Here is a 72089-nt window from a genome sequence, read left to right on the forward strand (position 1 = left end):
TTTGGAGTTTGTAGACATGGTTGGGAAACTTATGATCTTCAAAGCCCAGCGGTTGCTCAACATAGACAAGTTCTAGAATAGGGCCATTGAGAAATGCACTCTTCACATCCATTTGATATAGCTTGAAGTTGTGATGAGCGGCATAGACTAGAAGCATTCTAATTGCTTCAAGTCTTGCCACCGGTGCATATGTTTCTTCAAAGTCCAAGCCCTCTACTTGAGTGAAACCTTGAGCAACCAACCTTGCCTTGTTCCTTGTCACCACTCCATTCTCATCTTGCTTGTTGCAGAAGACCCACTTGGTACCAATGATAATGGTATTGGGTCATTCCACCAAAGTCCACACTTGGTTTCTTTTAAAGTTATTGAGCTCTTCTTGCATGGCCATAACCCAATCTGAGTCTCCAAGTGCTTGTTCTATCTTAAAAGGCTCCAAAGAGGAAACAAATGAGTAATATTGACAAAAGTTTACTAAATGTGAATGAGTTGTTACCCCTTTTCAAAGACTCCCAAGGATGTTATCAACAGGATAATCCCGTTGTATTGTTTGCCTTAGCCTTGGATGCTCAATGGCCTCTTGTTCATCTTCTAGATCTTCATCATCATCTTGCTCAAATATGGGTTATAGGTTTCGTCCACGAGCTAGAGTCGAATTAGCTACTGCTAACTGTGTAGGTGCGGCACTGCCACACTCTGGAGTTGCAGCAGGTGTTTGCTGTAGTGTAGCATCATGTACGTCAGCGGAAATAGGTGTAGCAGCAACTTGAGGAACCTCCACTTTAGTGACTTCTTCTTGTGGTCTAATATTACCAATAGCCAATTGCTTGATTGCTTCACATGGTGGATCCTCCTTTCCTACAACACTTGAATCAACTTGCTCCACTTGAGAGCCATTAGATTCATCAAATGTCACATCTACCATAATCTCAACTCTCCCAGAGGTTTTGTTGAAGACACGGTAGGCATGCTCATTTGATCCATAACCACGAAGAAAACCTTCATCAACTTTAGGTGCAAACTTAGAGGTTTTGGGTTTCTTATTAAGTATGAAATATTTGCACCCAAACACTCTAAAGTAAGACACCTTAGGCTTGTTACCGGTTAAAAGCTCATATGAAGTTTTCTTCAACTTCCTGTGTAGGTAGAGGCGGTTGATGGCATGGCAAGCGGTGTTGATGGCGTCACACCAAAAGATGTCTGGCGTCTTGTACTCATCTAGCATTGTCCTTGACATGTCAATGAGTGTATGGTTCTTCCTCTCTACTACACCATTTTGTTGAGGGGTGTATGGAGTTGAAAACTCATGCTTGATGCCCTCTTCATCAAGAAACTCCTCAACTAGAGTATTTTTGAATTCAGTCCCATTGTCCCTTCTCACTTTCTTGATGGGAAGATCGAACTCCTTTTGAGCTCTTCTAACAAATATCTTCACCTTCTCTCAAACTTGACACTTGTCATGCAAGAAAAATACCCAAGTGAAACAGGAATAGTCATCAATAATAACAAGACCATATTTGCTACCCCCGATACTTAGGTAGGCGACCGGTCCAAAGAGATCCATATGTATTAGCTCCAATGGTTGCTTGGTGGTCATGATGCTCTTTGGTGGGTGAGGTGCTCCAACTTGCTTTCCGGCTTGACAAGCGCTACAAATCCTATCTTTCTCAAAGTGAACATTTGTTAGTCCTAAGGATGTGTTCATCTTTTAGAAGTTTGGCCAAGTTCCTCATCCCAACATGGGCTAGTCGGCGATGCCAAAGCCAACCCATGCTAGATTTTGCCACTAAACAAGTCTCAAGCTTAGCTTTACTTTTGTTGAAATCAACTAAGTAAAGCTTGTTCTTTAATTGACCCGTAAAGACAATAGAGGAATCCTCCCTTCTAAAGACTTCCACACCCTTATCCGAAAAGAGACAATTGTAGCCCATCTCACACAATTGAGAAACAGACAACTAATTGTAACTCAACGAATCAACATGTAATACATTTGTAATTGAATGCTCAAGGGTTATAGCAACTTTATCGAGACCAATCACATCCCCCTTTGAATTATCTTCAAAGACAATATTTTCATTTGAGTGCGTCATTGGGGAATATGATGAGAACATACTCCTTTCTCCGGTCATTGATTTGTACATCCACTATCAAGCACCTAACTTGATCCACTAGAGGAGTATGCCTACAAAACAAGTTTAGTTGCTAGATTTAGGTCCCCAATTTGACTTGGGGCCTTGCATGTTAGTCACAAGAATCTTAGGAACCCAAATAGAAGTATTCCTATATATGTTGGTTTCCTTTCCAACATATTTTGCAACCACTTTTCCATTGCTGTTGTTCCTAAAAAAGCATGATGTCAAGCTTTGTTGAGGTGCATAAGTCTTCGGTTGATAGGCATACTTATTCTTGGTGGCCCACACTGGTTCCTTAGGCTTCTAGAAAACATGTTTCTCCTAATACACCTTCTTCTTGGGTTTAGTTTGATCAGGAACAGAATTGTTAGCCTTCTCATTTTTGTGGGGCATGGCACTGCTGCTCTGGGACACTACACTACCACGGTCTATGCAGGCTGATCTGTACCAATTTTGCCCTTCTTCTCAAACCACATAGACTCATAGCCATTCACTATCCTTCTTCCATTTGTCTTGGCTCCTTTTGTGTGACTGAGCCCATGCTTGATTGAGGGATGCCTTCCTTGCTTGAATTGTGGCCCTTTTGATTCATCAACTTTCTTGTCATTGGATTAGGTCACACTTATCCACCCTTTTCTAATGACTTCATTAAGCCTAGCAATCTCCTTTCTCATAGCTTCCATGTTTGCAAGGTTAGTGGAATAAGCATTCAAATCAAGATTAAAACATTTTCCACAACCTTGACTAGTGGAGGGAGTAGAGGTTTCCTTTGCCTTAGGAAGAGTGAGTTGCTATCCCAAAGAATGTCATATTGCATCTCAAGTTCTTTGTGCTTTTAATCCAAGTCACAATACTTTTTGTTGAGAGCTTTATTTGCTTTCTTTGTAATAGCATGGTCCTCTAGCTCTTTGGCCAAGGCCTTGCGCAAGGATTCCACCTCACTTCTCTCTAATGCAAGAGCTTCTTTGCTAGCAATGTAGAGATCCTCTTGTTGGATAAGAGTCTCTTCTCTAGATTCTAGCTTGACTTGGACACTCTCTAATCCTCCATTAGCTTAGTGATGAATAATTTGGTCTTTCCATCTAAATTTTTAGTTATCATGTTTATTTCTTATCACTAGATTCATCATCACTAGAGCTATTCACTAATATCACTACTAGAGATATCACTAGGAGGTGGAGGAGATTTGGCCTTTGATTTGGATTTTACCTTCTCACGCTTTGCCATAATGACAAATGTGAGGGGAGTAGTAATCATCATCGGACATGTCGTTGAAGAGCCTTGGTGTAGGGGATGACTTGTGAATAGCAATAGTTGCAACCTTCTCATCCTCTTCACTTGTGCTCTCTTTAGTTGAGTCCCATTCATGCCCAATAGTGAGCCTCTCCCACTGTACTTCTTGCTCTTTCTACGGTCGGCCTTCTCCTCTTTCTTGTCCTTCTTGTATTTGTTGTCCTTGATCTCATATGGACACTTGGCAATGAAGTGATCGGTGCTTCCACAATTGTAGCATGTCCTCTTTTTCTTGTTTGGAAAGCTTCTCTTCACTACCTTGTAGCCTTGCTTCTTTAGCCCCTTGTGATACCTCTTCATAAAGAGAGCAACATCATCAACTTTCTCATATTGATCATCATCATTTTCACTTTCACTTGAAGATGATGTGGTCTCTACTCTTTCTTGAACTTGCTTGCTTGCTTTGGGCTTGCTAGTTGAAGCTTGTTGGATTGATCTTGGACTTGCTTGTAGAGCCTTGCTTGCTTGATTTGTTGGCCTTGAGAGCTACATCTTTGATCTTGATGCCCTCTAACTTTGCTTGCAATTCTCCAAGTTTCTTTCCTCTCATTTGCTTCTTCTCTTTGCATGTCAAAGGTCAAGATCCTCCTAAGTACATCATTTGGTGTGAAGTACTCAAACTCTTCTTGTCTCTAATTAGAGTGACTACGGTCTCATTTCTAGGTGAATAAGCTTCCAACATAATCTTGACAACTTTATGATCATCTAGCTCATCACAACCATAGCCTCTAATCTTGCCCACCATTGTCATCAACCTATCAAACATCTCTTGTGGCCCCTCTCCATCCAAGATTACAAACCGGTTGAGCTTTGACATCAACAAATCAATTCTTGCCTTTCTCACTTTGTCAACCCCTTCATGTGCTAGGTGCAAAGTGTCCCATATTTGCTTGGCAACATCAACTCCAATCACTCTATTGTACTCATCACCATCCAAGGCACTAAGCAACACACTTGTGGCTTGACCATTGAGGTGAATGATTCTCATCTCTTCTAGTGTTGGGTTCTTGGGATCAACCAGGTGGCTCAAATCCATTGCAAACAATCTCCCAAATGCTGGGGTGAAGACCTATAAGATAGGACTCTCATCAAGTGCTTCCACTTGGCAAAGTTAGTCCCATCGAAATGAGATAACTTGCCTATGGGCACATTGATGAAAGACCTTTGATCATAGTTAGTCATAGGCATAGAAGAATAGTTAAATAATACGGTGACATATTTGTTGTTGTTGGCTTTGCCCTTTCCTTTCTTCTCCTTCTTGTCCCCCTTTTGACACTTGGTAGGACTCATCATCATCTCCATCTTTGGAACTACTTGATATGTCACTTGATGACGCATTTGTTGCCTTCTCTTGTTCTTCCTTCTTCTTCCTAGCTTCCCTTCTTTTTCTTCTTGCTTCTCTTTTGAGCTTTCTTTCTTCTTTTCTTTGCTTCTTGTCTTCTAACCACCGCTGCTCCTTCTTCTTCTTCTCTCTTGCTTCTATTGTGAGCTTTCTTGCTTCCTTCCTTTTTCTTCTCTCATCATCATTGAGAGCTCTTTCAGCATCGAGAGCCTCAAGATGTGGTAGCATGGTATTGCTTGCTGTCGACATGCTCAACTCACTGTTGTCAGTGTTGTGTAGATCAACCCGCTCTGGATCAACATCCACCGGCTTCACACCACTAGTTCCTCCTCTAGGCTCCATACCTCATGCGATGAAGCGTATATGAGGTAACCTACTCTGATACCACTTGTAGGATCTTTGGTTGGCCTAGAGGGGGTGAATAGGCCTATCAAAATAAACACTCAAACGTTTATCAAATTCACCTAGTGGCATTGTCGCTCTAGAGGGCAGCACTGCCGAACAGCGGCACTGCATCACCTGCAGACAACTTCGAATCACAATTCAAAATCCATGAACAAAAACCTAGATCGGAGAAATTTCCTAGCTTACTGCAATTATGACAATCACTTATCAAGAGCTAGAAGTGGTAGGAACACCACACACATGTAGATCGACTAGAAACCCTAGAAATCACCTCAACCACAATATGTCATGCAGGTAATGTAAATCAAGCACAAGTGACACAATGATTTATCCTGTGGTTCGGCTCACCACCAAGGCTTGCCTACCTCCATGTTGTTGAGGTTAGTCACTAAGGCTTAGGGCTTTCCAACCCTTCCTCATTCTCAAATCAAGAGATTTAACTCTTGAGATGAGGGGTGGGTTTACTAACTTGAAGAGATGGATACAAACCTCTCGGGGCTGCCACACAAGTTGGCAAGCTCCATAGGCGACGCTCTAGCCAGTTAGGAGCCAAGCTCCAAGAGTAACAAACACAACCATTGGCTAAAATGTGAACCAAGTGCTCTTTAGAGTTGGGGAATCAATGGAGCTACTCTCTAATTGAGTTTTGGACCCTTTTCCCTCAAGGATTGATGGGGAAATCAATGAATTTGCTTGGGGCTTGAGGTCAACAATGAAGGAAGAGAGAGAGAGCTCCTGCTCAGTTTTGAGCATGCTGAAGTGAGGAAGAAGAGGCAGATGGCCATTGGTGAGGAAGGGGAAAGGTATATATACCTCTTAGCCCCCAACGGTCACCACACCCAAGGGGTTAGGTGAGACGGAGCCCACAGACTCGAGGTCGAGCGAGATGAAGCCCATGACTTTGGGGTCGGGCGAGATGGACCTCGTGGCCTCGAGGTTGGGCGAGACGGAGCCCGTGGCCTCGAGGTCAGGCAAGATGGAGCCCACAACCTTGGGTCGGGCGAGACCTTTTAATACGTCTTGAGCCATCTGGAGAAGTCAGCATGGGCACTATCTTCCTTGTGCCGCGACTCAAGTGCGGCAGTGCCGCACCATGCAAGACAGCAAGGGTAATAGTGTAGTGTAGACTATCTTGGCTATGAATCTAAGGATGCATGTGGTTGTTTGAGCACTTGGTAGCACATATTAGCTTAAGCATTGTGTTTCCCTTTATAGTACGGCTTTTCATATGCTCAAATTCAAAATATAAAAGAATTTAAACCTCCTTTGAGTTTGAAGCCATCTACATTTGTAATTGGGGGCTCCTCCGTTTCATGTAGCATCCTCGAATATAAATTCCCTGCTTGCCATCTTGATAAATCTCATTAGTTCTCTAATTGCGTGGTCATTATCATCAAAACCCACAATTAGGGTTTGATTGCACTTTCACTCATCTACAAGTTTGTCTTAGATTCAATAAACAGGATTGTCTGTGTTTTGGTGATTGATGGAGAAGATGCTAATATTATGGCTACGCGTTCATTTGATGTGGCAGGTGAAAAATGTCTTTCTACCATGTTCTTAGCTTCAATGTTTGACTAGAAGATGACATCTACAAGAGTATTGGTGCAGATGTCATCTTATTTAGGTCGAACATTGTGGGGGTATTAACCCCTATAACCTTACGGCTAGGTTTGGGCCAGCCCAGACCAGGGGGTTCAGCCCACTAGAAGATGACGCATGGCCCAGCTGATCTGCTCGGAGTCCCACGCAAGGAATCAAGGCAGACTTGGAGATCAAGCAAGATCCTAGTCGGTTAGAATAGGAATCCTTATCCGGCCACCTATAGCAATTGTAACTGGTTGGGATTAGTTTCTAGATCTGTAACCCTGCCCCCAGACTATATAAGGCGGGCAGGGGACCCCTCTCGAAAATCATCTTGTTTACACACAGCAATATAATTAGACGTAGGACGTAGGTATTACACCTTCATGGCGGCCGAACCTAGATAAAACCTCATGTTTGTCTTGCGTCACCATCTCATTCGTAGCTTGCGCACCTGTCTACCGATAATCTACTACCTTGAGCATACCCCTAGGTAGACTGCCGACCATATTTCGTCAATAGTGGCGCGCTAGGTAGGGGGTGTGCATATTGCTCCCCAGACGAACAAGATGGTCATCATCCCCGGTTCCATGGCTACACCGAACGGCCTCGCGTTCACCATCGGCCAGATCACCTGGACCACTGGCTTCGACAACTTCATCGCCATGACCACAGAGGAGGCACAGATCCAATCCGCGTCGACCATTGCTTCACCAGCATCAGCTACGGCTCCGACCACGTTGGATCTAGCTCTGGCCTCACCAACATCGTCTTCAGCCACGCCGACAACCCATCGTTCGCTTCCTCGCTACAAAGGGAGGCAGATCGACAACATCGACCTGCTCGACTCCATCGATTAGGTCGGCACCAAGCTTGCTAAAACCCTAGCTCTAGTAGATTCGATTCAAAATCAACCTACCGAGCAGGTAACCACTACCCACAATAGATCTACCCGACCAACTCGGGCCAGTCGTCCTACACGACTCGGTACGGATCTTGTGGTCACATCTACTCCTGAAGGGCGCTCCGTTCATCGCCGACCAGCCCCCGCAATGGGTCTCTAGCTCTCTGAGTGCAAAGCCTTGATGGAGAATTACTAGGCTCAGCCCTATGGCCTGCAAAACACTGCTTCCAACTACGTGTACAACATACAACGCTGCTCGGATCTATGTTTTATACATCAACCTCGGCCAAAGCCACGCAACTTCATCAACATGGTTCGGATTGAGGAGTATCAAGAAGGATTAGTCCACATAGTTCAAGAGGGCGGTTCAAGCTCCCCATCCAGCATCGCATCTATTGGCTCCGTCCACACTGAGCTTCAGCATCGTGACAATGAAGAAGTTGAATACGATCTAGATATCCCAGACCACTCCCTGGGGTTCCCACGATTCTCATCCTTCCCACCAAGGCAAGGAGACTTGATCAATGTCATCAGTAATGATGAACCACCGGCAGTTGGCGAAACAGAACAAGAAAGGCTAGCACGCAAAAGCACACAATATTGACCGATTTAATCGCAGACAAGCCGAAGCCGAGGCAGAAGAGGAGGCACGATACATAAGGTTCCAGCCACGTGATCTCAACAATGCCTTTGATAGGGTAGGGGAAAAGTAGGTCTTCAGGACTCCAAGCGCCAACGTAGCTGTTGCTATGGCGACAATGTAATGACTACCTAATACCCTAGAAATCCAGGCAATTCGTGATGATGTACAAGCCTACCTGACGGCTGCTATAGCCCAGACCGCAAAGATTGCAAACCAAGCTCGGACTCCGTCCGTCTCAGTCGAATCAAGCCACAGTCGCCAGTACTCAAGTCGCCCATAGCCACCCAACCAATGTGGGTTCCATTGCAGCCCTTAACACATTCCAATGGAAATTAAACCCAAAGAAGTGCATCTTTGGTGTTCCATCTGGTATACTGCTCGACAACATCATCAGTCATGCCGGCATACGCCCTAATTCAGAGAAAGTAAAAGCTGTCTTGGACATGAAGCCGCCCAAAAAGGTGAAGGATGTTCAGAAGCTTACCGGATGCATGGCTGCCCTCAGTCATTTCATATCTAGATTAGGTGAAAAAGGACTACCGTTTTTCTAGCTGCTCAAAGCATCCGAGAAGTTTGAGTGGTCGGAGGAAGCAGACGCTGCCTTTACACAGCTAAAATAATTCCTTACATCACATCCAGTCCTCACTGCTCCCAGAGAAGACAAAACCCTCCTGCTTTACATTGCGGCAACTAATCGAGTGGTCTCCACTACCATGGTGGTCGAGCGCAATGAGCCCAACCACGTCTACAAGGTACAGTGACCAATTTATTTCATCAGTGAGGTGCTCAGTGAATCCAAGACCAAGTACCCACAGATTCAAAAACTAATCTATGCCATACTAATTACATCCCGAAAGTTGAAACACTACTTCGACAGATATCGTGTGGTGGTCATGACTGAGTACCCTTTGGGAGACATCATTCGCAACAAGGATGCAAATGGGCACATCATCAAATGGGCAATGGAGCTATGCCCTTTCTCCTTAGAATTTGCAAGCCATACTATAATCAAGTCTTAGGCACTTGTCGATTTCATCGTCGAGTGGACAGACTTAAGCACACCTACCTCTCAGGGGCCCTTCGAGTATTGGAAGATGTACTTCAACGGCTCTCTCAACATCGATGGCGCAAGAGCAGGAGTCCTTTTCATATCACCATCCAAGGAGCAGCTCCGATATGTCCTTAGGATTTATTTCTTGACGTCTAATAACACTGCCGAGTACGAAGCATGCCTACACGGCCTACGCATTGCGGTCGAGCTTGGTGTCAAGGGTCTCTATGTCTACGAAGACTCGGCTCTAGTCATCAACTAACTCAACAAGGACTGGGATATGACCAGCGAAAAGATGGACACATACTGCAAAGCGATCAGAAAGCTGGAAGGCAAGTTCTATGGCATCGAGTACACACATGTGGTCCAGGACAAAAATCAAGTAGCAGATGCGCTGTCAAAGTTAGGATCATCACGAGCCAAAGTCCAACATGGCGTATTTGTTCAAGACCTGCTCACGCCCTCCATCAAAGAAGAAGATCTCGCGGTCGACAAGCCTCCAGACCAGCCATTGGTGGCTATGGTTCCAGCATCAAACACCACCAAACCACCTCCGACCACTAAGAAGCCCGACTGGAGAGTACCTTTCATCAAGTACCTAATAGATGGTAGCAGTTACATCGATCGGACAGAAAACGAACGCCTAATGCATCGCAGTAAGTAGTATCTGCTCGTCGATGGCAAATTATGGCGCAAGAATGCGAAGGAGGAAATCTTGATGAAGTGTATAACCCAGGAGGATGGTGAAAATCTCCTAGACAAAATCCACTCTAGCTCCTACGGCAACCACATGGCCTCGAGAACGCTGGTCGGCAAGGCTTTCCGAGCAGGGTTCTATTGGCCGTCAGTTGTAGCCGATATAGAGAAGCTAGTCCGCCATTGTGAAGGTTGTTAGTTTTTTGCCAAGAGAATCCACGTACCAACACACAAGATTCAGACTATACTAGCCTCTTGGCCCTTCACATGCTGGGGACTAGATATGATCGGGCCTTTCAAACCGGCCCCTGGAAAATTTACAAGCATCTTTGTGCTGATCGACAAATTCTCCAAGTGGATAGAGTACATGCCCCTGGTCAAGGCATCATCAGAAAAGGCTATCGCATTCCTCAACCAGGTCATCCACCACTTTGGTATACCCAACAGCATCATCAATGATCTGGGTACTCAGTTCATCGGGAACGCTTTTTGGGACTTCTGCGATGAAAGGAGCATAGTAGTAAAATACGTCTCGGTGGCACACCCTAGAGCTAATGGATAGGTTGAGCGAGCAAATGGTATGATCCTGGACGCACTTAAGAAGCGGATGTATAGAGAGAATGACAAAGCTCCAGGAAGATGGCTCAAAGAGTTACCAGCCGTGGTCTGGGGTCTCAGAACCCAGCCTAGTCGCAATACTGACGTATCATCATACTTTATGGTTTATGGCGCTGAGGCAGTGCTCCCAGTAGATATAGCCTTTAGATCAGCATGGGTAGAGAACTTCGACGAAGACAAGGCCAATGAAGTGCGGGAGCTAGAAGTGAATAGTGTAGAAGAGAAGCGGCTCGATTCTTGCGTACGTACAGCCAAATACCTTGCTGTTTTGCGCAGGTACTACAACAAGAATGTCAAGGAGCGGTTCTTCATGATCGGGGACCTAGTCCTGAAGTGGAAGACGAATTAGGCTGGTGTCCACAAACTCGCAACCCCATGGGAAGGACCCTTCATAATCAAGGAGGTTACACGCCCTACATCTTACAGGTTAGCTCGCCTAGATGGCACAGACGTACCCAATTCCTAGCACATCGACAAGCTTAGGCGTTTCTATGCTTAGCTACTAAGATATGTACCCCTCTTGTACTTTTGATTTATTTTAATAAGGCTATTATGATTTCTCCGACCACTCTAATGTGTCACTTCGAAGTCTATTGTTATTCTAAATCTACCAGTTAAAACCGACCACCATTCCTTCTTGGGTTCTCAGAGCAGGCCCTATCTCCGGTTCCTCCCAACACGTGCATGGGATCCGCTCTCTACGCTACAGGTGATCGGCAGGTGCTCTCTGGTTTGACTTGTGTGTTTCTACGTGTGCACAAGCTACGCACCTCACACTCTGACCGCAAGACAAACCAGGGCCATACAAACCTTTCAGGATGACATGTCAACTAAACTGGTACAACTAAACAGAACGCCAACATGTTCTAACTTAGTTACATCAACACGATATCCGAGCTTAAACACGTTTTCTACAAAACAAACAAGCTTATGTTGATATACAAGTATGTTATTACAAGCTTGCCGGAAAAGGTCCAAGTTTACAATAACCCAACTACATCTTCTTCTATAGCTATAGCCTACACTATTGGCTGGTCGAGGCACGTGGTGCCTGCTGCTCGCTGGGCTTGACATCGTGCTCGGGTCTCAGGGACTCTGGCATTGATCGAGCTGAAGAAGATGGCCCCGCTGATACCTAGCTGGTCGAGACCACAGGCTTCGCCGGTTGGCTTGAAGATGATGGCGCTCCCAGCTGACTTGTTGACAGTGTTCCTTGTACGGGTGGTGTCGCACCTCCACGTAGGTTAATATTGCCAATTATTTTTGCCGACAAGTCTAGCTGGGTCATCCGTAGCTCCTCGGCCTTGTCTGGATCTACCTCCTTCGGGTATCCAGCCTCCAGGCGCTTGAGATCAATCAGGGGGTAGTGAGCACGTACCATGCTTAGCACATGTGTGCCTGCGTACTCTCCCGCCTCCTTCATGAACCCCTAGAACCACCCCCTTTGTTGCCAGTGTGGGAGGGCCCACGCTGACGCACCTACTGACATGTGCCACGCAACTGTTTGCTTGACAAGACAAAAAGGCAGTATGACATGCTATACCCGTCTACTTTTTTTACCAGACGTGTCAGACCAGACTTATCAGAACAAATAAATAAATAAATACATAAAATAATAGTAAAAGTGGCATATGGTTTTTTGCCACACTTTTTGTGCTTGCGGACTGTCCCGACCACCCTCGTGCTCGGGGACTGTCATGACTATCCTTGTGCTCGGGGACTGTCCCGACCACCATTGTGCTCGAGGATTGTTCCGACCACTCTCATGCTCGGGACTATCTCGACCGCCCTCATGCTCGGGGACTGTCCCGACTATGGTTATTCTCGGGGATTTGTCGTTTTTCCCATGCTACGCTCGGGGACTGCCCCGACCACTCTCCGACCATTGCTCAGGGACCGCTCTCCTCGGCTACATGTGATTTGTACTCACATACAGTTGAGAGGCATTTATTTTTTCTCACTTAGACCAGGCTACAAGGCTAATACCTCGCCTTCCAGCAAGTTCGGGGACTACATCGGTACGATGCACCTACCAGTGCAGCTCGTATCGCTTGTACGACGATTGGATTCTCAACTTAACTGGGAATTCTTTTTAGACCCTGTCACCACGTGTCTACGTCACCTATTACCAGGCTCGGGGACTAAGTGGGCACACTTCACCTTACGGTGAATGTGCTTATTTTATCGACCCCTACACTCTGACTGTTGGCCATAACTACTACTGCACAAGGGTCACTTACATTTCTTTTCGGAAATACAAGTGGGCACACTTGATCAGGAAAGAAATCTTTTTCTTTTTTGTTTAGAGCACCATGCATTCTTTGGACAACCGGAATCTTTGGCTATAATCGTGGTCTACTGCTCTCTGTGTTGACCAGAATACTAGCACATTTGCTTGGTCAATGTTTCAACCAGTTAGAGATGACACAAAGACAGACCGCGTTAGCCGAAGAAGATCAAACGGCGTGTCGCAACATAATACATGGTGCTCGGGGACTAGCTGTGGGGGTATTAATCCCTATACCCTTACGGCTAGGTTTGGGCCGGCTCGGACCAGGGGGTTCAGCCCACTAGAAGACGACGCGCGGCCCAGCAGATCTGCTCAGAGTCCCGCGCAAGGAAGCAAGGCAGACTTAGAGATCAAGCAAGATCCTGGTCGGTTAGAATAGGAATTCTTATCCGGCCACCTATGGCAATTGTAACTGGTTGGGATTAGTTTCCAGATCTGTAACCCTGCCCCCCAGACTATATAAGGCGGGCAGGGGACCTCTCTCGAAAATCATCTCATTTACACACAGCAATACAATCAGACGCAGGACGTAGGTATTACGCCTTCACGGCGGCCGAACCTAGATAAAACCTCGTGTCTGTCTTGCGTCACCATCTTGTTCGTAGCTTGTGCACCTATCTGTCGATAATCTACTACCTTGAGCATACCCCTAGGTAGACCGCCGACCATATTTTGTCGACAAACATTGATGCTAAAAACACAGTAGAAAGACATTTTTCACGTTCCACATCAAATGAATGCCCAACCATCATATTAGCATCTTCTTCATCAATTACAAAAACATATATAGTCTCATTCATTTTATCTAAGGCAAACTTGTAGATGGGCAGATATGAAGGGCCATGATTCTGCTAACAGCACGAGCAACAAGTTTAACCTTATCAAGACTGTTCAAGCCCTTAGCACCGATAAGGCGAGTTTGTTGTCCAACAACTAGATCCAAATTTTCAACAACAAACAACAAAACAAAGCAGCATCAGGAGCTATTGAATCATTTGGAGAAACAACATATACAAACAAATAAAAGAATTACAAAAAGAACAAATTTAAATAGGAAAGTCAAATCAATAACCTTACATACTAACAACCTTACCTATATATAAAAATTCAATCATAGATCTACACAATCTAACTATCTACTAACAACCTTACCAAAATAGGAAAATCAAATCAATAACCTAGGTATGCCACTACATACAAATAAGTAAGACTAAAATCAACCTTACCAACTAAGTACAACTGAGGTAAGCGGCTACAACTAGAGGCCTATTACCACATCTAAATGTACACCTAGTACAAGGAGGTGATGGTCTATTGCCATACCTCAATAGGAATAGCAAGGAGCTGACCAAAATGGGAAAACTTTGTTGCAGAAAAAGAGTGGAGAGGGGAGAAGCAGATTATCTTATAAGTTGGAGAATACGATAACTTAATTTAGTAAAGCTTGTTGCTACTAAAAGTACCGTATACTATAAGTTCAATCCTTTTAGTCTTGACTTACACTTATATTACATACAAATTACACCAAAGAAATAGGCATAAGTTATATATATTCAACAACTGTAAATGGAGCATACACTAGCAAACTACTACTTAGAAACAAATAAGAACACATAAAAGGAAAAAATGCACACATAAAGCATGGCAAAAGGTGAGGTCATCTAAAATACAAGACACAAGATTAGAAAAAAAAAATTAACTTCATCTGTAATTCCAAAAATAAAGCAAACCTAAAAATAAGAGACATACCTTGATCCTTACAAGAATATCAAAGAAATCGCTGAAAGAGTTCTTTCTTAGCAAAATACTACTAACTTGACAAATTGCAACACATTCTTTACCAACTGCAATTTTCCAAGCACGCAACTGCAATTTTCCAAGCACGATAGTATGCATCATGGTGATCCTCCTGAGCTAAAACATAAACAGTAATCATCAGCTTGATCATAACAGAATTTGAAATTCTTCACAAAATGAACGGCACGAATCTGCTTGAAAGCATGAGCAACGACCATCACTTTATCATCAAAATCCTTAGACTTTGTAACTACCAACAAACGAGTATGGTCACCAACTTTCAAACCAAGCACCTCGATGACAAACTGAGAAACGTTTCTCTCTTTGTAGGTAAACGTCATCTCCTCCATGAGCAGTTTATTTGTTCGTCCATTCTCCATGTTCCACGTTCTTGTAACTCGCTTGCGCATGAGTTGGCTAGCTTAGGTTTAAGCTGGGATCTAGGTCAGGCCAATGTTTGGGCATAGCCTCTGCTGGTGGCTCGTGATTTAGCGAAGTCCACAGAGTTGAATGAAAGGCCCTATAGACCAACTCATGATAAAAAAGACTCTTGTGTTGAAAATAGTGTAGATAAGTTTTATCCCCTGAAACTCATTTCATCTCATGAAACTTTCATCATCTTTCTCTCTATCTATACTATGTCATGTCAACTTATTTAATGTCATAAAACTTCTACTAAGGTTGGTCTTATAACATCAAATTAATATCATTAAATACGTCATAAAATATATATTTCTAATGTGCTTATTTATTTCATAAGTATTTGTGTTTTTTTTATAAATTTAGTTAAACATAAAAAATTTGATTTCATACTGCTCTAGGAATTAATTTATCCAAGGACGTTTCTACGAGAAGAAAAAAAAGAACGTCAGTTTCCTAGACCCCCGTCAGTGTCAGCATCTATTCTTGCATGAAGAGAAGTACTTACCACCCAAGTCCGCACATGCTACAGACATTCCAACACGTGTTTGGTCCCGCCTTCATGGGCTGACCCACAAGAATCAGTTCGGCGTTTGCCATTGGGCTTTATCTTCGGCCGCGCCCCCGTCCATTGGTGTGATTGTGTGACTGAAGTGCAGCTGCTCTCCACTTTCTCTAGGACCACACGTTTCACCATGGGCCATGGCCTGCCACAACCACTAAAACCTCTCTACTTTCCGGATGTTGCAGCATCCTCAGTTCTAGTTCTAGTAGCAAGGACGAAAACATCCGGATCCTATGGGCCACTCGCTCCTTCGCGGCTTTCACCTAGCTAGCTACTAGGAGCTGAGCTGGTAGGAGTAGATGCAAAGACAGGTTTGTTCACCTGATTAGCTACCAAAGTCTGTTCCAGTTGGATGGCTTCAGCTGCTGATTGGTTAGACCTCAATCTATCTTTCAGCTGTGCTCCAATTCCTCACTTTCCTCTACTCTTTGTTTGTTTTGGTCGCATCTTTCATGGTCGAGTTGCGATCGCATATACCGGCAACTGGCTTCGTGATCTTTATCTAGATCAAGCATACCGATCATTTGTTTCAACAAACTTGATTATTATGCTCCATTTCATTCTAAGTTACATGATGTTTTGTCTTTTCTAGATATATTATTTTTTCTTGCTATGTATTTATACATAACTTATATCTAAGTGCATAACAACATATATGTATAAAGCCAAAATATCTTATAATTTGGAATGTTGGGAGTATTAAGCTATCATATAGAATTATTTTACTATGAGTTTTTTTTTCCTACGAAGGGATTCTAAGAGGTTGTTTGAATGCGTAAGCCTAATTATCATTGGTCTAATTTTTTACTAAAGGCCTGTTTAGATCATCTCCTCTAAATTTTAGAGCTCTAAAAACTTTAGAGCACTTTAGCTCATTTTTTAGTCTAATGCTCTAATGTGAGGTGGGCTAAAGTTTGGAGCTAATTTTAGACCATCTATTTGGAGCTTTAGCTCTAAAGTTTAGAGAAGGAGATGACACAACTACTTGTTAGCCAACTCTACCTATTTTAGGCTATTTTTTAGCTCATGCTAATAACTAACCTCGGCTAGCCCAAACACATCCTATAATAGGTAAGTTAATTAAATATATGCATTTATTTCTGAAATTAAGTAACTCAATATGCATAACAGCTTAAATTCTAAATGCATGGACATCCGTATGTTTGCATTTGGTGTCAGATTCAGGTGGTGAGTTAAATGAGAAGTTACACATTGAGAAGAAATTTAAGCGTGTGTGTTTACATGGCTTATTTTGCAACCGTTTGGTCTAAAGAGTCAGAGAAGCTATATTTAAATGGTTTTACCATTGTAGTAAAAAAACGGATGTGAAGCTTCTCTCATGAAGTTGTTCGTGAGTTAGTGTTTGACAAGTTTTCAACTAAGAAATTAGATAAACCATTTAGATAGTTTCACCATTATAGTCGAAAAAATGGCTCCTCTCCTGTGCTAGTGCTTTCTCTGGTGGAGCTATTTTAAGGGTCTATTTGGTAGAGTTTCATCTGTTTTCGATTATCTATGGAAGCTGCTAATAGAAGTGATTTTGTGGCCGAAAGTGTTTCTCTTTGATTCTTTAGCATAAACTCTTAAGATCACGATGAAGAATCACTTCACAGAATCAGGAGAAGCTACATATCTCAGCTCCTAACCTCTTAGTTAATTTCAGAAAATTACTTCACGAAATCAGCACATAATCATTTCTATCTGGAAAATTGTTTGACAGAGCTTTCAGAGCTGATTCTCTCTGCCAAACGGGGTCTAAAGTTGACATCTGATAAATTTTGACCTAAAAGATTAGAGAAGTCGAAGTTGAAACCTTAAAGAGTCCTACCAAAACACACCAACATGATTTTATGTAATACAACTTATGCTGACTATGATTTTATAACACACTGGACTTCAAATATATATGTATACCATTTTTTCCCCAAAGTTTTAGGTTTAAAGGTCACATGGTAGTTGAAATGTTTAAAGACAGAAACTCATGTTTTTTTTCAAATATAAGCATGAAGCAGGTATAGAGGGTGAAGCTAAATCAATAAAATACTATATAGAATTTGGTGGAAATTCGAGAGCCTTTTGAAGGGTGGTTTTCAGTGGAGGAAAAGAAAGGTCGGGCGGCCTTCGAATTCGGAGGTCAGGCGGCCGCAGCATCCTTATCCCCTCTCGCTTAAACTCCAACCCCCATGGTCCATGGAGATTGGAGACCTTGTCCAGGAGCCTTCAAATTCCTGCCCTAGCCCCGCGCGCTCTGCTCTCCCTGCCCACAGATCCCGAATGCCCATGCCCGCCGCCGCCTGCCGGTCGGGGCCGGACGGATGGCAAGCTGCGGCCCCTAGCACCGGGCTGAACTGAAGAGGTGTCAAGGTCGCCAATAATCCTCACCAACCAGCTGCCACCAACGCTAAATGCTCACCATCGCCAGCAATTTGGTGGTAAGGCTTCTGGAGCTTCACAGTAGCTTCACCTGCGCTGCGCATTCCGTCCAATGACGGAGCCAGAATTTTTTTTTAGCTGGGGCGAACTCTATACACAAGCTACATCCTAATCAAAAGCACCAAACAGAACAATGCTTAGGGAGAGTACCACACAATCATCAATCACGCTTACCCAAAAGCAGCGCTTCCTAGTGAAGCTGCTCCTCTCCTCCCTCCATCGCAGGCTCGCAACAGAGCTGCCAAAGCAGTAGCAGTTGAGCAGCTCCTGCCTCCTAGAGTCTTGGCCGGCCGGTGGGAGGCGGTCGGCGGCCGCAGAGGGCGGTCGGGGGGCGAGCTGGCGACGCCGACGGCCAACGTGGAGCGGCGGGAGGCAGGAGGCGATCTGGCGACCGCGCGACGGTCCGCACTCGGCAGTCGGCGCGGAGGTGGAGCCGCAGTGGCCGGCGGGTAGGGCCTGGCGGGCAGCGACCAGCTCCTCGCGAGCTTGGCTGCAGGTCACGATTGGGGGATTTGGAATTTGGGAACGAATCCACCGGTTAGGGAAGAAGTGTGCTTGTGTGAGATGGTGGGCTTTCAAGGGCCTCTCACGGTCTCACATCTGTTGGGCTGAACAAAGTAAATAAAAGGCCCATTCTGTGTGCTCGTTTATCCTCTCACCTCTGCTTTCTTCTTCCATGCTCGAGCGGCGCAGGTCGCTGCATCCTGCTCGTGCTCGCCACCGGTGTTAAGGAAGAAGGGGTCCGGGGGTCTTGGACGAGCTCGCCAGTAGCTGGGGCGGCCGCCCCACCCCGCCGCTAGGGTGGCTCCGCCATTGATTCCGTCTATGCATGCTGCGCTGCCACCGTCTTGTCGAGCTCCGGCCACTGCCGGCGACACCACAACAACCCAGGCACCCACGGCGTTGCGTTGAGTACATGTAGATGTTGGTTGTAGCCTGCGCAGTCCGCGACGCGATCTTGAGCATGGCATTTCTGCCTTGCACTGTCCTGCCTCTTGCATAATTGACAAACACTAATACTTCTAAAATTTCAGGCATCTGATGGCTGGGGTTGTTAAATGGAAACCGGCATCTTATGAACAGATGGAACGTACGAGAGTTGCGCCAGAGAGGTTGTCATTAAGATCTAATAGTGCCAAGTATCACGATACCGGGCATCTTGGTCATTTTGGGAAGGATGACAATCTCATTTGTCGTTCACTTAAGTCAATATCAAAACCAAAGGCAAGACAGTATGTTATTGTCAAGGTACATAATAAAGATGTAGATGAGGGTTGCAGCTCCAAAGACGATGAGATTATTTCTAGTCCATTTCAAAGGGAAGAAGGAAATCAGCTGAGGGCACTGGAATCTTATTTTTCTAAACTCTATCCCACTCAGCAGCTATACTCTTTGCCTCAGAAGAAGCTCAAAAGTGGTCCATCATCATCAAATGAAGTTGATGCGATCATTGCTGATGAGGATGCCAATTTCAAGAACAGGGTAGGCTCTTTGCAGGTACAGATTGACAGAGGAAACACAGGTAAAGTCACTTGACTTAGCTGTATGGATGGTCGCCACCAAAACATGGTAATGAAAAAGAACTATGTTACTTTAGGTATCAAGAGTTATCAAAGTCTCCTGGACATGCATACAGATGATCAAGCATCCGGTTTCTGTTTGACGTAAGTATGTCTTACCACTTTCAGTATTGAAGCATATTGAATCCACTGACACTCTTGTCCAACCACAATAGCCAACACGGTGCAGATATTTTGCACTGCAGGTACAAGTTGGAACTGCCATATTGGGCATGTAGTTCCTTTCAAATTTGGTGATATCCAGAACTTCCATACATTGATTCTAGTACCATCAGCTCCTGCTATTGATATTAATGTGGAATTCATCAGAAGAACAAGAAATGGATAAATATGTCACCTCCTGTTTTATGTGAACAATGATTTCTCACATCAAGGTTTCAGGAAAACAAAACTTGGTTAACTGTGGGCTTTCCCTTTTTTAGACAACAGAAGAAAGTTCTAGCCTTCATGAAACTGGCATTAGTCCACAATTATTACAAGATATAGCTAGCACTACCAAATCCACCACCATTTGTGTAGGGAAAAAAACATATGAGTTCAACATTATTCCTCGATTCTAAAGATAAAAAGACATCCATGAGAGGCAAAAAAAATTGCATAACCGGAGACCCCAGAGTACGGAAAGTGTGAATCAACGGCTCCTTCTATTCGACACATTGCTACAACTTTGCCCCCAGTATGTGAGTAGCAAAAAAGTTTTTGAACTCACTAGCTTGTGCCTTAAAAAGGTTTCAAAATGCAATTTCTTGGTTCCCAACTTTTATCTAGGATTGACATTGTCCTACAAATTTGGGTGAGTTTTTGAAATTGTGATATTAATAAAAAATAACAATTTGCAATGCCCATAAAACTGGGACAACAAAACTGGGGGAAACGCTCAGTTCAAAAGATCAAACTACACTGTGCCAAACACACCAGCTTATTCGCGTTGGTTTTGTTAATCTCTTAAGATCCTTCTAGTCCAACATGCATGTAGTCCTTGTCCTTTTGCACACTTCAGCAGAAGTTATAAATATTTTCATATCGCCACATTTTGTTAGCTAACTTTTGAATTTTGTAAAAATGCAGAAACTTATTGGCTGCTATTAATATTGCAGTTCTGTTATTCGAAATAGCAAGTCCAGTGAAAAATTCTGAAAATGAATATTTGTCTCTCCCTTTGTTGTATGGTGCCAAGATAAACAACTTAATACTTTCAGGGGAGTGGTGGAGACTACTAACACCAATGTGCCTGGTATTCCTTCTCCCTCTATGCTAGATAAAGTTTCACAAAATTCTGTTGGCTTACATTGTTATTGTGGTTTGCGATCTTTTTTTTTTTTGACAAGGTGGTTTGCGATCTATTAGTTTTAGAAAGGCAAAAGCTATCCCACGCTCTAAACAATATAAGGTGCAAGGTTAATTTTTATGGTTAACTACTGTGCTACAGCGGTCCTTTCCTTAAATCTTCTGTGCAAAAGTAGCTCAGGTCAAACTTATTCTATGTTAGTAAGCATAGAGCTTCAGATTTGCTCGAATTTGTTGGAAAAAAAAAACAAAACAAGTAATACACACGTTTTGTCTTATTTTGTGATTCAATGCTTGCACTGCTATCCAGTACACCATATAAACAAAATGCTTAGCTACTACAATGCCAATGCGATGTCAACTAATGGATTAGCCCTTTACTAGAAAATAAGTTTAACAGGGCTTTTTCTAATATCTATATCTTTAAATGTTATTTATCCATTTATTTATTCAAGTAAGGCAACCATGTTTTAGTAATGAGTCAGGAGTTAAGCTTTCTGTGCAAATCTGTTTCCAGCCGCCAAGCTACTGTAAAATGGTCTTGTAGCTTTCCTTTTCTAACACTATTTTTTATAGAATACAACAACTAGAACTATTCATTCTAGCACTTGAGCCATATGACCCAACCATAAGCAGGTATACTGTCAGACTTGTCAGTACAACTCACAATGTTGGTCCTATACTGCTTATGAACTAGGAAATGCATTTACATATTTACTTCCTGTAGAACTAGTCAGCTGCATGTTTATGCGAAAGAATCAAATCTATGCACAACTGATGACAGAAAGGTTGCACATCATGATCATATCAATTAATATACAAGTATATAGGTGGATCTTAGTTTTCTAAACACTGGCTATATTCTGTCATTTAGCGAGACCTGTAACCCACTCAGCTTATCTGAAATGTTTCTGTAATTTGACATCTGCAGCACTCTGGTTTCTTACATATAGCCCTTGGTTGTTGGGCGTTGCTTATATTTGGACCTCGAGTATGCCGGGCATATGGTCAAATGACATTTTTTCTGATATACATACTTGGAGGAATCTGTGGTAATTTGAGCAGTTTTGTTCACACTCCTGAGATAACCGTTTGTGGCACAGTAAGTTGCCTGCCTCAATGATATCATATATTCATATTAGATGAAAAGAATGCCCATATACTTGCTTTATTATTTTCATTCATCGCTCTAATCTAATATTTTCTCTTTCGAGCAAAAAGTACCCAGTGCAGAGAGCTCCCGCTCTGTGCGGGGTCTGGGGAAGGGTGTCAGTGGCAAGCCTTACCCTCGCCTGTGCAATGCGAGTTTCGAGCAAAAAGTAGTAAACAAAAATAATGTATAATTACATTACCATTTTTTTCTAGAAAGCAATAGATTACATAATTTATAGTGGATACAATTTACAGAAGGAAAAGGAAAACCTAAATTAGCTTAAATTTTCTATCCAGTATTTTATTGTATCATTAGCACTTTGAACTCAAAGTTTTCTTTTTGGAGATAAGGTCACTTACATATGGTTTTTTACTTCATTGCGTAACTTAGTAACTTGCTTTGGTTTTAGGTAAATGTTAAAATGGTTATAGTGGTATAGCATGTTGCTACCTTAAAAGAATATACCTTCTTGTTTATGTCCCAAACTTGTGTCCGTCTACACAATGATATGTAGACATTGTAAAATTTGGATGAAATTTTAAACAACTACGTAGACTGTACATTTGGTTTCAAGTTCGTGGCACTGGATAAATATACACAGGATGTAAACATTAATGTTCCTTTCTGAAACTCAAAACAGAGCCCAGTATTTTCTTTAATTGGAGCGTGGCTGGTGTATCAGAGTCAAAACAAGCAAGTCATTGACAAGGACGTTTCAGAAAGTATGTTCTGGCAGGCTGTGATAGCTGCAGCTTTGAGCTTCTTATTGAGCATTTTTGGGAGAATTGACAACTGGTAATGTAATGACGTGATGTCAGTCTTCTTCTTAAAACAGATTATAAGTTCTTCTAAGGCCATTTTTATGATCAAAGAACATCTCTAAAACTTTAATCTGTCCTAATAAGTCTGAGAATAATTGTGAAGTAAGAAAATCTTTATATTTTATTGAGTCCTATATGATGACATACAAATACTGTTAACTAATCTGGACAAAACTATTGCCATCGGAACTAGTATATACTTTAACATTTATGTTGACCAAAAAATTGAACAACACAGATAAAGTTATTGCCTTTCACTTTTCGGGTTGTTCATAAAATTTACTAAAATCTTCGATGTAATTTTCTATTTTGTGTTGTCATGTTTCTTAGTGTTTGCTAATTGGAAGGCTAAATAGTCAAACCCACCTATCAAATGCCTGAATTATGAAAATGGGTTAAAGATTAGGGTATTTTGAGCCTTGTAGTTTTTAACAATACTGGGTATGTAAATAAATTGACATAAGGATCAGTCATACAATCTTAGGTAGCACAGGACCTGAAATAATCAGAACTATATTACACCAAATGTTGTAGTGCTTATGTTGTCTTTTTCCTAACTGTCAAATCCTGGTTACCATAATTAAATAAAATGATTGTTGCTCGCTTCTATTCCACACCTGAGGCAGTGAGCCCTGATGACTGTCCATGTGAGGGGAGTGCTGAAATATAAAGTGAATTTGCCCACCCTTTCCATCATGTTAGCTTTTAGGTTAAATTGGTCGGTGGTTCAGTCCATGCAATTCAATACTACAGAAACCAATGTATTCAGTCGTTTTAGTGTTTCCCTTTATTCTAATCAATTGCAGGGCACATCTTGGGGCAACCATTTCTGGACTTTTCTTTGGTTATCTGACATGCCCAAGTGTAGAATTTCACAATTCTGCAAAGAACGGTCAGAAGGAAGCAGTGGTTCTTATTAGACGACAAGCTCATCCATGCAAATCCACTGCAGTCTTTTTCATAACCATACTTGCATTTGCTATACTCGCCTTCGCTTATGGGACGCAATTCAACAATATGGATCTGGAATAGGCGAATAGCTAAGTGTTTGTCATGGTTCATTTTTATATATTTAGGTAGCCCGACAACTATATATTCCAGAATGTGAATGAGCACGCAATGTAAGGACTTGATTTTGTAGTATGGATCAGTTCTATATGTAACCAGGTTGGAGTTTTTTTTTTCTGTATCATGTATCTAATATACACTACAATAGTCTAGTACAGTTGGTTTTTGGATTGACTAGAGCTTATCAGTGTCTGTAGGCAGGTAAAGCCACGGACGGCATAACTATTTGTACAATTGGTTTGCATAAGAACTGACTGAACAGCTGCATCTGCACCGTCGGTTGCAAGTTGCGACCCGACGTAACATGTTATTTTGGCGCAACCCAAAACCATAAACCCAAACCCTACTTAAAAAAAAATACTCTCCAAAATAACTTTCTTGGAGAGTAAGTTTGACCAAATGGTGGGAGCCTAAGTCATGGTAAAATTTTTTGACTAATATTTGGGGTTGCTTTGATCAAATTTATTTTTACCGTTTTGGCCTGTTTTCCACCATTTTTTGCATGTTTTCCTGAGTTTTCTCCCAGATCTGTTTCCGGACCGACTTAGCATTTTTCACCCATGGCTTGACCCGGCCTTGCCGTTTTCGCCTCCCGTTACCCGTTTCCGGCCCAACGTGAGCCGTTTCTCCTCTCGTTACCTGTGCTCGACCCGATGTGAACTGTTTCGCCTTGCGTGAGACATTTTTAGCCCGATGTGAGCCTTATCCTTCTCCCATGATCCGTTTCTGCCTCTTGTTACCTGTTTTTGGCCTGACGTGACCTGTTTTTGCCTCTCGTGACCTGTTCTCGGCCCGATGCAAGCCATTTTTCTGCCTGATGTAAGCCTTATCCTTCTCTCATGACCTGTTTCGGCCTCTCGTAAGCCATATCCGTTATGCACACTGCGAGTCATAGCCGTTCCTCGCCATCCAATCAATCATGCATACACAATTTGCCGTCATCCATAAGTACATTCTTAGCCTCATGGTGCGGTGGCACTTAAGTCGTGTGTACGCCCTGTTAGCCACGCACATTTTTTAGCATGACCGTGTGGGTGAACCGCTATTTTTGCAGCACGGACGCATGGGTGAACTGTTGTTCTGCCCCATGAGCACCATAGGAGCGTCGGCGCGGGGACTTGGCCTATTCCTCGCTTGGATGGGACGAACGCCTTTGCAAGGGGTTGTTTTAGCACCATAGACGCCTAGGCGAATTGCTGTTTTGGCAGCGCGGGCAGCTTAGGACCCATGGACTTGGGTTGTCCACGGGCGCTTGGGCGAACTGCAGTTTTTCAGCATGGATGCCTGAGCGAACTGCTGTTTTTGCCCCATGATTACCGTACGATCGTCAGCCCGATGACTTGGCTTATTCCTAGCCTAGATGGCTGGGACACATGGGCAGACTGGTGTCTTTGCACCATGGGCACTTGGGCAAACTGTTGTCTTTGCCCCACGAGCACCATAGGGTAGCTGGCTTTTTCTAGGGGACTTGGCATGTCCACGGACCCTGGGCGAATTGGTGTCTTTGCACCATAGATGCCTAGGCAAGGCATTGTTTTATCACCATAGACGCTAGGCGAACTGCTATTTTGGCAACGCAAGCAACTTAGGACACGGGGCCTTGGCTGTGGGCAAACTACTATTTCTACCCCACGGGCACCTTAATTAGAATCTTAGTAGCCTGGGAACGGGAACATGGCCCACGTTTCTGTTCCCATGTTCCACGTTCTGGAATATGAATGTTTTCGTTTCCCATGTTATAAAATGATACTCCAATTCCCGTTCCGATTAGAATGCTAGCACACATTGAGTTGGACTCTACCGGGCTCGGTCTGGAACTGGCCTGGCCGGTTGTCACGGGGCTAGGCCAGTCTTTCGGCCAGGGCGGTTTGGGACCCGGCCAGGCTAGTTTGGATGGTAGCATATAGAAACCATACTTTGTTCGTTTGAACTCCAAACACGATGAACCAAGCATATTTCTCGATCGTCTTGATGCCAGGAACTTAGATGTGGAGTCCGTTACACATGCCGACACATTTTTGTTGTCAACAACGTGAAGCAAATGATTCCATGATAGTACTAACTTAGCTTATATCCAATGAGATCTCAACGCCAAGCAAGAAAGTTTAAGAGAAGAGGTGTTGAGAAGACTAGCTTCTCCTACAGTGTCTTGTTTGTGACGTGCACTACAAGCTAAGATATTGACCCCGCAGGGTTGAACCTCCTAACCATATCCTCCTAAAACCAATTTTGTGACCTATCTTTAACTATGAAGGTTTTAAAGTTACGAAAATCTTATTCGATCTTCACTAGACTGGCCTAGAAGAGAGTAGGTCCTCTTTTTATTTTATTTTTGAATAAGCATGTGAAAGAGGGTCTGGAGCCAAGATATCTGTTGAACAAAGATTTGCTGATCTAGATTCCATCTTTGGTAAGATATTTTTATTTATCCCTCGAGCTCATACATATTTATGCTACATATGCAGGTAGTCCTTTTGAGTAGAGTTCACTCAATACGATTATTGATGCATGCACTAAGCTAAGGGTTGTTAAATTTTATCCTTGATCGGATCGTACGGAGAGCAACACACATCGATCAGAACGAACGAGAGCAACAGCAGCTGCAATGTTGCTTTGCTCTGAAGATACGTATATCCGCCTGTGTGGCTGTGTCAGTGTGCGTCAGCGGAAACGAAACCCTAGCTCTCTACAAAGATCAAGACGATCAGCCTGATCGCTTATTGGTTTCAACTAGAGCTTATCAACCAGCAAACAGTGTTTTTTTTTCACAACAAACCAGTACCAGCTGGGCTTAGCCCAAAAACCATCCAGCGAACAGGCCGGATGGACAACAAATCAGCGATCTCCATCGAGGTACACGAGCAGATTGACTGTGTTAATCAAGCGTGGCACGGGCATCTACGCTAAGAACACGTTATGGATCCACACGGGATCGCGATACCTGTAGTATCGCCAAATTCGCCATGCATTCACGCATTGCACGGCCCAGATGCATCGCCGTGTTGTTGGGGTACAATGTTCGCTGCAGCGACGACGACCCCGGCCGATGGAGTTGTAGTGTGCTTGTGTGTAAGACTGTTCCCTCAAAAAAAATGTCGGTAAGACTGTTGGTTGCATGCAGTTCGTTTATATTGACAGAAAATAGATCTGCTAAGTTTTTCATCCTCTTGTTCTGCCATTATATTTGGGGACTTGCTAGCGCCCGGACATCCGATCCAGGACGCTAGCGTCTAGATGGTGCCCGCACAGCGAGTGAGCAGGCATCCTAGCGCGTCGGGCTAGCAAGCGAGCGCCCCAACAGCAGGCCTGCGCCACCCTGGACGTCGCAACGCCGCCCCGAACGTCGCCCATGCCGCTAGCCGCTTCCCACGCGCATCCCATGTGCAACACCTGATCTACTTTTGGAACATCTAAATATAACAATTGCAACATACAAAAAAAAAGACAGATGAAACACTTGAAATAAGCGTCTAAGACACTTGCGAAAACGCCTGAACACACTTAAAAACCATTGCAAAACATATGTAACATCTGGATGAAACACTTGCAACATACGTATGAAACACCTGAAACACTTGAAACATATGCTTGCAACATGCATGTATATACAACATTTAGATCTACTTTTGCAACATCCAAATAAAACACTTGCAATATACGTCTGTAACAGATGAAATATTTGGAACATACACTTTAAACATACGTGTATAGCCATTACAACATGTGCAACATATCCTGATCTACTTTTGCAACATCATTATACAACGCTCGCAACATACCTCTGAAACACTTGAAACATACACTTTCAACGTGCCATCTACTTGCTGCTTGGACGAATGGAGGGTCGTTGACGTGGAGCTCGATGCCATAGAGTGGCGTGGGGGAGGGGGGGGGGGGGCGATGCGAGCGGGGCGGGCGGTTGCGTAGCCCCGACGAGCGGCTATGTGGCCAGATGAGTGGTTGCATAGCTCCAGGCGATAGGGCAGGCGGGTGCGGTCCCCGCCACCGGAGGCGATAGCGCCGGGCAACTGCGCTACCCATGGCGAGCATCCCCCGCACTAGGAAGGTGAGCGGCGGGCGGGCGGAACGGTGGAGTCGGCTAGGAAAGACGCATGCTCAAGGTGAAATAAGGCCGTGACGGGGAGGAGTGGGGAATCGACATTTTTCTTATGGAGAAGCTAGGAGCAAGCTCTATATTGGGCTCCGCAGACCCAGTAAGGGCACGTCAGGAGCGTCGGATGCCCTGAGTAGAGCATTTCCTTATATTTGTTCCATCAAAATATGTGTGTGGACTCATGTTCAAGTATTTTATGCACAGAAGTTCACGAGGAAACCATGCTGCTAGCACAACTCAATGGCGGAGCCACCCTAGCGGCGGGGTGGGGCGGCCGCCCCAGCTACTGGCGAGCTCGTCCAAGACCCCCGGACCCCTTCTTCCTTAACACCGGTGGCGAGCACGAGCAGGATGCAGCGACCTGCGCCGCTCGAGCATGGAAGAAGAAAGCAGAGGTGAGAGGATAAACGAGCACACAGAATGGGCCTTTTATTTACTTTGTTCAGCCCAACAGATGTGAGACCGTGAGAGGCCCTTGAAAGCCCACCATCTCACACAAGCACACTTCTTCCCTAACCGGTGGATTCGTTCCCAAATTCCAAATCCCCCAATCGTGACCTGCAGCCAAGCTCGCGAGGAGCTGGTCGCTGCCCGCCAGGCCCTACCCGCCGGCCACTGCGGCTCCACCTCCGCGCCGACTGCCGAGTGCGGACCGTCGCGCGGTCGCCAGATCGCCTCCTGCCTCCCGCCGCTCCACGTTGGCCGTCGGCGTCGCCAGCTCGCCCCCCGACCGCCCTCTGCGGCCGCCGACCGCCTCCCACCGGCCGGCCAAGACTCTAGGAGGCAGGAGCTGCTCAACTGCTACTGCTTTGGCAGCTCTGTTGCGAGCCTGCGATGGAGGGAGGAGAGGAGCAGCTTCACTAGGAAGCGCTGCTTTTGGGTAAGCGTGATTGATGATTGTGTGGTACTCTCCCTAAGCATTGTTCTGTTTGGTGCTTTTGATTAGGATGTAGCTTGTGTATAGAGTTCGCCCCAGCTAAAAAAAAATTCTGGCTCCGTCATTGGCACAACTGATGCCAGAAAGAAAGCTAGAGACTCGACACACATGCATGTATATATGTACATGCTGGAGAGAAAATTTTCCAACATCATCCACGAAGAACTGCCGACTAGCAAGCAAGCAGCACACACATTGAATCTGTTAACTATACGTACTACATCCCTAGAATTTCCCAAGAAAAAAAAACTACTATACATAGATTAATTCACCCACACAAACTACAGACACGCAATGGCCCACAAACCCCCTTACTTGCGATACATGACTATTGACCAGCCGGGCTACTAGATCTTGTTGAATCACAATTACTATAGACGAAGTTCCTGTTATCATGACGACATGCATTAAATTGTATGGTCAAACTTAATGGCCGGCTTAGCGGCTAGTTTTCGTTGTAATCTGATCACATGTTCAGATGCATACACACACTGATGCATGAAAATCGCGCGAAAAGCTCAGAACTAACCAATGTGTGCGCGTGTGTCCACGGGTCAAGGGGACAAACAGACCATATAAAACTGGAGCTCATCACGCACACGAATGGGGTGGCAGTGGCAGGAGAGAATATGGGAAAAGGGAACCTTGTCTCTAGCTATCCTTGATGAACCTGCTGCATGCTGTGATGAACTGTAATTTGTCTACATGCATGTAATCTGTTTGAATAATCGTCACTGGTAGGAACAGGACATATGTACAGTAGGAGGAACGAAGTCAGTGCAACACAGGACGGACTAGTTATCTGGATGCATGAAGATGGAATAATTCGGGAAGGAACGACAATGCTGTGAGCTGTTGGCATGCAGAATAATTTGGGAAGGAACGATGCTCTGATTATGTCTGAACTGCAGTTGCAGGTAGCCAGGTACCGAGGTAACTCCCTCCATGCCAAACCTGAGAGAATATACATACATCTCGTTTTTTTGAGAGATCAAATTCTTTTAAATTTGACTAAACATATGAAAAATATTGATGCTTATAATATGTAATAAGTTCTGTTAGACTAATCACGGAATATATTTCATAAAAAAATTATTTTAAGATATATTTGTTGATACTATTTTTCCATAAACATTATCAAACTTAAAAATGTTTGACTCACAGATTTGCGAATAACAAGTTCCTATTCCAAAGTATGCATGCTATAGCCGATCACTTAGGTCGTCCGCAACAACGGGGGGCAAAGTCTCCAGCTTCCATTCTACGTGGAAGGTAGAGACGCTTCGCCAGCGACGAACAAATCGTTGGCGATTTCTCGTAGCCCGAGGATTTGCATTGTGAAATGAGCGAGTGGGGCTAGCTGAAAGAGCATGAGTAGAATATATTTCTTCGGCTTCTCTCTCATCCAATTCATCTGGCGATTTTGCTAGCCTCGTTGCGGACGCCCTTAATGCAGAAAAATGGTTATAAAAAATGCAGAAAGATGTTCTATTCACCGAATACAAGGAGAGCCAAATTTAGATGACATTCTAATGATGCCTACACAATATGCCAATTATCGGAATAGTTCCGAATAATGAATTAATACATCTAACCTCTACATCCACCTCAAATCAACTTTACTATGGTAACAAAATTAGCTTCCTTAAAGGAAGTGCTTTTACATTTTACTACTTTATAAAATAGTTTTTGTTACAAATAATTTAGTGAACCAAGATGTACATTTAAGCGTGAATAACAGTATTGATAAGTATAAAATTAGGACATTGAGGTGTGCAGTGTGCTAGTAAGAGCTTACGCATGCATGTTCATGTTGGTTCAATCCTAATGTGGCTCCATGTTTGACCTCTCACAAACATGCGTTGGAGCTCGTGATTTAGATAGCGTGAGAATCCATCCGGCCAGCTATATCTTTTTTTTAAGATCCGGAGTATAGCCGGCATATATTAATAACGAGAGGAGAGAATTACATGCGCAAACAGCGCAAACAACTTTACAGGTTTGATAGACTGTCAAGCTGGGCGAAAAGAACTAAAACGGACTACTCGCATTCTAGGGGTACAACTAGAGGTCATAACAACTTGGCCTCCAAAAGCAACTGATGTGCATCTTCTAATTACTCCCTAAACCGACTTGCAACCGTTTTCTTCCGAATCCGGCCAGCTATATCATCGGGCATAAATATAGTTGAGTTATTAATCAATACTTATCATAGATCAGACTGCAAACAGGGACTTGGAACAACTCTGTTAACTACTCCATCCATTCACACATAGTATAAGCTGGACTTGGCGCCCCTGAAACACCGAGAGTTTCTGTCCTCCTAAACTTGCAATCCCTGTCCATGGAGCACCCTCATCAATAGCAAACCGGCTGTTATTATATTTGCTCCCTCTCCCTGTATCCATGCATGGCTATCTGAACTATACTTTATTTATTGGGTCAAATATACCAGCAGATCTTTTCATTGGTTCGTTCGTCAGCCTATTGATAGTAACGGAATTCACAATTTGCTTATGTTCAATATACTAGCTAGCCTATGAATCCCTCGAGCTCGAAGTGAGGGCCCGACCGGGCCGGGATACAAGCTGACCAGCGGGCGGCGCTCGCACGTGCAGCTGCAACGGCGCGGCTGTGCCACAGCCAGAGTTTCAGGGCCTCCTGCCGCGCCCCCTTCCTCCATCTCCCTCTCATATCGCATCCATCGACAGCGACGAATCAAGTAAAGATTTCCTCCATTCTTCGCTATCGCACGCCCTCACCCATCATCAATAATTTCGATTGGGTTTATACGTCGTGTCTACGCGTGCATGCATGCACGAACGCGCTCATCTGGCCGGGATCGCCGGCGACCTGCATCTGCATGCCAGTTAATGGCTCCGCATTCATCCATCTTTTCCGGCGACCGGCCGGCGGCGGCGCGCGCGCGCTCGGTAGGTCGACCGGCCGGCTGCTGCACAAAAGTGTACCTGAGTGTTTTTCTGTTCTTGTTGTGCAGTAATCATATGTATGTATATCCAGCTGGTTGCATATATATAGTCAAATCGATGGTCAGATCAGATGCATATGGGTACTGCTGATTACTGGGTACTCGTCTTGTGTGTGCATGCACCTGCGAGGGCAAGGCTGCAACCGTCCGGTATGGCACGGTGGCGGTGCGTCGGCGTCGGCGCCGGTAGTCATGGCATTGTGCCGTACAGCCGTGCCAAGTGCTGGAGGCCAAGTTGCTCGAGGGTACAGGAGGAATCTGCACTATATATTCCAAGCTGCTGCGGCTAGTCTAGTCAACATCTTAACACACAAGCAAGGTCGTCATGAATGCCCCTCTCCAAAAGAAACCCGAATGTACACAGGTTTTCTAAAGCGATACTAGTAATAAAAAACGGTTGAGGATCAGAGTTAATTAGTCAATTGATTTGTGTGTGGACTATATAGATTTTTTCGAGACAACTGGTAATAATTACACAGGCAGCTGGTATATATTTAGCCTGGTATATATATATCTCTATTGGATTTGCACGTACACACACACACACACACGAATCGACCGCACATCTTGAAAGTCTTGCACACAATTGGTAGCACTAGTATCAATATATGGTCACTGTACTACCTTGCCTAGAAAAATGTAATTAGTGTACTGTACGCTTGCAAGGTTGCCAAGAACACAAGCAAATCTCTTATCTCATCAACGCATGCATGCATGCACAGAAATTCTTGACTCTTTTCCTGTGATTCTCTCTCTCTCTCTCTCTCACACACACACATCTTCTTTCGTTTGTATATTTTCTTGTTGCCAAGTAAATAAATAAGACAACACTGTCTTTTCGTTATATTACTATATGTATATGGCGACGTAGGCATACCAGATTGTGAAGCGTTGTTTCAACTAGAATGAAAAAGATCATGAGACAATTATTAATCCACCAGGCCTGGTCAAATCCCAAGTCTAAACTTAATTCCTGGTCAGATACATACCACGCGCGAAGTGAGGAGCCCGCGGCAACATTTGAAACTTTTATTACTAGATTAACAGATTTATTATACTACTCGGGATAAGTAGATCATATCATAATAAATGCTATCCAGTCGTCACTCGTCAGTCAAAAACAAAACTAAGTCTATACTGTAATAAACTAAGGGCAGCATGTAGGGATTATAAGAGGAATGTGGAATATAGAAGGAATGGGAACTCTCGTATGTTCATTCCCCTGCTGATTCCCACACTGCTGGCCATGGTCAAATGACGATTTTCTTTTTCATGAAGTTAACCTTGCATGAACCACCTGTGATGCATTAAAAAGTTCATGAATACTAAACATTACAGATATGTTTCTGTGAATATTGCAATTTATTAGCACCTACTTAACCTTCTCTTGCCAGGATATATTTGCAAAAAATCACCTTCTGAAGCCTTTTGCTGTTTTGCAGATGGAGACATTCCATTGCTCCTTCTGAGGCCATTTTCTGTGGCAGGGTTCCCTAGTCCAGAAACATCTCCCCATCTTTTCCTGTAGTACATCCAAAACCGGCCATGACCAAATCCACAACACTCACTATACGGAGCACTATATCCGCCCTTGCCTACAGGATTTTACAGCTAACTCCCATTCTCGACTGGCCATAGACCCATATAGTGCATATTTTATAGCCCAGTTTGTCTTTGCTGAGAACCAAGATTATCCCAAATAGTCCAAGCCCAACCCTCTCGACCTCTTCTTTATATAACAACTTCATTCTTGCAACATCACAAGCACAAGCTTTCACACCCATCTTGCATTGGCTCTCCTGCTGGTCTCTAGGCTGTGTTGTTCTTGCTTTCAAGCTGCACACAACCAAGTAAAGTCAAGGGAAGGTGTCTTTCCAAGGTATGTGCATATACGTGTTTTTTCTTCGCTCAGTGAGGAACTTATATAAGGTTGAAACTTGATTTTGAGCAAGCTTCAATTCTTGTCTGATTTCTCAGGTAAAGAAGCATGCATCCGAGCTGCTCTCCACTGGCAGTGCCTCCGGGCTTCCGGTTCCACCCGACTGACGAGGAGCTACTCTACTACTACCTGAGGAAGAAGGTTGCTTATGAGCCCATAGATCTTGATGTGATAAGGGAGGTCGACCTCAACAAGCTTGAACCATGGGACCTCAAAGGTAACTAACCAATTCATCTCATCAATCATATATACATATATCCGAATGCGATGTACTAGAAAACAAGTAGCTAATGGCTAGTGATTCACAAGATTTATTCATGGTGGACGATGCAGATCAGTGCAGGTTTGGGACGGAGCGTCAGGATGAGTGGTATTTCTTCAGCCACAAGGACAAGAAGTATCCTACGGGGACACGAACCAACCGGGCAACAACGGCTGGGTTCTGGAAGGCAACGGGGCGGGACAAGGCCATCTTCCTCGGCAACGCTGGGAGGAGGATCGGCCTGAGGAAGACGCTGGTGTTTTACACCGGCAGGGCACCCCATGGCAAGAAGACGGACTGGATCATGCACGAGTACCGCCTCAACGATGACAACGTCGAGGTGCCGATTACGGTAAGCAGCACTAAGCGCACAACTAGCTAGTAGTAATTCTTTGGTGCAGAGAGATAGCACATGGAAATTGGAAATGGTCAATGATGGTTCTTGAAACATGCATGCATGCGATGCAGGAGGATGGATGGGTGGTGTGTAGGGTTTTCAAGAAAAAGAGCATCCAGAGGGGATTGGACGACCAGCTGGGCATGGTGGCGGGCGCCGGCGATGACGACGAACTCCGTTTCTTCCACTCCCCGGGCGGCGTGACTCCGGTGGAGCAGAAGCACGGCCTCCACCTCCGCCAGCTCATGCATGGCGGAGTCCCCGCCTTCGACCCCTCCATGCACATTCCACACCTCATGAGTGCGGAGGGGCCGCTGGGCGCCCCGGTATTTACATCCGGCACATCGGCTGTGGCCATGAACCTGCTCGACATGGGTTGTTCTCCCCACAACATGGTGAAGATGACGACATCATGTAGGCTCTGCCAGTGACATGCCGCTGAACAGCGGTGAGCGCTTCGGTGCCGCCGCCGATTGGTCGATCCTCGACAAGCTGCTGGGGTCACACCAGAACCTTGACCAACTCTTCCATTGCAAGTTCGGGGGAACAACCTTAGCAGTGCCTCACCATTATCAACAGCAGCAGCAGCACATTGAAATGAACGCGTCTTCACTGCATAGGCTGCCTCTCCATTAACTTATTGGCTGTTAAACTGGTGATATGATATGATCTTCCTCAAGTTTTCCATGTAGCTTGATTAAACGATATGGAATTAATCTGTCCTTGGAGAAGACCGGGCTCTTGTAATTTTCGTGGATCAGTTTTCCCTCTATTTTACTCGGAAGTTTTAGCAGGTTCTTTGAAATGTTTATAATCATCTCTGGTATTCCCCCGTGTGCAGCAACATTTTCTTCTATGACACTTATTGACGTTTTATGTTTGCTGTGTGACACAAATTGTCACGACTCAACGACTAAATTACCAACTTAAGTATTATTGCATCATGAGCATCATTAGTCCCTCATATATTACTACTAAATGGAGGTAAGTAGTTCCCAACGGAACATCCACAAGTTCATGTTAATCCTCACGATACACTCTAAAAGAAGGATAAATTCTAACCATTCTAATAAATTTTTTAAAAATATAGCCATAAATTAGGTAGACAATATTCATCGCCGACAACAATAACCAATTGATCCAGGGGCGGATCCCTAGGGAGCCTGATTTCTCCCTTAAATCAATGTTACTTAGTCCTCAAATCACCATTAATATCTAAGCTCTAGCCCTAAATCTTTATTATTTAGCCCCCACCCCCCTTGTCCCCGTCCTGGATCCGCCCCTGAATTGATCCATTCCATTTTCTAAAAATTACCCACTTATGTTATTATAAAAACAATATAACTGATTTTGTCATAATTGCCTTTTTTGGACGTGATGATTCTTCAAGTAAATTGGCCTTCGATGTGTGGTCACCATGCATGTGTGTATACCTTGCAACTTGATGATCCTATGGTTACATGCTTGTGGAGGTTGTAGGAGTGACACTATAGGGTTTTATATATGATTGGTCGGCGAGCAAGTTGAGAGGACGACACCCAATTTAGGTCAGCTAACCCACGGGAGGCCATCACAGAATCCATCTTACTACATACCGCTTCCTCCCAAAAGTCAGTGTCAAAAGATGAATATGTTTCCTTAATGATTCTTGGAGTGTCATATCCATGAGGTATACAACATAGTCATCACCAAAAGACTTTGCAACACTTTGTCTCTTACTCTTTCGAGTAACCATAGTGTCATCCTCCTTGGGGTTTTTCCACGTGCACTTCCTCAGTGTATTCTATCAGAACATGTTGTTTAGGGAGTAATATGGGTTCATGGCTAGATGAGCTAGGTGTATTTTCATATAAAATTCATTCTAAAAAAATATAGCATCTTGAGAATCCAAGATTGTACCAACATGCATGTTAGGTACTCCAAAGTTTATTATTATTAGGACCATATATATCCCATGTTGTGAATAGCATACCCAAAGAAAACACACAATCAATAAGTTTTGGTCCAAGTCTACGATTCTTATTGATTGGCACATCTACCTTAGCCAAACAAACCCCAAGTACACAAGTAGGAGAGATTTAGTCTTCTGTTTTCCCATTCCACGAAAGGTGTGATTTCTTTGTTCTTCATAGGAACCCTATGGAGGACATGACTCGCAGTCAATTATAGCCTCAACACACCATTTCTTGGAAAGTCATCCTATCCCAAACATGACATTAACCAACTCAATTAGAGTGTTGATCTTTCTTTCAACAATCACATTTGATTGTGAAGAGAATGGTGGCATCCTCTCATGAATAATTCCATATTCCCTATAGAATTTGGAAAATTTTATTTTAAAAATACTCTCCGCCATGATCAGACAATAACCATTTGATATTCCTCTAATTTGATTTTCTACTTCATCTTTCTAAGTCTTAAAATAAAAGAGAATGTTCATGTTTTGATTTTAGTAAGTACACGTAGCAAAATTAACAACATGGTTGTCGGTGTTTTGAACCGCCGACTAGTAAACTTGTGTTTGCGCATCTAGCCGGATGGTGTGCTCAGAAGACACAAGGGTTTATACTGGTTCGAGCGGAATGTCCCTACGTCTAGTTTGAGGCTGCTCGTGTTACCAGCACTTGATTGTAGTAGGGGTTACAAACGGGCGAAAGAGGGAGCAGGTCCCATGTCTTTGGTGAAAGGGTCGAATGGAGTTGAGTCTCGTTGAGCTCGTTCAGCCATGCCCTTTGTGGGGCATCCTGCTTCCCCTTTTATAGATAAAGGGGAAGGCGTAGGTTACACGAGAGAAAGAGAAAGGGAGAGAGAGAATCCAGGAGCAAGAAGTCCTCCGGGGTTGCGTCATCCTTCATCTCCTTTACGCGGGTCCCACTGGTCCTGTAGATGATGATGGGGACGGCTCCACGTCGTGACCCTATTTGCCACTAGCGCAACATGCGGGCGTCGTCAGCCGGTCATGGTGCCCCATTCCCTCCCGACGGCCAACATGGTCAACAGGTGCCCCTGACGGAAGTCGACATTGTTGGCGACGTGAGTCCTCAGGTTTGGCCCGTCGTGGCCGCGAGTCACGTCAAGACACGCCTACTCTCTTTATGATGTTAGAAGTTTGACTCTGGGTTCATACTCTTAGGCCCGTAGTGGTTGGAGGCGGTACGGACCCCCATTGGGGGAGGCGGAATCCCCCTTCGAAGGGTCTAGCGAGGCAAAGTCCGCGCCCTTAGGGTCGGGCGAGACGGAGCTCGCATCCTTGGGGTTAGACGTGACAGTGCCCACGCCCTCGGGGTTAGATGTGATGGAGCCTGACGTGATGGAGCCTGCGCCCTTGGGGTCGGGCGATGCGGAGCCCGCACCCTTAGGGTCAGGCGAGACGGAGCCTATACCTTCGGGGTTAGGCGTGATGGAGCCCGTACCTTCGGGGTCGGGCGAGACCAAAATACGCTCTCAACCATCTAAGCAAGTCAGCGTTCATGGCCATAAGCTTCCTTCTTCTAGGTATCCCTAATACTGATATCCGACAGTAGCCTCCGAGCCTGCGGAGGAGTAGGATACTCCTTCAAAGGCTTTTTCAGACAAAAGGATTCTAAGGGTCTTGATCCCCCTTTGTGGCCCACGGGATGTCTTGGTAGGGTTGCGATTCCTATCTGTTGTGATCGGACTATTGATCCCCCTTTGCGGCTGTAGCACCCGGTTTTAAAGACAAAACCAGATACACACTATATGTGAGCCCAGGAAGTCAAATCTCACATATAGCCACAAATCAGGGTATTATCAAGAGACAATACTTATTACATAATGTATTAGTAAAAAGAAAATAACCTCAAAGTAAAGACAGCGGAAAGTTGACTCCGATCTTCTGGCGAAGACTCCAAATTCACAGGGACGACTGACTGGTTGACCACAAGCCTAACTCCTCCAAAACCAGCAATCTGGTACCCATTCGGGATTTTTATCCAAGTATAGAAAATAAAGCAAGCATAAGTACATGTCATACTTAACAATTATATCATGGGGTTCATGAGGCTCAAAGGCTGACACTGGTTTACTGCAATTAGCCTTTGTTTATCATAATTTTAGCAATTGGTTGGCAACAAGTTTATCCATAAGCCCATAAACTCATGATCAGGTAAACATGAATAATGTATAGCATAAACAGTTGATCATTAGTACCATTATCCATTAGTGATCATCTCTATTCCATAAGGGTCTAAGGCCGCTCGTGTCCGTGAGCACAACTGTTATAACAGTTTTATACTCTGCAGAGTTTGTACACGTTCACTGTGAGTTGTGATTTACCCTTTCGCCCGAGGTAGCTATTCTCTTGACCTACTTCCAAGGAAGGTCGGCAGGGTTCACTATGAAGCCTTTCAAAGAATTCGTCTAACATGTTAGGGCCGCCAGGCGTATGTGGCCCATCTCTAGGAGTGGCAAGCGTGGGCATCGCAGCACGGTACACACTTCCTAGCAGCAAAGGAAACATACCCCATGCCTCAAAGGTAACCACTAACAAGCTAGAAAAGATCCTCATACTGAGCTAAAGCCAGAGCCATATAGCCCTCATAGCTGTACTATAAGTCCCGGATGATCGCTTACAGATAAGTCCTTAGGGAGAGGAATCTGAAGCATATAAACACTCCAGCCCCCTGATTCCATGTTACTAAAAAGTCATGTTTTAATGTTTATTGCATATATCATTAGTCAAGTTACAAGATCATGGTTTTGATTAAGCACTAGCAAAAACTATCCAATGCAATTACCCAAAGGTGTCAAGGAATCCAGGATATCAATTAGCTAGGGAATTTACTATAGTTGCCAAGGTAGACACATGCAATATGAATTAAGTGTTTAAATGTGAATAGGTAACAAGGATAATCCCATGCTATACTTGCCTTACACACCGATCCTTCGATAAGCTTTATTCTTCGATGTCTTTCTTCTTCTTCTTCTTGGATCACCACGTGTATCTCACCGACTGGACAATCGTAGAACACCACACAAACATCCATACACATACATGCATAGCATACAGTTGCATCTATATCAGAACAGTACACCAATCATAGAAAAATAAGTAAAAGAGATTGAAACATGGTTCTACGTATCGCTACGATCACATAGTCGCGAGAGGCACGCTAATCGAAGCTACGGTGAAAAGTTACAACTACCGAGAGATTTGCCTAATACGTGGAAAAGAAAGCTATAGGCTTCATTTATGTTAACTATATGATTTCATATACAAAAGATATTTTATAAACAATATGGATTGAATTAAGTCAATTTTAGATTTAAATTATAAAACAAAAGTAAAACAAATCATATTCTATGTATAAAACCTAGTTGCATAATCTTTAATCAAAATATGATTTAAACTATGATTTTTATGAAATAGTAATATAGTAAACATCATTACTAATACGTAGATCTTGTCGTTACGAAACAAATGCAACTTGAACGGACTATTTCAGAGTTTAAATAAATAAGTTACGATTTGAACAAGTTTTACTTTAATTAAATAATAGATTAAAACTACTCATGAATTTCAAGTGTTGAAAACATGCCTAACAGTTGTATAAACATGTAGATAACATAAATACGATCCTAACGCAACTCGAACGGATCAAATCGGACTTAAAACGTAAAAGTTACGCATAAAATAAGATCCAGTGGCATTCCTGTAAATATTTGAACTCAAATTTGAATTAAAACAATTAAAAATCTGAATTTAAATGTATTTTGGATTGGGCATACTATTTTTGGAAAATACAGGGTTTAAATCAGAAGAAAACGAGACCTAAAAGAAATCAGTTTGAACTAATTTGGATCGCGGGTTGATTCACAAAAAACCGAGGGGCTATTTTGTAAAACTGGCATGGCTGACCGTGGTTGACTGGGGCTGCTGACTGGGCAAACACGTGGGCACATGTGATTGGCTTGGTGCACCACGTGGTGTGGGCGCTGCTGATCTGGCGGGGTGGACCGAGTCCACAAGTCTCGGTGGACCGGTTACACAGCGAAGTGGTACAGGCTTATCGTGGCCGTCCACGTCAGATCTGACGGTGCAGGTGAGTGCGGGCGATTGACCGGCGCTGCTCCTCGTCTCCGGCGAGGGCACCATGGCTAGCGGTGAGCCGAGCACGGCGGCGGGCATCGGGGAGGCGATTCGGTCTTCCCCGGAGCAAACCAATCATACGGGCACGTAGCACGAAGGCTTGTGGATTCAATGGAGCACAAATCTTGGGCGGGGAACGCGTCGGGGTACCAAACCCACGGCGGCCCCATGGCCAGCGGGTCGGCAACTTGCTGCTATGATGTCCTAGCGCATGGAACAGCGACTGGGAGGCATAGGAAGCGTCGGGAGCTCACCGCGATGCGTATGGCGGGGAGAGCAACATCCGGGAAGGCCTCGAGGGGGCGGTTCGTCGTCGTCGGTGGCTGGAGAGCGAAAGAGAGGGCGCGGTGAGGGGAAATCCGAGCAAAACGAATCTGAAATCGAGAAGAGGAGGCACCTACGGCTGCATCGGGTCGTGGCGGATCTCACGGGCGCGTCGGCGTCGAGGATTGAGGCGCGGGTGAGGGAGATTGCTGGCGGCAGTGAGATTCGAGCGGCAAACGGAGAGGGGCAGAGGGGAGGGGTGCGGCTGGAGCTTTATAGGCCAGATGGCGAGGGGAAAAAGGAAGGGGCGCAAGCGGGATGGGTCACCTTCCATATGCGGGCGACGGTGGCTACATTCCGTGCATGGCCGCGCCATCGGCGGCGATTGGAGAAGGAAAATGCCGGGGAAGAAAGGAAACACGGGGAAGAAAAGAAAGGGAAGAAGACTGCTGACGAGTGGGGCCAAGGCGCAGTGAGAGGGAGAAAGAGGCGGCAGCGCTAAAGGCCGAAGCGGGCTGGGCGCTGTGCAGAAGGCGCGGGACTGGGCCAGGCGAGCAGAGCAGCCGAGCGGGCCGCGCAGAGGGCGGGCGCGGAGCAGGCCAACGCGGGAAGGCCGTGCGCTGAAGAAGGGAAAGAGGGGGAGTGCGGCTGGGCTGGCCAGCAGGCCAGGCCGGTTGCTGGGCCGAGAACACGAAGGACGCCGGGAGTTGGGCTGAAAGAAGATGAAGTTTTTCAAATCAATTTCTTTTTCAATTCTTTTTCTTCTCTTAATTCAAAACAATTTCAAATGTGATCCAAACAAGTATAAATATGATTTAAAATACACTTTCTAATTCCATCATAGATGAACCAATTTTTGAGTAAGTTTTTCAAAAATAACTTTTTAAGTTCTTATATTTTCCAATTCCTTTTCTTTTTCTAATCTTTCAATTCTAAGCTAAATTCAAATCTAATTCGAGTATGGTTTCAAAAATACTTTTCATCTTAAATATAAATGAGCAATTTTGGTAAATGGCAAAAATAAGTTTTGCCATTTTTTTAAATCCTCTTATTTTCAATTTTTCTTTTCTTTTATTTCAAAGCCACTTTTAATTTCATTTCAAAGCATTTTAACCATTTTGACTTTTCAATTAAAACCACTCAACCAATAAAATCAAATGCAATGGCATGTATGCATCAAACATGTTGCTACCTTATAATGTATTTTAACTTAATGAAAAATTTTATTTCCTATATTTCACGTGCACAAAAATTCATAAATAAATCATTTGAACTCTATTTCAAAAGAGGCAAATTTTAGGGTGTTACAATTCTACCCCCCTTAAGATGAATCTCATCCTCGAGATTCGAAAGACATTGACTAAGATGTGGGAATACTCTGTCCTTGGATTCTTCTTTACTTCCTCATGTAGTTCCATCGTCTTGATAAAGATCCACTTTACTTTGCATAACTGTTGCCCTTACTCCAAGTAATTTGCCTAACTAATTCCAAAACTTTGATAAGTGCCTTGAACAACTCTCAGGTAACCCTAATCACTAGGCCATAATTTTCTTTTCTCATATGTTCACCTTTCAACAAGGCTTCCTTATCTTCTTGGTTCGAAAGATGATCTACCATCAATCTTCAAAGCATTAATGATCCTAGTGAAGTTGATTGAACTGGGAATACAACTCTTAATCCTTGGTGTTACTCAAACCTTCTTAGCACAATTCTTCGTTGCTAAGGGCATCGGCCATGACTTCGCTTCTCGAAGTGATAACACTTTTCCAAGTCACAATTAATCTCATTCCAACAAGGATATCACAAGCTCAAAGACTAACTTGGTGAAGGTATCCTATATATTCTTGTGATCCTTCTAGATATTACTTTTACCTTCAAGAAGATGGTACTTCCATGCATCGTAATGGATAACTCCAGATAATAGGTTAGTTCAACTCATGCTTATAAGGACACATCATACACCTTCACAAGATGCATTATTGTAGATACAAAGCTCTTGTCCTGATCTACAAACTAATACTCAAGTTTTACTTTGACCTCTTGGACTCCTTCAAATACTTGACTGAAGTCTCCTGATCCAAACTAACTTAAAAGCTTTTCCGGTAGATTTATCAACGCCTTGCTGGTCTTGGATAGACCTTTCTTGGACTTCTAACCAAAACTCATTGAAACTCTAAGTTCTCTCTTACATCCTTGAGTACCACCACGCTTCCGCTGCGCACTCTGATTTCTGCTGTGCAAACTTGAATGTATGATACTTCATCTTACCAATTCTTCAACTTGGCTACCCCCCTTAAGATAAGGTAAAGTAGGGGATACCAAGTATAGCTTGCATCCTCTTGTGATCGAAGTCTACTATTGTTCAGGATTTTCCTAAGGATTTTTTATCGTCCAAAATTAGAGATATGAACCGATAAAGACAGGTTGCTCTGAAGACGGGATAGGGAAAACAGAAGAAAATCGTAACCCAACTATTTATTTCATTAATCCTTATACCTTAAACCTATAGACTAAATGAAATTGCGGGAACACCCAACAAAATCATTGCAATCATTACAAAGATGCAAAACAAGCATAAACATAATGACAATTCAACAAAGCACTTAAAAATGCATAACTCATTCATCGACTCACTTGTGATACTATCATTTTTATTACATAAGGGGCACAACTCCTAATTCTTAAAAATGGCATGATTACAGGGACATCTCTCGCATGGGAGTGACGTGTCATCCACTACATCAATTTCATCTTGGGCTTCCTTTGTATTGTGTGTCACCATCACTTGCAGGTAGTAGTCCTGTATTGACCTAACTTTGGCTACCTCCATGGCATAATTGTTGATTCTTCTGTGGACAAGATTTAACATAATGTCCTTCCTACTGACAATGATAACACTTTCTCTTAGCTGGATTTTTAGTGATGTCATACTCCACAGAATTGTTGCTTAAAGCATTGTCAGCTTGCTGACTCTGTAAGTTCATCTTTGTCTGACTAGACCGCTTTTTAGCTCGCTTGATCTTTCGGGGTTGAAATTCCGTGTAGGTGATTGTCCACCCATCTATACATACCTCATGTGGAAAGAGTGGAGTAACCTTAGCTTGAGAAACTTCTAATTCTTTAGAGTCTGAGTTTAACTGACTAGGGATTGGAGTTGGATGTGACAATGTAATAGAACCCAAATGTTGATTGCTTTCTGATTCTGTCTCTGGTGAGATCTCCTTTCTTTTCTTATCCACATTGTCCTCAAGTACAGGCTGAATACCTTCATACTCAATTCTTTCTCCTGATGGTGTGGTTAGAAGCACCGAACACTAGGCATACTTGATCACTCCTTTACAAGCAGATAGCCGCCATCCTATTCCAAGAATGACATCAATGTCCACTAACTCTAATACAATAAAATTTGCTTCAAATTTTACTCCTTTGATGTTAAGACTAACTCTTGGGCATTTGTGGCTTGCCTTCATTTCTCCTTCTGGGGTCTTAACTATGACTGGTCTCCTTATTGGAAGCATAGTTATCTTATGTTCCTTTATGTATGCACTGGAGATAAATGAATGTGAAGCTCTGGGGTCAAACAGCACTGTGGTGGAAGCTGAGTTTACTGAAATGAAACCATACACAACCTCCTTAGCTCCATGAGTGGTAGTCATGTCCACATTATTCAATCTTCCTTGGATGTAGTTTCTCTTTGTTTTACTTCCTTGCTCCTGTTTCTTCTGGACCTTCTGTTCTTGCTTCGATTGTGGTTGATCCTAGCATTCATGTGCCATTCTTACAACATCTTCATTGGACTTCATATTCTTCTAAGCTTCTGTTACTTGTTTCTTCACTGGTCCCTTTGGTATGTTGATTTGACCTTGTGGCAAGCACTATTGAAAACTCCTAGGTTGAGTCATACCTTCTGGTCCTTGTTGTTGCACAACTACAAGCTTCTCCTTGTTGAATGTAGTCAAGGACAACGTAGCTTGGTCCTCCTGATCTCTGATGTTGGCAGTTATCTCATTACGTTCCATCTATATAGACAAAGATAGAGGATTGAGAATAGAGACAAAGTTTTCATAATAGACAGAGGCTGAAGTTAGCATAAATTTTTGCAAATAACAAGGTTGAGAGAGAAAACAAGAACTAAGCAAGATAAAAGCATGCTAAAACATCCAGTTCTATCTAGGCTTGCGTCCTACAGTCAGCATTGCTCTGATACCACTTTGTAGCACCCGGTTTTAAAGACAAAACTAGATACACACTATATGTGAGCCCAGGAAGTCAAATCTCACATATAGCCACAAATCAGGGTATTATCAAGAGACAATACTTATTACATAACATATTAGTAAAAAGAAAATAACCTTAGAGTAAAGACAGCGGAAAGTTGACTCCGATCTTTTGGCGAAGACTCCAAATTCACAGGGACGACTGACTGGTTGACCACAAGCCTAACTCCTCCAAAACCAGCAATCTGGTACCCATCCGGGATTTTTATCCAAGTATAGAAAATAAAGCAAGCATAAGTACATGTCATACTTAACAATTATATCATGGGGTTCATGAGGCTCAAAGGCTGACACTGGTTTACTGCAATTAGCCTTTGTTTATCATAATTTTAGCAATTGGCTGGCAACAAGTTTATCCATAAGCCCATAAACTCATGATCAGGTAAACATGAATAATGTATAGCATAAACAGTTGATCATTAGTACCATTATCCATTAGTGATCATCTCTATTCCATAAGGGTCCAAGGCCGCTCGTGTCCGTGAGCATGGCTGTTATAACAGTTTTATACTCTGCAGAGTTTGTACATGTTCACTGTGAGTTGTGATTTACCCTTTCGCCCGAGGTAGCTATTCTCTTGACCCACTTCCAAGGAAGGTCGGCAGGGTTCACTACGAAGCCTTTCAAAGAATTCGTCTAACATGTTAGGGCCGCCAGGCGTATGTGGCCCATCTCTAGGAGTGGCAAGCGTGGGCATCGCAGCACGGTACACACTTCCTAGCAGCAAAGGAAACACACCCCATGCCTCAAAGGTAACCACTAACAAGCTAGAAAAGATCCTCATACTGAGCTAAAGCCAGAGCCATATAGCCCTCACAGCTGTACTGTAAGTCCCGGATGATCGCTTACAGATAAGTCCTTAGGGAGAGGAATCTGAAGCATATAAACACTCCAGCCCCCTGATTCCATGTTACTAAAAAGTCATGTTTTAATGTTTATTGCATATATCATTAGTCAAGTTACAAGATCATGGTTTTGATTAAGCACTAGCAAAAACTATCCAATGCAATTACCCAAAGGTGTCAAGGAATCCAGGATATCAATTAGCTAGGGAATTTACTACAGTTGCCAAGGTAGACACATGCAATATGAATTAAGTGTTTAAATGTGAATAGGTAACAAGGATAATCCCATGCTATACTTGCCTTACACACTAATCCTTCGGTAAGCTTTATTCTTCGATGTCTTTCTTCTTCTTCTTCTTGGATCACCACGTGTATCTCACCAACTGGACAATCGTAGAACACCACACGAACATCCATACACATACATGCATAGCATACAGTTGCATCTATATCAGAATAGTACACCAATCATAGAAAAATAAGTAAAAGAGATTGAAACACGGTTCTACGTATCGCTACGATCACACAGTCGCGAGAGGCACCCTAATCGAAGCTACGGTTGAAAAGTACAACTACCGAGAGATTTGCCTAATACGTGGAAAAGAAAGCTATAGGCTTCATTTATGTTAACTATATGATTTCATATACAAAAGATATTTTATAAACAATATGGATTGAATTAAGTCAATTTTAGATTTAAATTATAAAACAAAAGTAAAACAAATCATATTCTATGTATAAAACCTAGTTGCATAATCTTTAATCAAAATATGATTTAAACTATGATTTTTATGAAATAGTAATATAGTAAACATCATTACTAATACGTAGATCTCATCGTTACGAAACAAACGCAACTTAAACGGACTATTTCAGAGTTTAAATAAATAAGTTACGATTTGAACAAGTTTTACTTTAATTAAATAATAGATTAAAACTACTCATGAATTTTAAGTCTTGAAAACATGCCTAATAGTTGTATAAACATGTAGATAATGTAAATACGATCCTAACGCAACTTGAACGGATCAAATCGGACTTAAAACGCAAAAGTTACGCATAAAATAAGATCTAGTGGCATTCCTGTAAATATTTGAACTCAAATTTGAATTAAAACAATTAAAAATCTGAATTTAAATGTATTTTGGACTGGGCATACTATTTCTGGAACATACAGGGTTTAAATCAGAAGAAAATAGGACCTAAAAGAAATCAGTTTGAACTAATTTGGATCGCGGGTTGATTCACGAAAAACCGAGGGGCTATTTTGTAAAACTGGCATGGCTGACCGTGGTTGACTGGGGCTGCTGACTGGGCAAACATGTGGGCGCATGTGATTGGCTTGGTGCACCAAGTGGTGTGGGCGCTGCTGACCTAGCGGGGTGGACCGAGTCCACAAGTCCCGGTGGACCGGTTACACAGCGAAGGGGTACGGGCTTATCGTGGCCGTCCACGTTAGATCTAACAACGCAGGTGAGTGCGGGTGATTGACCGGCGCTGCTCCTCGTCTCCAGTGAGGGCACCATGGCCGGTGGTGAGCCAAGCATGGCGGCAGGCGTCGGGGAGGCGATTCGAACTTCCCCAGAGCAAACCAATCATACGGGCGCGTAGCACGAAGGCTTGTGGATTCAATGGAGCACAAATCTTGGACAGGGAACATGTCGGGGTATCGAGCCCACGGTGGCGCCATGGCCGGCGGGTCGGCAACTCGCAGCTACGATGTCCTAGCGCATGGAACAGTGACTGGGAGGCACAGGAAGCGTCGGGAGCTCACCGCGATGTGTATGGCGGGGAGCGCAGCGTCCGGGAAGGCCTCGAGGGGGCGGTTCGTTGTCGGCGGCGGCTAGAGAGAGAAAGAGAGGGCGCGGTGAGGGGAAATCTGAGCAAAACGAATTCGAAATCGAGAAGGGGAGGCACCTACGGCTGCGTTGGGTCGTGGTGGATCTCACGGGCGCGTCGGCGTCAAGGATTGAGGCGCGGGTGAGGGAGATTGCCGGCGGCAGTGAGATTCGAGCGGCAAACGGAGAGGGGCAGAGGGGAGGGGTGCGGCTGGAGCTTTATAGGCCAGATGGCGAGGGGAAAAAGGAAGGGGCGCAAGCGGGATGGGTCACCTTCCATATGCGGGTGACAGTGGCTACATTCCGTGCATGGCCGCGCCATCGGCGGCGATTGGAGAAGGAAAATGCTAGGGAAGAAAGGAAACACGGGGAAGAAAATAAAGGGAAGAAGACGGCTGATGAGTGGGGCCAAGGCACAGTGAGAGGGAGAAAGAGGTGGCGGCGCTGAAGGCCAAAGCGGGCTGGGCGCTGCGCGGAAGGTGCGGGACTGGGCCAGGCGAGTAGAGCAGCCGAGCGGGCCGCGCGGAGGGCGGGCGCAGAGCAGGCCGACGCGGGAAGGCCGTGTGCTGAAGAAGGGAAAGAGGGGAAGTGCGGCTGGGCTGGCCAGCAGGCCAGGCCAGTTGCTGGGCCGAGAACACGAAGGAGGCCGGGAGTTGGGCTGAAAGAAGATGAAGTTTTTCAAATCAATTTCTTTTTCAATTCTTTTTCTTCTCTTAATTCAAAACAATTTCAAATGTGATCCAAACAAGTATAAATATGATTTAAAATACACTTTCTAATTCCAACATAGATGAACCAATTTTTGAGTGAGTTTTCCAAAAATAACTTTTTAAGTTCTTATATTTTCCAATTCCTTTTCTTTTTCTAATCTTTCAATTCTAAGCTAAATTCAAATCCAATTCGAGTATGGTTTCAAAAATACTTTTCATCTCAAATATAAATGAGTAATTTTGGTAAATTGCAAAAATAAGTTTTGCCATTTTTTTTAAATCCTCTTATTTTCAATTTTTCTTTTCTTTTATTTCAAACCGACTTTTAATTTCATTTCAAAGCATTTTAACCATTTTGACTTTTCAATTAAAACCACTTAACCAATAAAATCAAATGCAATGGCATGTATGCATCAAACATGTTGCTACCTTATAATGTATTTTAACTCAATGAAAAAATTTATTTCCTATATTTCATGTGCACAAAAATTCATAAATAAATCATTTGAACTCTATTTCAAAAGAGGCAAATTTTAGGGTGTTACACGGACAGTTTGCCTCTCGCTCCACCTTCCCCTAGAACTAGGGGTTTTCCCTTTGATACACCTAACCATAGCCTTGTCCTCTCTGCTTCTCCATCACAAACGCTTGTATCTCTTGCTCTCGCTCTTCCGCTACCAGCAAAGTTCTCGTTCCTCTGCACTTGCTTCCCATGGAGTCATGGTATCGCTCCAACATCACCCATGTGCGCATGGAGGGCCTCGTCAAGCGTGGTCTTCTCCATGGGAGAACTAAGGTAGTGGAGTTGCTTGTGCTCGGTCGTGAGGATGCGTCGGCGCTGCCCGATGGCTACGTCATGTCCTTTGCGCCCTTCCATGAGCGTGGACTCATGATTCCTCCCCACCCATTCCTTCAGGGACTGCTGCACCACTACTAGATTGAGTTGTAGCACCGAATCCCAATGGGATCTAGCACATCGTGGCCTTCATCACGCTGTGTGAAGGGTAGTTGGGGATCAAACACCACTTTGAGCTATGGAGGTACTTCTTCTTCGTCTCCCTATGCGCTTTGGTTCTATGTGAAGAACGATGCCGCTGCCCCCTTGCCGGACTTCACTAGATGCCTAATCGAAGAGGCACCACTGTTGTGGGGGTGGGGACCTCTTGAGAAGGAAAAGAAAAGGCTCCACAACCTCCTAGACGCCATCGCGCTCCTAAAGAACCATGGTCTCTATAGGGTCAGTGTCATCGGGGTGTGTCACACGAGGAGGGTGGCGCCGCTAATGGCGCGCACCCTCCCGCTGTATGGGATGATGCCCGGTGCGTAGCTCGATAGGATGGTGCTTGCCTAGGGGCTGCTCCACGACAGCGACGTTGCGCAGCGCGTCAAGGAGGCGATGGAGGAGTCCGACGCCATGTTCCCGATCCCCAAACATCCCGTGATACGGCTGGACACGGGCGTCGTCGAGCCACCGGTGGGGTTGGGCTTTTGGGCCTCCATCGCATCGCTGCCAGAGCATGTGGCCATGAGGGTGGCGAACCATGTCGTAGACGAGAAGAGGAAGAAGTGGAAGGATAGGCAAAGCAGTGAGTGAAGCTGGATCGAGGAAGGCGGTGGTAAGGTTCAAAGGAGGAAGAAGAAGAAGGAGAGGGAGGTGATGGTTCTAGGTCACCCATCCAATGGGATGAGCTGGGAGGTGGGGATGAGGACTCATCATTGCCGCAGGTGGGGTGCTTCTCATGGCATGCCCCAGAGCAGGAGGGGGATTATGCACCCCTAGAGCTGGCAGAATTAGCTCGCTCTGCTCCATCCGGGCCTTCTGAGGCGCCCCCGGAGTCCATGGGATCTGGCTGCTTCACTCCGTCTAGGCCTTTGGAGCAGAGGGAAGGCTCAAAATGGTAATGTGCCGATGAGATGTGGCTAAGGTCAGGCGGGCTAGCACCAAAATATCACCATCCAGTGGCATCGAGGGGAGTTAAGAATTTCTTCGCTCCTTTGCTCTAATGAATTTTGCCGTAAACTGATCGTCATGTATTTCATAGTGTTGGGGGAGGCGGGACTCTCCTAAGGCTTGATTGAAGAAGAGCCTCACCCTCTGGTAGACACGCTAGGAGTGGGTTGGCATCACGCTAGAGGTGAGTAGGAGTGGTGCCGGGGCGGTCGTGATGTCGACTTGGGAGGCACAACCGATGGCTACATCCGTAGGGGAGCAAATGGAGGAGGGCATGTCTGAGGCACCCATGGTGAATGTGGTGTGGCTTGGTGTGGCCGCTATGTCATAGGTGGAGATGGCGCAACCGAAGCCATCGTCCATGTAGGTGGCCATGTCTGTGGTGGGGTGGATGGAAGAGGGTGCACCCGTGGCATCCTTAGCAGATGTGGCAATGGGGCAGGCCTCTGTGTCCATGTCACCTGCCCCCTCTATCACCGAAGGGGCCGCTCTAGAAGAGTTGTTGCCACAAGAGGGGTCAGCGACGCTTGGGATTGGTGTGGAGCCATCTCGGTCTCAAGTCTAGGTGAGCGGTGACCTGCATGCATGGGGAGGATCCCAGATCTGGTGGGTAGACCAGTGGGACCCGAGGGCAATGTTTTTTGCCCTTGACAATGCCGCGGAGTTGAGGGAATGGGGGAGCATCCACACAGAGGTTGGGACCGTGGTTCGTGCCCTAACCACTGCGCTGAGCTCATTGCATGACGTTGTTGCCCCGATTGGCTAGGTATGATATGGTCATGTATCTAACTCTCATGTTCCCTTTCCATGCCTCTAGGTCTTGTCCTCTCCATAGTGCCTTATGGTCTGCAACCGGGAGAAGTCCTAATTCCTTAATCACGGAAGGACTTTTAGGACCACCTCGCCGAAGAGATGTGACGGAGGGAGGGCCTAGCCGCACAGCTCGTTGTCGCCCATCAGGAGGTGGTTGAGCTTACCCCCCGCTGCCTGAGAGCTGGCCAACCTCCAAATTAGGGAGAAGGATGCTCGCGATGATGCCTGCAAGGCCACGAAGAAGCTCATGGAAGAGTCGAGAGGGCGCACACGGACATCGTGGAGGCCGAGTGGCTATGGAAGGAGTGGGATGATTTGCTCTAGGCCATAGAGGGGCTCCGCATGGAGCATGACTTGGCTTGCCAGGAGTGCGCCGATGCCCAACGGTGGATCGACCTTCTCAAGGGCAAGCTTGAGGAGGAGAGGGATCTAAAGGTTGAGGTGGAGGGCTTGGCCGCTAGGCTCACCATGGAGGTTGGTCAGCGCCAGGAAGAGATCTGGAGCCTGGAGGCTAAGGTAATCTGGTAGCACAAAGAGGTGTGCAAGCTCTAGGTGGATGTGGAAGGTAAGCCTCCTATTTCCCTTGTTGTCCTTATCCTAGAATCCACGGTTAGCCTTATGACATGGTTGGTGTGTGACTTGGATAGGCCTTGATGACAAGCTTGGGGAGGAGGTGGTGAAGAGCCGTGGCTTGGAGAAGGAGCTCGGTGAAGTGAAGGACTCCCTCATGAAGGAGAGCGACGAGCACAATACCCTACGTGTTGTCGTCCAGCTAGTCTGTGATGACCTTGAGCTAGCCCCAGAGCAGGAGATGAGCTCACTCGCTATTTGCACCGTCCAAATTATAGATCAAGAGCACAAGATCATGTGGCACATGCTTCACTTCGGTGTTCATCGGTTGTTTGCGATTGCTGGTTCTCATTATGAGAACATCAATCTAGCAATGATGTGTCAGGGACTCATGCCCGGATACTCCGAGGTTGAGCTGGAGGAGATTGAGAAGACAGTGTACCCCCTAGCGCAGGATCTAGCTGTAAAGATCGAGCATGAAGTCATCCCCTGAGGGGTTAGTTAGTTGGATGAGCCGAGCGGTGAACTTGTAATAAATGGACAAGTTCTTTACTTTTGTTTTGGCTGAACAGACTTTTGGCCCTTCTCTCTTTTTTATGTATAAAAAGGTTGATGCGATCCGACCCCTTCTGATGTTAAGATTGTAAAGCTCGAGGTGCGAGCAAAAAAGTTCTGATCACACTGGTGAGCAAAAACATCGTAGCTACTAGGGCATAGATTTCTTATGGTCTGACCTATTTTACTCAGTGTTTGTTTCCACATCCCTTACTTCTAGATCTTAACGTAAGAGAGGATCGGGCGCAGAGAATGTTTTTGGGTAGATATACTCCTATCAGCCCCAAGTGAGGCCCGACCCTTTGCTCTTGCTGGGGTTGGGTGTCACTGAAGAAGGTTTTAGAATGTTTTTGCATTTTAGAAACATCATTCTTAATTTTTGCAAGTATATGCATAGGCTAGGGGTAAAAGCAATGTAGTTGTTCAATGTTTTAGGTGTTGATGAAGACTTTGCCATCGATGGTCTTGAGCTTGTAGGTGCTTGGTCGGAGCACCTCCATGATGATGTATGGTCCCTCCCATGGCGGAGAGAGCTTATGGTGGTTCTTGTTGCTCTGGACGAGGTAGAGCACCAAGTTCCTGACGTTGAAGGCCTGACCCCACACCCAATGGCCATGGTACCATTGCAATGCTTGATGGTACTTGGCCAAGTGGATGAGGGCAATGTCGCGCGCTTCATCGAGCTGATCCATGGCGTCCTTGAGGTACTCCTCGGCTCCCTGCTCATTGTACGCCCTAACCCTCGGTGCTCCATAGTTGAGGTCGGTTGGGAGGACTACCTCAAAAATGTAGACCATGAATAAAGGTGTGTAGTCGGTCGCTCGACTGGGGGTCGTCCTCAAGCTCTAGAGTATCGAGGGAAGCTCAGCAACCCATCGTCCGACGAATTTGTTCAGTCAGTTGAAGATCCTAGGCTTAAGGCCTTGCAAGACCATGCCGTTCGCGCACTCAACCTACCCATTCATGTAGGGGTGCGCCACAATGGCCCAATCAATGTAGATGTGGTAGTCATCATAGAATCGAAGGAATTTTTTCTCAGTGAACTGTGTGCTGTTGTCTGTGATGATGGAGTTCGAGACCCCAAAGTGGTGGATGATGTCGAGGAAAAATTGCACGGCTTGATCGGATTTGATCACAGAGATCGACTGAGCCTCTATCCATTTTGTGAACTTGTGCACGACGACAAGCAAGTGCGTGTAGCCCCCGGGCGCTCTTTTGAGGGGTCTGACCAGATCAAGCCACTAGAACATGAATAGCCATGTGATAGGGATCGTCTAGAGCACTTGGGCTAGCAGGTGGGTTTGACAAGCATAGTACTGACACCCTTCGCAGTTGCACACAATTTGCTCAGCGTCAGCCACTGCGGTTGGCCAGTAAAAGCCCTGTCAGAACATGTTTCCAACCAAGGTTCTAGGTGTGGCATGATGTCCGTAGACCCCACCATGGATGTCCTTTAGCAGTAGCTTCCCTTGTTCGATGGGGATGCAATGTTGTAGGATCTTGGTATGGCTTCGCTTGTAGAGTTCCCCCTCAATAATGATGAAGGACTTGGCATGGTGTGCGAGCCGTCGAGCCTCCATTTTGTCAGTCGGGAGCACCTCGTGAAGGAGGTACTCAAGATAAGGTGTCCTCCAATCAGTTAGAGGGTCAGGCTCTACCACTGGGTCTTCATCAAGCTCCATGACTTCAAGGTCGAAAGGAGCCGATGATCGGTCAGCCCTTGAGCCTAGGGTAGGCGGCCTATCACCAGTTTGTTATGGCTCCTCGTAGCAGATCGAGGGTTTGTATTGATCACCAGCGAAGATGCAAGTCAGCATTGGCTCTCGGCCAAACGCCATTTTCGCTAGCGTGTCAGCCGCCTCATTGAGTCATCTTGGGGTGTGGTTGAGTTCGAGGCCATTGAACTTGTCCTCTAGCTGGTGGACTTCTTGGCAATACGTAGCCATCTTAGCATTGTGGTAGCTTGACTCCTTCATAACTTGATCAATGACTAGTTGTGAGTCACCTTGGATGTCAAGCCGTTGGATGCCAAACTCGATGGCAATGCATAGGCTATTGATGAGTGCCTCATATTCAGCCACATTGTTAGAGGTAGGGAAGTGAATGTGAACCGTATACCTCATGCGCACTCCAAGGGGCAAAACAAAGACTAGCCCCATGGCAGTGCCTTTCTTCATCAACGATCCATCAAAGTACATCATCCAGTACTCTTGATCAATGGCTGGTGGTGGCATTTGGATCTCGGTCCATTCTACAACAAAATCGGCCAGCACCTAGGACTTGACTGTAGTCCAAGGGGCATATGAGATGCCCTGACCCATTAGCTTGAGTGCCCACTTCATGATTCTCCCTATGGCATCCTAGTTTTGGATGACCTCATCAAGAGAGAAGGATGTCATGACCATCACCAGGTGTGACTCAAAGTAGTGACATAGCTTCCTCTTCACGATCAGGATGGCATACAAGAGCTTCTGGATTTGGGGGTAGTGAGTCTTGGAATCGGACAAGACTTCGCTAACGAAGTATATGGGATGCTACACCTTGAGGGCGTGTCCCTCTTCTTCCTATTCTAACACCAGGGCGGTGCTGGCCACTTGCATGGTGGTCGCAATGTAAAGCAAGAGTGGTTGCCCACTGGCTGGCGAGACTAGAATCAGGGCTCTCATTAGGATTTCCTTGACCTTGTCAAGTGCCCCCTAAGCCTCGGGTGTCCATGCAAATTGGTTGGTTTTCTTTAGAAGCCGATATAGGGGGAGGCCTCGTTCACCGAGGTGCGATATAAAATGGCAAAGTGCGGCGAGGCACCCTATAACTTGTTGTACTCCCTTTAGATTCTAAATCAGGCCCATCCTCATGATGGCCAAGATCTTCTCTGGGTCGACTTTGATGACGCGCTTGGAGATGATGAACCCAAGCAGCATACCCCTCAGGACCCCAAAAATGCATTTCTCAAGGTTGAGTTTGATGCCGTTTGCCTGGAGTTTCATGAAGGTTTGCTCTAGGTCTGCTATGAGCTGGTCAGCCTATTTGGACTTGACCATGATGTCATCTACGTAAGCCTCAACGATTCGCCCAATGAGATCCCCGAAACACTTGAGCATACAACACTGGTATGTAGCCCCTGTGTTTTTCAGACTAAATGGCATTGTGACATAGCAGAATGCTTCGAATGGCATGAAGAAAGAAGTCGCGAGCTGGTCGGATTCTTTCATCGCAATCTGATGGTACTCGGAGTACGCATCAAGGAAGCAGAGGGTTTCACACCCCGAGGTCAAGTCGACTACTTGATCTATACATGGCAAAGGAAATAGATCCTTTGGACGAGCCTTGTTGAGACTCATGTAGTCAACACACATCCTCCATTTCCCATTCTTTTTTCATACGAGGACGGGATTGGCTAACCACTCGGGTTGATACACTTTCTTGATGAATCCGGCCGCTAAAAGCTTTGCGATCTCCTCACCGATGGCCCTGCGCTTCCCCTTGTCGAAGCGATGTAGGCGCTGCTTCACCGGCTTGGAGCCTAGCCTAATCTTCAAGGTGTGCTCGGTGACTTCCCTCAAAATGCCTGGCATGTTCAAGGGTTTCCACATGAAGATATCTCTGTTGGCACGGAGGAAGTCGACGAGCGTGCTTTCTTATCTAGAGAAAAGTGTGGTGCCGATGCGCACCACTTTGTCCTCAAAGCTGTTGGGGTCTATGAGGACCTCCTTGATGCCCTCCGTGGGCTCAAAAGATCTAGCCAACCACTTGGAGTCGGGTGCTTCCTCGGTGATCCCCTCCTTGATGACCGCAAGCTCCTCGGAGGCGATAATCGTCGAGGCATGCTCACAACACTCGACTTCGCACTCATAAGTGCACTGGAAGGAGGTGCTGACAATGATGACCCCTCCTAGGCTTAGCATCTTGAGCTTTAGGTAAGTGTAGTTGGGGACGGCCATGAACTTCATGTAGCATGGTCGTCCTAGGATGCGTGGTAGGTTCTGTGGAACCCGACCACCTCGAAGGTGAGGGTCTCTGTCCTATAGTTGCCTGGATCCCTAAAGGTGATGGGTAGGTTGATCTGCCCAAGCGGTATGGCTTGTTTCCCTAGCACGACATTGTGGAAAGGTGCCCTAGTTGGTTGGACACGCGATCGGTCAATGCCCATGGCATCAAGCCTCTCGGTGTACATGATGTTGAGGCCACTGCCTCTATCCATCAGCACCTTGGTGAGCCGCTTCGTGCTGACGATTGGGTTGACCATGAGTGGGTATCTTTCTAGCTATGTGTGGGGGTATTAACCCCTATACCCTTACGGCCAAGCTTGGGCTGGCCCGGATCGATGGGTTCAGTCCACCCGAAAGACGACACGCGGCCCAGTTAACCTGATCGGAGTCCCACACAAGGAATCCAGACAGATTTGGCGACCAAGCAGGATCCTAGTCGGTTAGAATAGGAATCCTTATCCGGCCACATATGGCAATTGTAACTGACTAGGATTAGTTTCTAGATCTGTAACCCTGCCCCCCGGACTATATAAGGCGGGCAGGGGACCCCTCTAAAAACATCTCTCATTGACATACAGCAATACAAAATCAGACGCAGGACGTAGGTATTACGCCTTCTTGGCGGCCGAACCTAGATAAAACCTCGTGTCTGTCTTGCGTCACCGTCTTGTTTGAGGCTTGCGCATCTGTCTACCGATAATCTACTACCTTGGGCATACTCCTAGGTAGACTGCCGACCATATTTCGTCGACAGTGGCACGCCAGGTAGGGGGTGTGCGTACTGCTCTCCAAGCAAACAAGATGGTCATCATCTCCGGCTCCATGGCTACGCCCAACGGCCTCACATTCACCGTCGGCCAGATCACCTGGACCACCGGCCCTGATGACTCCATCGCCATGACCATGGAGGAGGCGTGGATTCAACCCGTGCCAACGACTACTTCACCTGCATCGGCTACGGCTCCGACCACGGTGAACGCGGCTCCGACCACGGTGAACGCGGCTTCGACCACGGTGAACACGGCTCCGACCACAACGAATACGGCTCTGACCACGATGGATCTGGCTCTGACCATGGTACATCTGGCTCCAACCACGCCTACAGCCATGCCGACAACCCATCATCCGCTTCCCCGCTACAAAGGAAAGCAGATCGACAACACCGACCTGCTAGACTCCATCGATCGGGTCGGCATCAAACTCGCTGAAACCCTAGCTCTGGTAAGTATGATTCAAAGCCAACCTAATGAGCAGGTAACAGCTCCCCACAATAGATCTATCCGACCAGCTTGGACCAGTCGCCCTGCGCGACTTGGAACAGATCTTGTGGTCATATCTGCTCCTGAGGGGTGCTCCGCTCGTCGCCAGCCAGCCTTCGCGATGGGTCTCCGACTCTGCGAGTATGAAGTCCCGACGGAGAACCACCAGGTCCAGCCCTACGGCCTATAAAACGCTGCCTCCAGCTACGTGTACAACCTACGACGCCGCTCGGATCTATGTCCTATACACCGATCTCGGCCGAAGCCATGCAACACCATCAACATGGTCTGGATTGAAGATTATCAAGAAGGATCCGTCCACACAGTCCGAGAGGGTGACTCCAGCTCCTCGTCCGGCATCGCATCCAACGCATCTGTCCACACCGAGCTTCAGCGTCACGAAGATGAAGGCGTCAAGTACGATCTGGATCTGCCAGACCACGCCCTGGGTTTCCCCCAGTTTCCGTCTTTCCCGCCAAGATGAGGGGATTTGATCCATGTTGTCAGCAATGACGAGCCGCCAGCAGTCGGCGAAACAGAGCAAGAAAAGACTGCACGCGAAGCACGCAATATTGACCGGTTTAATCACCGGCAAATCAAAGCTGAAGCAGACCAGGAGGCACGACGCATAAGGGTCCAACCATGTGACCTCAATAATGCTTTCGACAGGGTGGGGGACAAACAAGTCTTCAAGACCCCAAGCGCCAACGTAGCCGTTGCCATGGTGACAATGCAGCGGCTGCCCAACACTCCCGAGACCCAAGCAGTCCGTGACGACATACAAGCTTATCTGACGGCTGCTATGGCTCAGACCGCAGAGATGAATCAAGCTCGGGCTCCATCCGTTTCAGTTGAATCAAGCCACAGCTGCCAATACTCAAGTCGCTCACAGCCGCTCAACCGACGCGGCTCGCACAACAATGACCCGTCAGACAACCGTCAAGGCGGAAACGGTGGTCATGATGGCGGTCGGGACGAAAACCGCCATCGGGAGGATAACCGCCATGATGTTCGAGGTGACAACCGCCAAGATAACCGCGACGATCACCGTGATAACCACGGTTGCAGGGCTAATCTAGATGGCAATCGAGATCGCCGCGATGGCAATAACGATCTCTGCCATTACCTCGGTGGACGTGATCTGCGTGCTCGCATCAACCAGAGAGCCAACGATCATGCATCCCATGAAAGCTATCGCCGTATGGAGTATGACACCGCCCATGGTCCGCCGGGTCTGAAGCAGTTCACTCCACACCTTCGCCAAGTCATATGGCCCAAGAATTTCAAGCTCGAGAAACTTCAGAAGTACGACAGCAAGGAAAACCCCGAATTATGGGTCATGCTCTATGAAACTGCGTGCCGATCAGCCATGGCTGATGAGCATGTCATGTCTAACTACTTCCCAGTCGCTGTTGGTCATGCAGGTCACCAATGGCTGGTTAGCTTGCCGCCAAACTATTTTGACTCTTGGCAGGAGCTCAAGCAGGCCTTCATCGACAATTTCATCGCTACTTGTGAACAACCTGGCAACAAGTACGATCTGCAATGGATCTGAGATCGGAAAGACGAACCACTGCGCGAATACGTTCGGCGTTTCTCGGAGATGCGCATCAAGGTCCCATCAATCTCCGACAACGAAGCGATCGAGGCTTTCATCACCGGTCTCCGCTTCCACGACGCCCTAAGAGACAAGCTCCTCCGGAAGAGACCTAAATCAGTCACAGCACTTTTGGCCACCGCTAAGAAATACGCGGACGCTGACGATGCTAAAAAGATAATCGTTGAAGAAGCAGCAAGGGTTCCACGCTCCGACCACCCTCCACACCGTGATGATTACCGCGGCAATCATGGTCGGAACGACAATTTTGACCGCCGCAACCAGCGCAACGACTCCCGCGACCACCGTGACCAACGTAATCAGCGGCGCAATCGCCGTGACGATTACAGGAGCAAGCATGCTCGGGAAGATGACGGCGAGGTCAATACCATGAAAAAGGGTGGCGGACGTTGTAACTACGAAGACAACTACGCCAAAGCATTGAAGGGGCCCTGCCAGCTCCATCCTAAGTCGAACCACACCATGGAGAACTGCCGCGTCCTCAAGACTATCTACACGCGTCAACAGGCTCCGGATACGTCCGACAAGCCTAACAACGCGGGGGAACAGCGCAACGAGGACAACGACGACGACGATGTAGACCCTCATCATAAATACGTCTAGCCAACTAATCGCGTGCACACCATCATCGGCGGTAAGGTGTCCATTGAGACCAAACGAGAACGCAAGCTGCTTGCCCGCGCTTGCTTGAACGTGGCAAACACCGACAACCTTCTCACCGATCCGCGGCTTCCTCCGTGGTCTCACCGTGAAATCTACTTCAGCAGGAAGGACCAGTGGGCCGCCATACCCGAGCCAGGGCGTTTTCCCCTGGTCCTCGATCCTTGTATCAACAAGGTTCAGTTCGACAGGGTACTGATCGACGGCGGCAGCTCCATTGACATACTGTTCAAGAACAGCCTGCCCGCTCTGAAAATAGCCCAGGCGGACCTGAAGCCGTACGAGGCACAGTTCTGGGGCGTTCTCCCCGGACAGAGCTCCACACCTCTCGGGCAGATCACGCTACCTGTACAGTTTGGGACTCCGGATCACTTCCGCACCGACTACGTCAACTTCGTGGTCGTTGACTTCGACGGCACCTACCATGCTATTCTTGGTCGACTGTCGCTCACCAAGTTCATGGCCATACCTCATTACAGGTATCTGGTGCTCAAGATGCCTACTGAGAAAGGAGTTTTATCCCTCAGGGGCAACGTATACGTAGCTTATACCTGCGAGGACGACAGCTTCAAAATAGCAGAGGCCCACAACCTCTCTATTCGCATGGCCGAGACCATGCTCGACGCTAAGAAGACCTCAGCCGACCACCTGGAGATCCCAGAGCTCAAGACTCCACGTAAGAACATTAAGTCCAAGGAGCATAAGACGATCCAGCTGGTCGATGGTGATCCCAGCAAAATGGCCCTCATCGGGGCCAACCTAGATCCCAAATAGGAAGACGCGCTCGTCAGGTTCTTGAGGGGCAACATGGGTGTGTTTGCATGGAAACCTTCCGACATGCCCGGTGTACCTCGGAACTTGATTGAGCACTCCTTAAATGTCCACAGCAAGGCCAAACCAATCAAGCAGAAGCTACGACGGTTTGCTCGCGACAAAAAGGAGGCGATTAGGGTAGAAGTTACACGGCTTTTGGCAGCCGGATTTATCAAAGAAGTGTATCATCCGGAATGGCTAGCCAACCCGGTTCTTGTACGCAAAAAGAATAATGAATGGAGAATGTGTGTTGATTACACTGATCTCAACAAACACTGCCCTAAGGACCCCTTCGGCTTACCTCGCATAGATGAGGTCGTAGATTCAACCGCCGGTTGCGAGCTGCTTTCCTTTCTCGATTGCTACTCTGGTTATCACCAGATCGCTCTCAAAAAGGATGACCAGATCAAGACATCTTTCATCATGCCTTTTGGCGCCTACTGTTACACGACTATGTCGTTCGGGCTCAAAAACGCCGGGGCTACCTACCAACGAGCTATACAGGCTTGCCTCAACGACGAGATAAAAGACGGCCTCGTCGAGGCTTATGTGGATGATATAGTTGTCAAAACCAAGGAAGCACGTACCCTTGTTGACAACCTGGAACGCACCTTTGCAGCCCTCAATACGTTCCAATGGAAATTAAACCCAAAGAAGTGTATCTTTGGCGTTCCTTCTAGCATACTGCTCGGCAACATCGTTAGTTACAACGGCATACGCCCTAACCCAGAGAAAGTCAAAGCTGTCTTAGACATGAAGCCTCCAAAAAAGGTGAAAGATGTCCAGAAGCTTACCGGATGCATGGCCGCTCTAAGCCGTTTCGTATCAAGATTAGGAGAAAAAGGGCTACCGTTCTTCAAACTGCTAAAAGCATCTGAGAAGTTTGAGTAGTCGGAGGAAGCAGACGCTGCTTTCACGTAGCTAAATGAGTACCTCACATCACCCCCGATACTTACTGCTCCCAGAGAAGACGAAACTCTCCTACTTTACATTGCGGCAACCGATCGGGTGGTTTCCACTACAATGGTGGTCGAGCGCGACGAGCCGGGCCACGCCTACAAGGTACAGTAGCCAATTTATTTCATTAGTGAGGTACTCAACGAATCCAAGACCAGGTACCCACAGATTCAGAAACTGATCTATGCCATACTGATAACATCCCGAAAGTTGAGACATTACTTCGACGGATATCAGGTGGTGGTCATGACCGAGTATCCTTTGGGGGACATCATTCGCAATAAGGATGCGAACGGACGCATCGTCAAATGGGCAATGGAGCTATGCCCCTTTTCCTTGGAATTTGCAAGCCGTACTACAATCAAGTCTCAGGCACTCGTCGATTTCATCGTCGAGTGGACAGACTTAAGCACGCCTGCCTCTCCAGGATCCAACGAATATTGGACGATGTACTTTGATGGTTCTCTCAACATTGACGGTGCGGGAGCAGGAGTTCTTTTTGTGTCACCATCCAAGGAGCAGCTACGGTACGTCCTCAGGATTTATTTCCCGGCATCTAATAACGCAGCCGAGTATGAAGCATGCCTGCATGGTCTACGCATTGCGGTTGAGCTTGGTGTTAAACGTCTCTATGTCTACGGATACTCGGCTCTGGTCATCAACCAACTCAACAAGGACTGGGACACGACCAGTGAAAAGATGGACGCATATTGCAAATCGATAAGAAAGCTGGAAGACAGGTTCTATGGCATCGAGTACATACACGTGGTCCGGGACAAGAACCAGGCAGCGGATGCGTTGTCAAAGTTAGGATCATCTCGAGCCAAAGTCCCACATGGCGTATTCGTCCAAGACCTGCTCACGCCTTCCATTGAAGACGAAGATTCAACGATCGACAAAGCTTTAGACCAGCAATTAGTGGCTATGGTTCCGGTAACAAGCACAACCGAGCCGCTTCCGACCACTCATGGGCCGGACTGGAGGACACCTTTCATCAAGTACTTAACGGATGGTAGCGGTTATACTGATTGAACAGAAAACGAACGACTGATGCGTCGTAGTAAGCAGTATCTGCTCATCGATGGCAAGTTATGGGGCAAAAACGCAAAGGAGGAAATCTTGATGAAGTGTATAACCCAGGAGGAAGGTGAGCATCTCCTGGACCAAATCCACTCTGGCTCCTATGGCAACCACGCGGCCTCAAGAACGCTAGTCGGTAAGGCTTTCCGAGCAGGGTTCTATTGGCCGTCAGCAGTAGCCGACACAGAGAAGCTAGTCCGCCGCTGTGAGGGCTGTCAGTTCTTCGCCAAGAGAATTCATGTACCAGCACATGAGATCTAGACGATTCCAACCTCTTGGCCCTTCGCGTGCTGGGGACTGGACATGATCGGGCCTTTCAAACCGGTTCCTGGGAAGTTTACATGCGTCTTTGTGCTAATTGACAAATTCTCTAAGTGGATAGAATACATGCCTCTGGTACAGGCATCCTCAGAGAAGGCTGTCATGTTCCTCGACCAGGTCATCCACCGTTTCGGCGTGCCCAATAGCATCATTACTGATCTAGGTACTCAGTTCACCGGGAACGCCTTTTGGGACTTCTGCGATGAAAGAAGCATAGTAGTAAAATACATCTCGGTGGCGCACCCTAGGGCTAATGGACAAGTCGAGCAGGCAAATGGCATGATCTTGGACGCACTAAAGAAGACGATATATAGAGAAAACGACAAAGCTCCCGGAAGATGGCTCAAGGAGTTACCAGCCGTGGTCTGGGGCCTCCGAACTCAGCCCAGTCGTAACACCAGCGTCTCACCATACTTTATGGTTTATGGCGCTGAGGCAGTCCTCCCACCAGATATAGCTTTTAGATCAGCACGGGTAGAGAACTACGACGAGGGCAAGGTCAATGAAGTACGGGAGCTAGAAGTCAACAGCGCAGAGGAGAAAAGGCTCGATTCTTGTGTGCGCATGGCCAAGTACCTTGCTGTTTTGCGCAGGTACTACAACAGGAACGTTAAAGAGCGTTTCTTCATGGTCGGGGACTTAGTCCTGAAGTGGAAGACGAACCAGGCTGGTGTCCACAAACTCGCAACCCCATGGGAGGGACCCTTCATGATCAAGGAAGTCACACGTCCAACGTCTTACAGGTTAGCTCACCTGGATGGCACGGACGTACCAAACTCGTGGCACATCGACAAGCTTAGACGTTTCTATGCTTAACTACTGAGATATGTACTCTACTTATATTTTCGATTTACTTTAATAAAGCAATTATGATTTCTCCGACCACTCTAATGTGTCACTCCGAATTTTATGGCTATTCTAACTTAGCCAGTACAAGCCGACCACCACTCCTTCTACGGTTTTCGGAGCAGGCCCTGTCTCCGATCCCTCCCAACACGTGCACGGGATCCGCTCTCTACGTTGTGGGTGATCGGCAGGTCCCCCCTGGTTTGACTTGTCTGCGTCCACGTGTGCACAGGTCATAGTACCTCACACTCTGACCACATGCCAAACTAGGGCCACACAAACTTTTCGGGATGACGTGTCAAGCAAAATGGTACAACTAAACTGAACGTTAACACGTTCCCACTTAGTTACACCAACAAAAAATTTCAAGCTTAAATACGTTTTGTATAAAGCAAACGAGCTTATAACGATATACAGTTATGTTATTACAACCTTGCCTGAAGAGGCTCCAGTTTACAATAACACAACTATGTCCTCCTTCTACAGCTCTAAGCCTATTACATTGGCTAGTTGGGGCGCATGGCATTTGCTGCTCGCCGCCTCTGATACCCTACTCGAGTCTCAGGGACTCTTGAGCTGGTCGAGCTAAAGGGGATGGCCCCGCCGGTGCCTGGCTGGTCGAGACCGCAGGATTCATTGGTTGGCTTGTAGATGATGGCATTTCCAGCTGGCTTGTTGATGGCATACCCTATACAGGTGCTGTCCCACCTCCACACAGGTTAATATCGCCAATTATCTTTGACGACAAGTCCAGCTGGGCCGTCCGAAGCTCTTCTGCCTTGTCTGGGTCTATCTCCTTCGGGTACCCAGCCTCCAGGCGTTTGAGATCGATCAGGGGGTAGTGAGCACGCACCATGCTTAGCACATGGGCACCCGTGTACTCACCCGCCTCCTTCACGAATTCTTGGAACCATCCCCATGCTTGTCTGCATCTCTCGACTAGTCCGAGCTGGGGCATCCTTAGCTCTTCCTCTGTGAGTGCCGGATCGATAAGGTCGAGGACGGGCACAATACCAGTTGTCATTTCTTGGCACCGCTTGTTCCACGTGTCCCGCTCCTCGGTGGCCTTGAGGCATTGGGCCTTCCAGTTGTCACGCTCCTTGATCACGGCCTCTAGGTGCCTCTTGGCATTGACTTTCAAAACTAAACGCAGTACAAGACATCAAACGTGATGACACGACAAGGCAAGGTGGGCAATAGAATGAGAAAGGTGATCTGGAATGCTTACTTTTCAGGTCCTCCTTCATTCTGGTAGTGTGGTCTTGGAGTTCAGAATGGCTACGTGCCAGCTTCTCGTTGTCCTCCTTCAGGTGACCACATTCTGCGGTCACACGGCTATTTTCCCCCCGGAGGCGGGTCATTTCAGCTTCTAAACTTGCATTATAGCTGTTACTGCCGAGAACACAATAACACAAGTCTTGCACTTGCTATGATACGGTGAAAACTTACTTGTTCTCTCCCGCTCTTTGTTATTGAGCTGGCCGACCAGGTTTTGGTTCTGTGCTTCTCGGTCTGTCCTCTCCTGGTCGGCGGCTTCAAGTTGGCACCGTAAGCGTTCCACTTCAGCCGTCAGCTCCTTATTGGTCGCCGTGATTCCTTCTATCTGGTCGAAGCACCTTTTTTGGTATCTTGTAGTTTTCATCAAGTCCTGCATACAGACAAGCTACGTCAGACAGTTCGACTACACAACGGGGTCAAGGACTCAAGGCAAATATACCTGGACTTCTGTTACCAGACGCTTGGCCGCCCGTTCGACTCTTAAGGTCTCTTCGACCTCTGGGATTTCCTTGTGCATGACCCATTCGTCGTTCTGATAGCGCGACACATATACATGTTGTCACCTATCTTGGGGACGGCCTAGGACCTCTTCCACTTCTTCCTCTTCAGCCTCCTGTTCAGGAGGCGGCGCTGGTCTGGAGTTTGCAGACTCCACGACCACTAGGGCTTTTCCACGAGCCGTAAGCGTTGGCTCATGCCCCATCTGGGAAACTTCTGGCTGCTGCTCCTCGGCTAGATCCAGCTCCCTCGCCATGGTATCCGCCTCAGCAGGGTTCGTGCTCGGAGCACTTGTACTCTGCTCGGTTGTCTTCTTAACCAGCTGCTCGGGGACTGGCGTCTGGTCGTCTGCCTGCTGAGGCCCAGGCAGAGTCCCTACTATGGGCTCCATCACGGTTGGCTGCTGGGCAGTTTGACCTCCCATTGTTGGCGAAGACGTGTCGCACCCAGCTAGCTGGTCGGGGCTCTCGGTGGATGCCGATCTAATGCGTCAGAGAAAAATTCAGAAGATAATAGTCCAATGCAAAATGCAAGCTTACATCAAAAATATTGATACTTACAGCTTTGACTTGCAGAATGATGTGGCGAAAGAATGTCTCCTCGACCGCCCCTGCTCCGCTTGCTCGGCAGTTTCCGACGGGACTCTTTCCACCTCCGGCACAGGCGTCGGGGTATGATGCTTGACGTTTCCTTCGTCTGTCCTCTGGGTTGCAGTGGTCGGTGCTGTGACCACTGCTGGCCCAGAAGAGCCACCCTGCTCCGTGGGTCCCACCTGCCTTCTCCTCTTTCGAGGGATGAGCCGAAAGATGTCCGCATCCTCTACTTCATCGTCTGACAAAGGGAAGATGGCTTGGCGTCATTTGCTGGCAGCCGGGCGCTTGCCAGCGGCTCTGGTCGATGCGTCCTCTACAGTCTCGAGTACCGCCCAGTGAACGTCGTCGGTCCTGGCGCTGGTCTGGGCGGCTGGGCCGGTAGCTTGTGGCCATTCTACACTGGGGGAGGCGACACGAACACTGCTGCCCGGTCATGACCATTACACTGAGACACAAAATGGAGACAAACAGTTATTTTCTTGCTACAACATGACTATACAGTTAAAAGGAGGCGTCATTTACCTTTGGGGGAGGTCGTGCCAGCTTGAAGGTGTGCTCGATGGCGTTTAGCGCGACATAATTGGGATCGGCCAGGTTGAACAGCTCTCCAATCCTGGCCTTGATTTCCATCTTGTCGAGCGGCTCCTTCCTGGTCCTTGTTGGATCAGCGCCTCCTTGGTACTCAAAGCCAGGATGAATCCTTTTCTGGCAGGGTTGAATTCTTCGGCTGATGAAGTTGCCGACCACGCTCGGGCCATCAAGCCTTCCCCACGGGATCATCCCGAGCAGTTCGGCGATCTGCTCCAAGTTCTCGGGTTTCTCCGACCAGCTATTCTTCTTCTCTGGAATCAACCCCACGTCGCACAGAGTGATGGTGTTCGGCTCTTCATGGATGTAGAACCACTTCTTGTACCACTCGTCCAATGAGGTGTTCCAGGGGCAGTGCAAGTATTGAGCCTTCATGCCGTCACACAGGTTCAGGTAGATGCCTCTGGCGATCTTCGAGCCACCGCTCCCTTTTTTTTGAAGACAGAACAGGTGGCGAAAGAGGTCGAAATGGGGCTGGAAGCCACCATAAGCCTCGCAGAGATGGATGAAGGTGGAGACAAGAAGAATCGAGTTGGGATGCAGATTGCAAATCCCAATCTCATAGTACAAGCAGAGACCTTGAAGGAAAGGGTGCACTGGAATCCCAAAACCCCGTTTGAAGAAGTCTTCAAAAACCACAATCTCACCTGGTTGTGGATCGGGGAAGCTTTCTCCTTCCGGTGCACGCCATCCCGCAAGTGCCTTGTTGTGGAGCACTCCCATGGCGACGAGGTCCTCGATGGTCTGCTCATTGCTCCGCGACTTCCACCATTCCTTCGCCATGACCCCGCCTTTCTTCTAGGTGTCTCTCTTTGCCATTAGTTCGTCCTTACTAAGGGGGGTGGGTGCGGGAGACTGAGGGGATTGGTGATGATTTTTGGGGGAATAGGGTTCGGCAGGAGGAAGAAGAAGGTTGGGGCAGTGGATGACAATGGGGAATGGTGTGAGTAACTTACCAGATCTACATTATATAAAACAAAGAGCACCGTCGTTTCATTCGCCCGAGAATATTAGGAGTCGTGTGCACGTGCCGTAGACGTTTATTCACACAACCTCGAAATCTGCGCCAATAAACGCGCTCCTTCGTTAACAGTGTACGCGCCTCTTCGTTGATGGTGTAAGAGGGCCCACACTGACAAACCTCAATACAGGTGTCAACCGACTGTTTGCAAAAAAAAAAGAAGAAGACAGAATGACATACTATACCTATTTACTTTTTTGACTAGACGTGTCAGACTGGACTTGACAGAGAATAGAGAAAAATAAATACACCAAATAATAGTACAAGCAGCGCATGTGATCGTGGATTTGCCCTGACCACTACTATGCTCAGGAACTTCCCAGACCACTACTGTGCTCGGGGACTGCCCAGACCACTACTGTGCTTGGGCACTGCCCAGACCACTTTTGTGCTCGGGGACTGCTCCGACCACGGCCGTGCCCGGGGACTGCTCCGACCATTACCATATTCAGGAACTGCTATGACCACCGCTGTGCTCGGGGACTCTCTCGACCACTTCTTGGAGTTTTGCTCTCTTCGGCTACATGTGATTTGTACTCACATACAGTTGAGAGACATTTATTTGGACCTTGCTACAAGGCTCATACTTCGCCTTCCAGCAAGCTCAGGGACTACGTCGGTACGATGCACCTGCCGGTGCATCACTTTTTGCCTGTATGGCAATTCGGTTTTCAACTAAACTATGAATTCTTTTTAGACCCTGGCACCACATGCCTACGTCACCTACTACCAGGCTCAGGGACTAAGTGGGCACACTTCACCTTGCGGTGAATGTGTTTGTTTTTTCGACCCCTACGCTTCTGATGTTCAAGGACGCTATGCTTCAAGACCATTTACATTTCTTTTCAGAAATACAAGTGGGCACACTTCTCAAGACAGAAATCTTTTTCTTTTTTCTTAAGAGCACCATACATTCTTCGGACAACCTACTTCTCCGGTGATGACGGTGGTCGGAGGCGTCAAGGATTCAAGCCTCGCTTGTCGGAGAAGGATAAAATGGTGTGTCGCAGCATAATACATGATGCTCGGGGACTAGCTGTGGGGGTATTAACCCCTATACCCTTACGGCCAAGCTTGGGCTGGCCCGGATTGATGGGTTCAGTCCACCCGAAAGATGACGCGTGGCCCAGTTAACCTGATCGGAGTCCCGCACAAGGAATCCAGACGGATTTGGCGACCAAGCAGGATCCTGGTCGGTTAGAATAGGAATCCTTATCCGGCCACATATGGCAATTGTAACTGACTAGGATTAGTTTCCAGATCTGTAACCCTGCCCCCCGGACTATATAAGGCGGGTAGGGGACCCCTCTAAAAAACATCTCTCATTGACATACAGCAATACAAAATCAGACGTAGGACGTAGGTATTACGCCTTCTTGGCGGCCGAACCTGGATAAAACCTCGTGTCTGTCTTGCGTCACCGTCTTGTTTGAGGCTTGCGCATCTGTCTGCCAATAATCTACTACCTTGGGCATACCCCTAGGTAGACTGCCGACCATATTTTGTTGACACTATGGGATGCTCTCTGGGTGGTCAGATTGCTCAAAGGTGATGGCGAACTCCGACCACCGGAGGAAAGATGGCATGGCTGGCTCGGCCACGTAGACCTCGCGACGCGTGAGCTTCCGACAGCGCTTGGAGTCATAAGCCACTACCCCACCGTAGATCATGAGGTAGCCATCTGGTGTCAGGAAGACGCCATCCTTCCCCTCGGTGTCATCCACCGCTGGCTTAGGGTTCTTCCCCTGGTCCCCCTTTTTGGAGCCGTTAGATAGAAAACACTTCATGAGTGTGCAGTCCTTGTACAGGTGCTTGACGGGGAAGGTGTGGTTTGGGCACGCCCCTCAAGTAGCTTCTTGAAGTGGTAGGGAGTGCCCTCAGCGGGCGCCTAGCCAACTTTCCACTCGGCAGCGGCCACAAGCGAGCCCTCATGTCGCTACTTGTTCTTCTTCTTGTTCGGGCAATTGGAGGTGCCCTCGTCAGAAACCTAGTCCCTCTTCGCTCATAGGTGGTCCCAGATAGGAAGGCTCTGATGACATCAGCGTCGGTGACATCGGGCAACTCGTTGCATTGCCTGGAGAAGCATTGGATGTACTCATGGAGAGTTTCCCTAGACTTTTGTTGGGAATTCTTTAGATCCTAGGGGTTCCTAGGGCACGTGTAGGTGCCCTAGAAATTTCTCACAAAGATTTGCTTCAAGTCCACCCAGCTTAGAATCCAGTTGGGCAGAAGGTGCTCCAGCCTTGTCCGTGCCAAATCAGCCAGGAACAAGGGGAGGTTGTAGATAATGAAGTAATCACTATCTGCACCACTGGCTTGATAAGCAAGCCAGTAATCCTCGATCCATAGGTCAGGGTTTATTTCCTTGGAGTATTTCAGGATGTTGGTCTGTGGTCGATACCGCGGCGGGAAAGCTACATTGAGGATGTGCTGGCCAAAAGCCTGGGGCCCTAGCAGATCGGGGCTCTAGGTCTAGTCCTCGCCATTGTCGTAATGTTCGCCTAACAAGGGTGGTAGCCGAAGCCAGACTCCTCTTTCTTGTCCCCCCATTCGTGCCTATGGGCGTCCAGGGTGTTATGTGCGTCATGGTTAGGGCCAAGACGCTCATGCACCTAGACCATAGCAAGCCCCCCGCCATCGCACGACGCCTGATGGATGGATACATCCTAGCCATGTCATCCCAAAGACACGCGCTGACTGGCATCGAGCTCGCGTCACCGAGACGATGAGCTTTTCGCTTGCTACACCATCACGCGCTCGAGTAGCGTGCGGATCTCATGGTGGTCCCATCGGTCTTTGGGTGTTGTGGGCTCTAGGAGCCCTCGGAGCATGGCTATCATGGCAACTATGTTCTGGCTTGCCCGGGCAAAGTGTGGGAGGCCTCCGTCGTCCTCGATGATCCTCTGGTTTACGTCGTGGGCGATCGCACTCAAGCTCCACACACTCCTTCTCTAGCTAGAGTCAAGCATCTTCGATCTCCTTATGTCATGCCCTCGACTGCTCCACTTGCAGGCGGGGCAGGGCCCCTGCATCTCCCTCAACCTCATCATTGGGGTCATTCGTAGGAGTAGCCCTTCCTCATGGATGCTTTTGATGCATCCCTCAGGGGTGCCTGCCATGAAGCATTCTCATGAGGGGTGATGGCTTCCCCTGCTAGAGTCAGAGTCAGAGATCGTCTCTGAATCTCCCATGAGAAGGTCATGGAAGGATTTCACGATGTAGTCCATCATACTAATGAATTCATCATCCATGGGGGACGGGTGCATGCGTTGTGCCACGAGGTGACCAATGGTCCTTGCAGCGTTGTGCAGACCAAATGAGAATGCTATCAGGGCACTTCGGGTGAAGTATTCTAGTGAGAGCAGTTCTCCTCCGGCAAGCTATGTCATGATGTTGGTGAGCGAGAAGGTGAGGTAGCGTAGTTCCTCCTGAGACGGTCAGGGTCCTAGGAAGGCATCGAGCTGGCGCTCTATCCTCCCATAATCAAAGCCAAGGAGCTCATCGCTCCCAGAGGCACAAGCCTCCAGTGCGTGCAGCTGCAGCTCTTTGAGGGCCTCGATGGTTGCATCAAGTTTGGTGGAGCGAAGAAGTTGGACAGGGGTGGGAGCCCGCACCAGCTTTCCCTTCACAGTGATGAACAAGTCTAGGATCTCGAAGCGCATGTCTACGCCCGGGACCTAGTTGATGCCGTGGCTAGCCATCCGTGGCCTGTTGTGGACAACGAGACGCACAAAAGGCCCCTACCTAGCGCATCAACTGTCGGTGTTTCGAACCACCAACTAGTAAATTTGTGTTTGTGTGTCTAGCCAGGATGGTGTGCTCGGAAGACACAAGGGTTTATATTGGTTCGGGCGAAATGTCCCTACGTCCAGTTTGAGGCTGCTCGTGTTATCGACACTTGTTTGTAGTAGGGGTTAC

At 46.5% G+C, this 72089-nt stretch overlaps 1 protein-coding gene and 1 pseudogene across 1 annotated transcript; both read left to right on the forward strand.

Annotated features, from left to right (window-relative positions):
• The first annotated feature begins 15910 nt into the window (after positions 1-15910).
• Positions 15911-24389, forward strand: LOC136466908 (RHOMBOID-like protein 9, chloroplastic). Its single transcript, XM_066465424.1, has 7 exons — positions 15911-16109; positions 19205-19692; positions 19768-19834; positions 20819-20984; positions 21969-22139; positions 22831-22985; positions 23818-24389. The coding sequence occupies exons 1-7, from the start codon at positions 16090-16092 to the stop codon at positions 24041-24043; spliced, it is 1293 nt and encodes a 430-aa protein (XP_066321521.1). The 5' UTR covers positions 15911-16089; the 3' UTR covers positions 24044-24389.
• A 9507-nt stretch (positions 24390-33896) lies between these two features.
• LOC136463088 (NAC domain-containing protein 76-like) lies at positions 33897-35353 on the forward strand (annotated as a pseudogene).
• Positions 35354-72089: the final 36736 nt, after the last annotated feature.

Source organism: Miscanthus floridulus, chromosome 7, assembly GCF_019320115.1.
Source record: "Miscanthus floridulus cultivar M001 chromosome 7, ASM1932011v1, whole genome shotgun sequence".
Taxonomy (NCBI): Eukaryota; Viridiplantae; Streptophyta; class Magnoliopsida; order Poales; family Poaceae; genus Miscanthus; species Miscanthus floridulus.

Excerpts from the sequence above, each read along its gene's own strand:
- LOC136466908 (XM_066465424.1), top strand. The coding sequence starts at position 16,090 with ATGGCTTCAGCTGCTGATTG. Across the intron at positions 16,110-19,204 it reads ATGGCTTCAGCTGCTGATTG|GCATCTGATGGCTGGGGTTG; the intron begins GTTAGACCTCAA and ends CTAAAATTTCAG. Across the intron at positions 19,835-20,818 it reads GCATCCGGTTTCTGTTTGAC|AAACTTATTGGCTGCTATTA; the intron begins GTAAGTATGTCT and ends GTAAAAATGCAG.